General features: G+C 44.7%; 4 protein-coding genes across 5 annotated transcripts; 2 read left to right on the forward strand and 2 right to left on the reverse strand.

Moving 5' to 3' along the window:
- Positions 1-11,907: 11,907 nt before the first annotated feature.
- LOC125539816 (disease resistance protein RPM1-like) lies at positions 11,908-16,427 on the forward strand. The gene is made up of 4 exons (XM_048703332.1): positions 11,908-12,162; positions 12,524-12,601; positions 13,161-13,574; positions 14,624-16,427. The coding sequence occupies exons 3-4, from the start codon at positions 13,166-13,168 to the stop codon at positions 16,144-16,146; spliced, it is 1,932 nt and encodes a 643-aa protein (XP_048559289.1). The 5' UTR covers positions 11,908-12,162; positions 12,524-12,601; positions 13,161-13,165; the 3' UTR covers positions 16,147-16,427.
- A 2,633-nt stretch (positions 16,428-19,060) lies between these two features.
- Positions 19,061-22,798, forward strand: LOC125539817 (protein CutA 1, chloroplastic). Of its 2 annotated transcripts, none has more exons than XM_048703334.1 (6): positions 19,061-19,259; positions 19,877-19,962; positions 20,252-20,314; positions 21,302-21,333; positions 22,274-22,368; positions 22,494-22,798. In XM_048703334.1, exons 1-6 carry the CDS (start codon positions 19,087-19,089, stop codon positions 22,576-22,578), a joined length of 534 nt encoding a protein of 177 aa, XP_048559291.1. In that variant the 5' UTR covers positions 19,061-19,086; the 3' UTR covers positions 22,579-22,798. The 2 variants fall into 2 exon arrangements, with proteins under 2 accessions (XP_048559291.1, XP_048559292.1); XM_048703335.1 differs by having other exon boundaries at positions 19,082-19,259; positions 19,861-19,962.
- Positions 22,799-24,014: 1,216 nt separating this feature from the next.
- On the reverse strand, positions 24,015-25,547 carry LOC125539818 (thioredoxin-like protein CXXS1). The gene is made up of 3 exons (XM_048703336.1): positions 25,270-25,547; positions 24,770-24,892; positions 24,015-24,470 (listed from the first exon to the last, which is right to left on the reverse strand). Exons 1-3 carry the CDS (start codon positions 25,381-25,383, stop codon positions 24,288-24,290), a joined length of 420 nt encoding a protein of 139 aa, XP_048559293.1. The 5' UTR covers positions 25,384-25,547; the 3' UTR covers positions 24,015-24,287.
- Positions 25,548-30,903: 5,356 nt separating this feature from the next.
- On the reverse strand, positions 30,904-58,487 carry LOC125534174 (putative disease resistance RPP13-like protein 2). Its single transcript, XM_048697456.1, has 3 exons — positions 58,073-58,487; positions 48,379-48,594; positions 30,904-33,418 (listed from the first exon to the last, which is right to left on the reverse strand). The coding sequence occupies exons 1-3, from the start codon at positions 58,336-58,338 to the stop codon at positions 31,168-31,170; spliced, it is 2,733 nt and encodes a 910-aa protein (XP_048553413.1). The 5' UTR covers positions 58,339-58,487; the 3' UTR covers positions 30,904-31,167.
- Positions 58,488-71,564: the final 13,077 nt, after the last annotated feature.

Raw genomic sequence — 71,564 nt, forward strand, 5'->3', positions numbered from 1 at the left:
TTGAAACTATTCTAAATTGTTGCTCCATTATACGTATCCGGTATCTCTACTCAGAGCTATCCGGATAGGTGTTAAGCTTGCATCGACGTAAGCCTTTACGACGAACTCTTTTACCACCTCCATAATCGAGAAAATTCCTTAGTCCACTAGTTATTAAGGATAACTTTGCCCGCTGTCCTGTGTTCCATTCTTGGATCACTCTTGTACCCCTTGACTGACTCATGGCAAGGCACACTTCAGGTGCGGTACACAGCATAGCATACTGTAGAGACTATGTCTAAGCATAGGGGACGACCTTCGTCCTTTCTCTCTATTCTGCCGTGGTCGAGCTTTAAGTCTTAACTTCATACCTTACAACTCAGGCAAGAACTCCTTCTTTGACTGATCCATCTTGAACACCTTCAAGATCATGTCAAGGTATGTGCTCATTTGAAAGTACCATTAAGCGTTTTGATCTATCCTTATAGATCTTGATGCTCAATGTTCAAGTAGCTTAATCCATGCTTTCCATTGAAAAACACTTTCCAAATAACCCTATATGCTTTCCAGAAATTCTACGTCATTTCTGATCAACAATATGTCAACAACATATATTCATCAGAAATTCTATAGTGCTCCCACTCACTTCTTTGGAAATACAAGTTTCTCATAAACTTTGTATACACCCAAAAATCTTTGATCATCATCAAAGCATACATTCCAACTCCGAGATGCTTACTCCAGTCCTTAGAAGGATTGCTGGAGCTTGGCATACTTGTTAGCATCTTACAGGATTGACAAAACCTTCCGGTTGTATCACATACAACCTTTCCTCAAAATCGTCGAGGAAACAATGTTTTGATATCCTATCTGCAAGATTTCATAAATAATGCAGTAATCGCTAATATAATTCCAACAGACTCTTAGCATCGCTACGGGTGAGAAAGTCTCATCGCAGTCAACTCCTTGAACTTGTCGGAAAAACATCTTAACGACAAGTTGAGCTTTCTTAATGGTGACATTTACCATCATTGTCCGTCTTCCTTTTAAAATCCATATGTACTCAACAGCCTCACGACCATCGAGCTGTTCTATCAAAGTCTACACTTTGTTTCCATACATGGATCCTCTCTCGGATTTTATGGCCTCGAGCCATTTATCGGAATCCGGGCCCACCATCGCTTCTCCATAGCTCGTAGGTTTATTGTTGTCTAGCAACATAACTTCCAAGACAGGATTACGTACCACTCTGAAGTAGCACGCATCCTTGTCATCCCACGAGGTTTGGTAGTGACTTGATCTGAAGTTTCATGATCACTATCATAAGCTTCCACTTCAATTGATGTAGGTGCCACAAGAACAACTTCCTGTGCCCTGCTACACACTAGTTGAAGAGACGGTTCAATAACCTTATCAAGTCTCCACCATCCTCCCACTCAATTCTTTCGAGAGAAACTTTTCCTCGAGAAAGGACCCGATTCCAGAAACAATCCCTTATTGCTTTCGGATCTGAGACAAGAGGTATACCCAACTGTTTTGGGTGTCCTATGAAGATGCATTTATCCTCTTTGGGTTCGAACTTATCAGCCTGAAACTTTTTCACATAAGCGTCGCAGCCCCAAACTTTTAAGAAATGCCAGCTTAGGTTTCTCTAAACCATAGTTCATACGGTGTCATCTTATCGGAATTACGTGGTGCCCTATTTAAAGTGAATGTGGTTGTCTCTAATTCCTAACCCATAAACTATCGTGGTAATTCGATAAGAGACATCATGGTATGCATCATATCCAATAGGGTGCAGTTATGATGTTCGGACACACCATCACACTATGGTGTTCCAGGCTGTATTAGTTGTGAAACAATTTCCACAATGTCTTAATTCTGTGCCAAACTCGTAATTCAGATATTCATCTCTATGATCATATCATAGATCTTTTATCCTCTTGTCACGACGATCTTTCAACTTCACCCTGAAATTACTTGAACCTTTCAATAATTCAGACTCGTGATTCATCAAGTAAATATACTCAACATCTACTCAAATCATCTGTGAAGTAAGAACATAACGATATCCACTACATGCCTCAGCACTCATTGGACTGCACACATCAAAATGTATTACTTCCAACAAGTTGTTTTCTAGTTCCATTTTACTGAAAACGAGGCTTTCAGTCATCTTGCCCATGTGGTATGATTTGCATGTCTCAAGTGATTCAAAATCAAGTGAGTCCAAACGGTCCATTTGCATGGAGTTTCTTCATGCATATACACCAATAGAGATGGTTCGCATGTCTCAAACTTTTCAAAAACGACTGAGCCCAAAGATCCATCAACATAGAGCTTCTTCATGCGTTTTATACCGATATGACTTACGTGGCAGTGCCACAAGTAGGTGGTTCTATCATTACTATCTTATATCTTTTGGCATGAACATGTGTATCACTACGATCGAGATTCAATAAACCATTCATTTCAGGTGTAAGACCATTGAAGGTATTATTCAAATAAACAGAGTAACCATTATTCTCCTTAAATGAATAATCGTATCACGATAGTCATAATCCAATCATGTCTATGCTCAACGCAAACACCAAATAACAATTATTTAGGTTTAACATCAATCTCGATGGTAGAGGGAGCGTGCGATGCTTGATCATATCAACATTGGAAACACTTCCAACACATATCGTCAGCTCACCTTTAGCTAGTCTCCGTTTATTCCGTAGCTTTTATTTCGAGTTACTAACACTTAGCAACCGAACCGGTATCTAATACCCTGGTGCTACTAGGAGTACTAGTAAAGTACACATCAACACAATGTATATCCAATATACTTCTATCGACCTTGCCAGCCTTCTCATCTACCAAGTATCTAGGGTAATTCTGCTCCAGTGGTTGTTCCCCTTATTACAGAAGCACTTAGTCTCGGGTTTGGGTTCAACCTTGGGTTTCTTCACTAGACCAGCAGCTGAATTGCCGTTTCATGAAGTATCCCTTCTTGCCCTTGCCCTTCTTGAAACTAGTGGTTTCACCAACCATCAACAATTGATGCTCCTTCTTGATTTCTACTTTTGTGGTGTCAAACATCGCGAATATCTTAAGGATCATCATATATGTCCCTGATATATCATAGTTCATCACAAAGCTCTAGCAGCTTGGTGGTAATGACTTCGGAGAAACATCACTATCTCATCTGGAAGATCAACTCCCACTCGATTCAAATGATTGTTGTACTCAGACAATCTGAGCACAAGCTCAACAATTGAGCTTTTCTCCTTAGTTTGTAGGCTAAGAAAATCGTCGGAGGTCTTATACCTCTTGACGTGGGCACGAGCCTGAAATCCCAATTTCAGCCCTCGAAACATCTCATATGTTTCACGACGTTTCAAAACCGTCTTCGGTGCCTCAATTCTAAACCGTTTAACTGAACTATCATGTAGTTATCAAAATGTGTATGTCAGATGTTCGCAACATCCATAGACAACGTTCGAGGTTCAACACACTGAGCGGTGCATTAAGGACATAAGCCTTCTATGAAGCAATAAGGACAATCCTCAGTTTACGGACCTAGTCCGCATAATTGCTACTATCAACTTTCAACTAAATTTTCTCTAGGAACATATCTAAACAGTAGAACTGAAGCGCGAGCTACGACATAATTTGCGAAGACCTTTTGACTATGTTCAGGATAATTAAGTTCATCTTATGAACTCCCACTCAGATAGATATCCCTCTAGTCATCTAAGTGATTACATGATCCGAGTCAACTAGGCCGTGCCCGATCATCACGTGAGACGGACTAGTCAACGTCGGTGAACATCTTCATGTTGATCGTATCTTCTATACGACTCATGCTCGACCTTTCGGTCTTCTGTGTTCCGAGGCCATGTCTGTACATGCTAGACTCGTCAAGTCAACCTAAGTGTTTCGTGTGTGTAAATCTGTCTTACACCCGTTGTATGTGAACGTTGGAATCTATCACACCCGATCATCACGTGGTGCTTAGAAACGAACGAACTGTCGCAACGGTGCACAGTTAGGGAGAACACTTTCTTGAAATTATTATGAGGGATCATCTTATTTACTACCGTCGTTCTAAGTAAACAAGATGCATATACATGATAAACATCACATGTAATCAAATAATAGTGACATGATATGGCCAATATCATATAGCTCCTTTGATCTTCATCTTGGGGCTCCATGATCATCTTGTCACCGGCATGACACCATGATCTCCATCATCATGATCTCCACCATCGTGTCTTCATGAAGTTGTCTCGTCAACTATTACTTCTACTACTATAGCTAACGGTTAGCAATAAAGTAAAGTAATTACATGACGTTTATGTTGACGCGCAGGTCATAAATAAATTAAGACAACTCCTATGGCTCCTGCCGGTTGTCATACTCATCGACATGCAAGTCGTGATTCCTATTACAAGAACATGATCAATCTCATACATCACATATATCATTCATCACATCCTTTTGGCCATATCACATCACATAAGTTAGACGTCCTCTAATTGTTGTTTGCATGTTTTACGTGGCTGCTATGGGTTTCTAGCAAGAACGTTTCTTACCTACGCAAAACCACAACGTGATATGCCAATTGCTATTTACCCTTCATAAGGACCCTTTTCATCGAATCTGATCCGACTAAAGTGGGAGAGACAGACACCCGCTAGCCACCTTATGCAATTAGTGCATGTCAGTCGGTGGAACCAATCTCACGTAAGAGTACGTGTAAGGTCGGTCCGGGCCGCTTCATCCCACAATGCCACTGAATCAAGATTGGACTAGTAACGGTAAGCATATTGAACAAAATCAACGCCCACAACTACTTTTGTGTTCTACTCGTGCATAGAAACTACGCATAGACCTAGCTCATGATGCCACTGTTGGGGAACGTAGCATAAATTCAAAATTTTCCTACGTGTCACCAAGATCTATCTATGGAGTCATCTAGCAACGAGGGAGGAATGGATCTACATATCCTTGTAGATCGCGCGCGGAAGCGTTCAAGAGAACGGGGTTGATGGAGTCGTACTCGTCGTGATCCAAATCATCGGAGATCCTAGTGCCGAACGGACGACACCTCCGCGTTCAACACACGTACAGCCCGACGATGTCTCCCACGCCTTGATCCAGCAAGGAGAGAGGGAGAGGTTGAGGAAGACTCCATCCAGCAGCAGCACAACGGCGTGGTGGTGGTGGAGGAGCGTGGCAATCCTGCAGGGCTTCGCCAAGCACCACGGGAGAGGAGAAGTACTTGGGAGAAGGGGAGGGCTGCACCAGAACATTGGTATGGCTGCCCTCCCACCCCCACATATATATAGGGGCAAGGGAGAGAGGGGGGGCACAGCCTTGGCCCTTCCTCCAAGGAAGGGTGCGGCCAGGGAGGAGTCCCTCCTCCCTAAGGCACCTAGGAGGTGCCTTCCCCCTTTAGGACTCTTCCTTTCCTTATCTCTTGGCGCATGGGCCTTTTGGGGCTGGTGCCCTTGGCCCATATAGGCCAAGGCGCACACCCCTACAGCCCATGTGGCCCCCCGGGGCAGGTGGCCCCACCCGGTGGACCCCCGGGACCCTTCCGGTGGTCCCGGTACAATACCGGTGACCCTGAAACTTGTCCGGTGACCAAAACAGGACTTCCCATATATAAATCTTTACCTCCGGACCATTCCGGAACTCCTCGTGACGTCCGGGATCTCATCCGGGACTCCGAACAACATTCGGTAACCACATACAAACTTCCTTTATAACCCTAGCGTCATCGAACCTTAAGTGTGTAGACCCTACGGGTTCGGGAGACATGCAGACATGACCGAGACGTTCTCCGGTCAATAACCAACAGCGGGATCTGGATACCCATGTTGGCTCCCACATGTTCCACGATGATCTCATCGGATGAACCACGATGTCAAGGACTTAATCAATCCCGTATACAATTCCCTTGTCTATCGGTATGATACTTGCCCGAGATTCGATCGTCGGTATCCCGATACCTTGTTCAATCTCGTTACCGGCAAGTCTCTTTACTCGTTTCGTAACACATCATCCCGTGATCAACTCCTTGATCACATCGTGCACATTATGATGATGTCCTACCGAGTGGGCCCAGAGATACCTCTCCGTCACACGGAGTGACAAATCCCAGTCTCGATTCGTGCCAACTCAATAGACACTTTCGGAGATACCCGTAGTGTACCTTTATAGCCACCCAGTTACGTTGTGACATTTGGTACACCCAAAGCACTCCTACGGTATCCGGGAGTTGCACAATCTCATGGTCTAAGGAAATGATACTTGACATTAGAAAAGCTTTAGCATACGAACTACACGATCTAGTGCTATGCTTAGGATTGGGTCTTGTCCATCACATCATTCTCCTAATGATGTGATCCCGTTATCAACGACATCCAATGTCCATGGTCAGGAAACCGTAACCATCTATTGATCAACGAGCTAGTCAACTAGAGGCTTACTAGGGACATGGTGTTGTCTATGTATCCACACATGTATTTGAGTTTCCTATCAATACAATTCTAGCATGGATAATAAACGATTATCATGAACAAGGAAATATAATAATAATCAATTTATTATTGCCTCTAGGGCATATTTCCAACATGGAGCAGCCTAGCTTAGCCCACGTGTCTGAGAAATATAAACGGTGTGTGGTACATTCGTATATAGATGACGGCCGAAACTATAATTGGACGGAAGAATCCTTCCTTCCTTTAATATTAATATATAATAATTAGTATACATAAAATGGGATTAGGGCAAAAAAAATCGAGGACCTCATCGAGGAGATGACGGAGTTTGCAACATCTGGTTCATGACCATGGAGGGCACGGATCATGTTGCGTGCAGCCAACAACAAAAATTAAACCATCAACAAAATATAGGAGGTTGACGGCATCTCGATGAATATTGTTGTCAGTAATTGGAGAATTTTCGTACAGAGCACGATGATTATTTTTTGAATGGATGAACATTTTTTATAACTCGTGAACATTTTTTTAAATAGGTACACATTTTTGGAATGGGAGAACATTTTTTGAAATTAATGAACATTTTTATTTGACAAAGATTATTTTTTAATGCATGAATATTTTAAATCAGCGAACATTTTTTGAATTGATAAACTTTTTTCTGAAATTCACGATCATTTTTTATTTTTGTGAACATTTTTAAAAAAATTCATGAACATGTTTTGAATTTGCAGAACTTTTGTTAAAATTCATAAACATTTTTCTACTTATGAGACATTTTTCAAAATTCAAATTTTATTTTAGAACTTTTCTGAAATCGCAAATTATTTAAAGAAGAAAAAAGGGGAAGTTCCTCCCTGCTAATGGGCCGGCCCAATAGGGCGCGCGGGAGGGTAGCATATAACATAATATTCCTCTATCCTGTTAAAACGTTGTGGGTAGATGGAAATGTATCTGGTGCACCCGCACTTGTGGTGCTACCGGTGCACCGGATGCCATAGAATATTTTTTTAAATCTGAAAAAAAAATTCTACCATGTTAACACAACATCAATTTATGATGTCACAAAATTTCGGATAAAAAATTGAAATGTTTTTTGAGATACAAAAATAACAAATTTGACACCAGTGTGATAATGGACCAAATCTAAAGCCCAAGTTATGTTGTGTACTATTCAGTGTTGAATTTATCATTTTTGTTTTCCGAGTTATGTTTAGAATTTTGACTTGAAATTTTGTTACAACCTACATTAATGTTGTATGACTATGCTAATTTTTTTCCAGAATTTTTTAAACATTTTAAAAGCACAATATGAGTCCGGTGCACCGGTAGCACCACAAGCTCCGGTGCACCAGATATTTCCCCGTGGGTAGATAGATTGGTTGTTGTGTTGTGGCTGAACATAAGAGGGCTGGGGTTCGAGTCCCAGCAAAAGCATTTTTTTATTTTTAACATAAAACGGCAACGGACGGACGGACGAGATAGTGGGGAAACAATCCGTTTTTTAATATTATTAGGTATTAGGTATAGGTATAGATAGATAGATAGATATAGATATAGATATAGATATAGAAGTATCAGTTTAGTTTGGATTGTTCAAAACCATGGAGGGGAGGAGAGGAACGAAACCAAATTCGATGACGTTCAAACAGCAACTCCCCTTTGATAATAGAGAAGATTAGATGATCCGTTACATCCATGGTACAAGAACCCATTATTAGAAAAAAGTTATTTAATTATTGTAGTAATGTATGATATTGGTAGCCCCAATGAAATGAAACAATAAGCACTATCGTGCCATTCATATAACATATAATCAAAGGCCACTACTAGGCGCCGACGCTTTCGGCCGGTCGCCTGCCAGCCGCGTGATATAAGTCATGTGGGCCAAACGATTCTTGTGTCATCCTTGTTTTACAACTGTTTCGCAGGCAAAAAAAACAAGGAAAACTGCCCCCGACCTCGTCAAACTGCCGCAAATCTGGGCTCGCGCATGTTCCTTGCCGCTGCCTGCTTCCAACACGTAGTGCGCCCTTATCGGCGCCGCACTTTTAGGCTCCACCATGCGTCGCTGAATCCGGTTGTAGCGCTTCGTGGCCCTCGCCGAGCTAGCACTATGCTGCTGGCGAGCTCGTTGCTCCACGCTGCCCCGGTCGCAGCACCCGCCATCGAGCCGGACGTACTCCATGGATCATCACCGTCCTGCTCCATTAAACGCATGCAGCAAAAAAGCTCATTAGTCCCAGCAAAAAAATTGTTAGCCGTCGCGGGTCAGAGCTGGGACATGAATGGTTGAAGCTTTCTTCATCCCCGGTTGTAGCTTTTGTCATCGACAGTTGCAGCTTTTCATCGTCATTCATAACTTGTGTCATCTATGGTTAAAGCTTTTCTCGTCACCGGCTGAAGCTTTTCCCATCACCGTTTCTAGCAAAAAAAAGCATTGTAGCATCTTCTTCTCCCCCACCCAGTCATCGGTGGCAACTTTTTCGCCGCGGGTTGCAGCTTTTCATGTCGCCGATCGCAGCTTTCGCCATGCCGACTGTAGCATTTGTGATCACCGGTATTGCTTTCCCCAGGTTGCCATTGCAACTTTCCCAACGCCGGTGAACGCTTCTGCCATCACCGATTGCAGCACCCCATGATGCCGCTTCCTGCAAATGTGCAGCTCGTGATCACCGCCGATGTAGCTCGTGGTCACCGCCAATGCACCCCATGACGTCAGTTGAAGCTGTTTTGTTTGTTGGTTGTAACTTTTCCCCTAGCCGGTTCCATCTTTTTTCGTGGCAGCAGCTTCCGCAATTCTCCGACGCAACAAAAATACTAACCGGTCCCAGCAAAAATTCCTGCCGGTTGTAGCCTTGTGTTATGCCGGTTGAAGCACATCGACTCGCTGCATGTGCCATACAGCGTTCACGCTCCAGTCATCTACGGGTGCCCCCTGTTTTGCAACTGCCAGCGATCATCGTTCCCAGCTCCGGCGGGTGCTGGTCATCGTGTGCCCCCTGTTCTAGGATCTCCGGCTGACGGCCATGTCGTCCATAGCAAGGAGCAGCGCGAGGTGTGCGGGATGGGCACTGGATAGAGATATTTGGGGAGGGAAAGACGAGACAGAGGTGGGAGAAGATAAGGCAAATCCGTCATTGTGTGGGCCTCCCCAGGGCCCCGCGTGGGTGCAACCAATCAGGCGTGTGCGAGCGGGAGCGTCTGGCCGAGTGTTCCGCCGGCGCTCCGTTCCCAAACGTTTTCCATAATCAAATGAGAAACAAAATATATTTTTAGATAGCCCTTCTATATATTCAAAGTTAAGCTACCTTGGAGCATAAATTGATGCGTGCCTTAAAATTTTAATGTGGAATGTAAATAGGGCAAATCAAATAAAAGTATGCCTATCCTATTCGACAACAAAGAAAAAATAAAAGCAGCCAACCAAAATGCTAAATTAGTCTTGATGCGGTGGAAGCTATATTCTGACAAGCAACCATCAAAGTAGAACAAATTTAAGATTTTTATGGGTAGAAACATAACATAGTACTCCCTCCGTTTCTTTTAGTTTGCAAGTAAAATTTGGTCAAAATTAAACTTTGTACAGTTTGAGTTTGACTGAGTTTGTAGAAAGAAAATATCAACATTTATAATACTAAAAGTATATTTTATTACTGATTTCATATTGTGAAAGTTGATATATTTTTCTATAAACCTAGTCAAAGTTGATAAAGTTTGACTTTGACCAAATTTTGTATGCAAACTAAAAAAACAGATGGAATACTACCTTTGTAAAACCAATTCAAACGAGATGGGCGCTTAGTAGTACCCTATACCTGTTCGACACTAATAAGAAAGCGTTGTATGTGTATATCATTGCCTTTATCATTATTTGTAAAAAGAAGATTATTGTCTAATTAATCATGAAAATTGGGCGAAAATCATGTAACTTTTTTTGGAGACAACGAAAAATCGTATAACTAGAGCCAAGCTCACATAAAACCTCAAACACTTGGGCTGAAGCCCACGACAAACACAAACATGAGACGTCCAACCAAATACACACACAAATCAAAAGGAACCCATACCGCCAAACTAGCCAGCTATCCACTACCACCAAAAAGAGAAGTTGTGACTTCTATGGAAGAAGCAGCCCTGAAACACTCCCACAGAGGTGAAGAAGTCAACACTCCATCAGAGGCAGCGTCCAAAGCAACGCTTGATATGTCGACGATCAACATCAAGGACAACCTTGCTGCTCCACGACGCAAGGCGAAGTCCAACAATGCTGCCAAAGCCTTAAGCTGACGGAAGCGGATCCTCTAACATCCTCAAAGGATGTCACGAAGCTACAATGAAGTGCGTGTATAAAGCGAAGAAGGGATGTCAGGTTACTGTAGCAACTAATGTATGGATTTACTGTAGCATGTAAAAAATAAATCAAAAAATAATTTTATTGCACCATAATTTTGTTTGTATGTAATTTTTGTAAATGTATACAATAGATTTGCAATTTGCAAATTAATTATAATCATTTTAGGCTTAACCATATGGATGCGAAGAAGGGATGTCACGGTTATTGTAACTTACGTGACATCCCTTGAGGATGTTAGAGGATATGGTTCCTACGCTGACACCCCTACTTCCAACCACCATACGCTTGTGCGTAGCCCACCGACACCACTTTCTGCCGCCCTGACATACCACCACCCATCCTCGAGCTGCAACGCCGCACAAGCAGTGACAAAGCCAGGAAATATAAGCGAGGGGAGCCGAGTATTCTTAATTCTTATTGGGGAGGGCCAGACCACTAAATTACACTATTTAGCTGCTACGTAATAATCATCTATTCACATGTATAGTAGCCCTAACTCAGTGTTGTTAGGAGGGGCCAGGCCCCCGCTGATCCCCACTGTCTCCACCACTGTGCACGACCCAGTTACCCGCAGTCCAAACTACATAAGACCACGACCCTCAGACCATGGCGGTCGCACCAGTTTCAGTGCCACCGCTCGACGTGTCGTCTGGCCGTTCCTGCTAGGATGTTTCGACGAGACACAACCTCACAGCCCTCGCTGCTCACGGTCACCACCCAAACCGTGCCGAGCAGAAGCCCTGCCCCATGGAGTTGTTCTCACGCGACAAATCCAAGACCGCTGCCTCGGTGCACATCAAACATCCCAGGCCGCTATCCTGACGCCCACCGACCATGACCGTAGAGAAAACCCACGCAACAACCACAAGTTGCCTCTCCAAAACGACGCCTTCAAGAATATCACGACGTAGACGTCGTCATGACCCACTGCAGAAAAAATGGTTCTTGCCCGACCAGCTTGTCTTAAACGAGTACTAATGAATCAAAAGCTTTAGAGGCACGACTTGACCTGCGAGAATTAAGAAAAGAACAAGTTGATCGTGAGAAAGAGACGGGAGATACAGCAGGTCGCCATCGCTCACTGAATGATTGCAGTAGTAGCTCCATTGCTCGCATCTTGTTCCACCTCTCATCTCGCTCTCCCCTCGCCCACCACCACCAGCCGCCTCCACTGCCACCGATGAAGCTCCAACCATCGCCCAATATGCCGTGTACAGCTCCGTCCCTGGCATGAATCAGTTTCACAACCCGGTTCAGTCTTGCTCTCGTCCACTGCAGATCAAGCTGCTCCCTCGACTCCGCTGCAGATCCCGTAGTTTCCATCAGGTACTCTGTTCTGAGCCAGAGAGTTCAATCACACGTACAGTAGTAGTTTCTCGTAATCCCACGGCTTCATGTCTTCCAAATAAGCTTTAGCTTTGGATGCTTGCCTGCAGTTTTGCTAGAGAAAAGGTTTCGCCTGTCATGCGTTCGACAGATTGTCCCACCGCCAACTAGAGGCCGAGACCGGCTGCCAAAATGGTCAATCTTATTGTACTACTAGTAGTATGCACAGTACAGTGATCTCACCCTGTTCTTGCCTCTAGTGAATCTTGTGCATCTTAAAAGTCGAAGCTCTTAACTGCGCCTGCATATGTGTCCTTGCCTGCATAGTCTGATGTTCGACTTCTCTCTTCTTATGCTGCAGAATTGATCGCACTGGTCGTTCATTCGGCATGTAAGCGCCGTCCTGCTCCATAGGCCACACACTACAAGTCTCTACAAGGTGAGTATTGGTTAGCTGATGATGTGAACCACCGGCATCAAAAGTTACCCTTTCGAAAGATAACTCTTGCCCTCTAGTTTATCAAATGTGATAAATTAACTTGTATTAAATCTGCGACAATTAATATGGATCGGAGGGAATAGATAAATGGGTTAATTGGATTCATGCCACTACAGCTTTCATGACTTGGAAATATGCCATTACAAAAACCAAACTTGGAAATATGCCACTACAACTTTCCTATACCTCTACATATGCCATTTTCTTCAATACGTGACCAAATACTGCCCATATACCTGACTGATGCTCTGCCCAAATTATCCCCTCCTCTGCTGCCTACTCTCTCTCCTCGGCCTCGCCTACCCAACGCCGCCGCGAGCTCCGCTCAGCCTAGATGCGCACGCACCACTCGCCAGCTAGCTAGATGTACCTCACCGACAAGCATGAGCCAAGGGGCCAAGGGGTATAAACTACTATTTATTCATGCATGAGCTAATTCGGTTAATTCTAGATGGCTTTTCTACTCTGTCATGTAACATGCATTATCTTTGCTGAACAGCTCAAATGGCCGAGGCTGTACTTCTTGCTGTGACGAAGATTGGTTACATTTTAGGAGATGAAGTCATCAAGGCCATCATATCTGAGCTCTCCGTAAAAGTTACTAATCTGAAGGAACTGCCGGTAAAGGTTGAGCAAATAAGAAAGCAACTGACTATGATGAGTAATGTAATAATGCAGATAGATACTGTATACCTCATTGACAAAGGTGTCAAGAATTGGATTGGGGAAGTCCGCAACGTGGCCTACCATGTTGAAGATGTAATGGATAAATATTCATACCATGTACTTAAACATAAGGAACAAAGTCGCCTGAAGAAAATATTTAAAGGAAAAGATTATGCAGTTTTCAGTCAAATTGCGGATGAGGTAGTTGTGGTAGAGGAGGAGATTGAGCAAGTTATAAAGTTGAAAGAACGGTGGTTGCAACCCTTCCAGCTTGTCCCTGACCCACTTACTGAGATGGAAAGACGGTGGTCCCAGGACAGCTTCCCTGAATTTGTCAAAGATCAAGATCTAGTAGGAATTGAAGAAAACAGGATATTGCTGACCAGATGGCTGGACACCGAAGAGACGGAGAACAATGTGATAACAGTATCAGGCATGGGCGGGTTAATTTCTTGATTTGAAAGCTGATCGTGCGGTAGACATGATCCGGCACATTGCTGCTGTTAAACCTATGAACGACTCGGAGATAGATGCGCTTGGGGTTAGGGTTCTTGATGGCTTGTGTGCCGATCTTGACCCTGCACTACACGAGACGGAGGAGGGCACCATTCCTGAGGTGTCTCTTCATGTAGACGAGCCCGAGGCACTAGAAGCAGAGAATGACTGTGCTGATCGGGCTGATGGTCTCCCTAAGCCAAAATGGACGTGGAAACGGAAGGTTTATCCCGTCTCGGCAGCACGTAGGAGTGCTAGGATCCGCACTGCAAAAAAAATTCATGATGAATTATGAGAGGCATTTTCTGGAATAGCAGAGGTCTTAGGGACTTGGCTAAAAGAAGATTTCTAGCGGAGGCTTCTCTCGAACATCATTTGGATTTTATTGCATTGTCGGAAACCGGAAGAAGCAACTTCACTTCACAATTTCTTGCCACTTTGTCCGGGGGGGGGGGGGGGGGGTTTTTGGACTGGCATTGCCTCCCCCTCGAGGAAGATCCGGTGGGGTTTTTACTTGGGGTTTAAGTGCGAAACGTTGGAAGTTTGGAGTGTAGTTTTGGGGGATTTTGGCTGTCAGTTTCGAGTTTGAACTAAGGCAGATTGGGTTTGATTGGACTTTGGTGGCGGTTGTACGAGCTGCGCAAACCAGATCTCAGCCAGGACCTTTTTGGCGGATTTGGTTCGTATTTGTGGTAACGACATTCTCCCCCCTTTGGGGGGGGGGGGGGGGGATTTCAACATTATCCATTGGCAGCATGTTGTCTTCAAGACAAAAATTAGATGTTTATAAACAAACGTACAATCAGCTTGGACACGAGTTGTCAAACAATGATCATGTCCGAGCAATTTTAAATCTGAGCTACCATGACCTTTCAGACGATCTCAGAAACTGCTTCTTGTACTGCAGTCTCTTCCCTGAAGACTACCCCATGTCACGTGACAGCCTTGTGAGGCTGTGGGTTGCAGAAGGCTTTGTGCCGAGTAAGGGAAAGAACACGCCAGAGATGGTAGCTGAGGGAAATCTCATGGAGCTGGTCCACCGCAATATGCTTGAGGTGGTGGAGTATGATGAGCTTGGCAGGGTCAGCTTCTGTAAGATGCATGATATTATGCGTGAACTGGCTAGTTCTGTTGCTAAAGAAGAGAGATTTGCTTCAACAGATGATTACGACACGATGATGGATATTCGTCGTCTGTCATCATGTGAATGGAAAGAGGACACTGCACGGAAAGCTGAACTTTCACATCTTCGAACAGTAGTGTCAGTAATTCCATCCTCGCCTGACATGCTATCATCAATTTTATCTGCATCGAACTACCTTACTGTTCTTGAGCTGCAAGACTCTGAAATAACTGAAGTGCCAAAATCGATTGGGTCTCAGTTCAATCTGCGTTACATCGGGTTACGGCGCACCAAGGTCAAGGCACTTCCGGACTCTATTGAGCATTTGTCTCGCCTCCACACCCTCGACATCAAGCAAACCAAAATAGAGAAGCTACCACGAGGGCTTTTCAAGATCAAGAAGCTGCAGCATCTTTTCGCCGATAGATATGTTGATGAGAAGCAGGTGGAGTTTCGGTACTTTAATGGAATGCAAGCACCTAAAGAGCTGTCGAACTTGCAAGAACTGCAAACTCTTGAGACCGTGGAATCCAGCAATGACCTGGCCGAACAGCTGCAGAAATTGATGCAACTAAGAAGTCTGTGGATTGATAACATTAGTGCCGCTGAGTGTGCAAATCTGTTTGTTACCCTTTCAAATATGCCGCTTCTTTCAAGCTTGCTTCTTTGTGCAAGGGGTGAGAATGAGGCACTTTGCTTTGAGGCTCTCCAGCCAAGGTCTACAGATCTACACAAGTTGATTATCAGAGGGAAATGGGCCAAGGGGACACTAAATTGCCCGATATTTCTGAAGCATGGGACACATCTCAAGTATCTAGCTCTAAGCTGGTGTCACCTTGTGGAAGATCCACTGGAGATACTTGCGCGGCACATGCCGAACCTCACGTATCTGAGACTTAACAACATGCATGGTGCAAATACTCTGGCTCTTTCTGCAAATTCCTTTCCAAACCTGAAGACACTTATCTTAACGTGCATGCATGATGTCAGTGAGCTAAACATCAGTGACGGCGCTCTTCCATGCGTTGAAGGTCTGTATATCATCTCGCTACCGAAGCTTGACAAGGTCCCTCAAGGCATTGAATCCCTTCGCGCCCTTAAGAAGCTCACGCTGCAGTGCTTGCACAAGGATTTCAGAAGTCAATGGGACACCAACGGAATGCATCAGAAGACACTGCATGTTCCAGAGGTTCGTGTCTAGATGCAGCAGGTCGGTTCTACCTGCAATGTTTGTCTTGGATGGTGCATCTGTCATTCACAGTCGTGTGGTACATTTAATCATTCCAGTAAAATTTGTGATTATTCATACCATCAGCAACATTTTACAGTGCTTATATGTGTAACATATTTACTCAAAGTTTGGTTTCCATTGCCTTCTAGTGGCCCCCATCTGGTTTTATGTTGTTAAAGTCATATGTGCTAGTACTGATTTCATGTAATGATATGTATCATTCTTATAGAACACCTTCTGTGAATAATCCTGTCAAACATTTCATCTTATATGTGGATATATCTTGATCTTTGTCACTGTATGACCCTATGGTTTGATTCACCAAGAGGTATTGCACTGTCATTTCAGCAGCTGATGCATGTGTGTGTTTTCCTGATTAGGTGCTCAAATTTCAGATTAACAAGATCTAGAGTTAGTATCATTTTTTAGCAGCACTTATGTGTCTTCCACGGGAGTTTGGGTCCTCCTGTTTGAAGGAGACAGACTGGTATCATTTTGGTTCATCTTGATATGATGTCGGATACTCTAGGGAGAAGTAACACAAAGTGGTATATGCATTTTATGAACATGTCCTCTATGTTGACAATATGATGCGGAAAACAGTTTTCCTGGACATGAATACCTCATCTTGTGAGATTAATTGATATCAGGGGAAATTGCAGTCGGAAATGTCAATGTGGGTATGTTGTTTCCTGCCCCGGTTAAGTCCCTGCTTCAGAGGCCAAGAGCCAGAGCTTGGTCGAAGTAGAGCAAGTGTGTTTTGCTGCCATATTTTAGAGGACACAAGGATCGAAAACTTGCAATAGCAATGCAATATCTGTCTTTTCATGACAGTTATGGTGGTCTGCATTTGATCATCTTGGTATTGTTTGAGTAAATCGGTTGAATTACACGAAACCGTGTGGTACAGTTAGTGGTTGGGGACAGTTATTCGCAACACCTGGTGAACCGAACCTATTAATCCACACCCTTTCTTGCTCTTTTGCCTTTCTTCTTTGGATGATAGGGTAGCTTGCAGTTTTGTTCATGCTGCAGTCAGTGGCTACTCACATGTTGCATTGATCCACAGCAGAACAGCCTGCATGCAGTTGGCTCCGGCCACTGCCGACGTCTGCGATTTTTCTTCAGCTTGTAAGTTATGTACCATAGTACCAGTGCCAACGGGGCGACCGCCGTTCCCACTCCAACTGAGTATCATTAGAACTTTGCCAGACGCGTGAAGTGGTCGTTCGACCGAAAACCCGCATTATGGCCAGCGCACGGCCTGTCGTCGGCCACCACGACCGCTAAAACCGAGAGAAGCAAAATCAAGCATCAGCTACAGCTAGTATAACGAGAAGCCAAAACTCATGTTGTATCCCTACCTGAACCCGCCATAAGGAGAACCACAAGCAGAAGCTAGTTAAGTTGATAAGTCAGGGGGCTATTGCCCCCCCCCCCCCCTCCCCAATTGTATATCTTCGACATTTTTTTATGTTTCAGCATTTAAATAGTAAGAAAAGGACACATTTCAATCTCGAATTAATCACTCGGTTTGAATTATAACCCTTATCTTCGAAACCGGGCGTATTGCACCCTCCACTTACCACAACGTTTAAAAGACAACCCTAGTCCCGTTTTTGGGCTGGTCAACCAGTCTTGACTAAAGCCAAAGCTGACTGGTGGGTCAGAGCAGCTCGGGGCTGGAGATGGCTTGGGGGTGCAGCGCGTGCGGCCGGTCTACGGTCGTCGCCGGCGGCGGTGGGCCTTGGCGATGGAGGAGTCCCAGGCAGCGGCGACAGGGGACTGGGGGTCGGGCTCGGAGTTGACTCAATCGAGATGAGAGAGAGGGGTGGGTTTAGATACTGCTTCACGTGAACCGGTTTAGCCCAGGCATGCGCATCTACTTTTATTTGGTCTATGCTGGTGCAGTGAGATGGTTGGGTGCCCTTGAAGACGCATGTGTTACGATTTCCAGATTGTCCAAGCTGTAAGCGCGATGATAGAGCACACACCAATCTACGGACTGGTTGGTGACGTGTGAGAAGCAGCAATCCACTAGTCGATGAACCCAACAGTGTCGCCGGGTGAAGCAATGGTGAGGCGCCACCAGTATAATCTCTCGTGCCAAACAATACGAGAAGCAACACATCCAGAGACTAGATGGTTGATGGTTTCGTCCTCTTGGTCAGATAGGATGCAAGACTAAATGTGAGGTAGTCCATGGTGAGCAAGCCTCTCAGCTGTCCAACACCTGTCCAGGCTCACTAGATAGAGGAAGAACTTGACGCTCAGGGGAGCCCAAGGGTTCCATATGAATTGTTAGTGAGGCGTCATAGTGGAGCCATGAAACAACGCAAGGTAGCAAGACTTGACAGTGCAGGAAGTGTTGTCCGTCCATCTTCATTAGATGCTGTCAGAAGTTAGGGATAGAAAGTAGCCTCGTAGGCGTCATCAAATGTCGATGTATTGGACCCTAGCAGCCTGGCGGACCCATGCCACCATTGATGTCTTGAATCCACACTAGGTGGTGCTTGCACTGCCGCTTCAGCACCAAGTTAACCAGGTCAGGTGCGAGCTCGGTGATGAATTGGCTATCAAGCCAATGCCAATGGTCTTTTCAGAAGTGGCAGGTGCGGCTGTTCCCAAGGGTCCACGTGATGAAAGCACGGAAAATTTGTCGCACCTTGGGGTCGGGGGAGGGATTGGTTAATAAAATATTGTTGATTTATTTGAATTTACGTCAACTTTGGTTAATAGTATGATGTTGACCGAAAATACAAAAATAATATATTGTATATATGCCGTATTTACCGAGAGCCATACTACTTTACCGAGCCGAATTAACTTTTTTTTAGGCAACTGAACCGAATGCAAGACGCCACTACAACCAGCCCACCCCCAGCCAAGTGGGGCCACGAATAATAGAAGATGCCACTCTTCCCCACTCCACTCCGAGCCCTATTCTCCCCCGGCACCGCCGCCTCCTCCACCTCCGCGCTGCCGCCGCCCCGTCGACCGCCGCTCGCGGGAGCCCTCCTCTTCCTCAGCCTAGGAGCCGTAGCGGGTTGCGCCCTCTCCACCCGCCGTCTCCCCTTCCTCCGGTAATCCACACCCCTCTCTCTTCCCCCCTCCCTCTGCCCTCAACTAACAATTCGTGCCTAGATTCATGGGATTTCGCAAAAAAGGCTGCGCCGGTTGGTTGTGAGCGTGTAGCGTATTTAGCTCCTCTGTTTGCTAGCTCGTAGGCTAGTTGTGTAGCTGCAACCCCGTCGATGAGCCTGGAAATAACCAATCAGGCAATCACGCGCGCTTCAATTTTACAATCCTTCATGGATTGCTGTTACCTAAAAGTCTGAAACCTGTGTCCCGCTCTGCTTGGCTGGATAAAACAATGTTTGTCTATGAAAGATAACACGGAGAACCAATGGACTGCAGCGTTACTTCAGTGAACTGGTACTCCCATATGTTTCCAACCATTAGTTCTGGTCCATACTTCTGCAAAATCATCGCACAGATTTTCAGATAAAAATTATGTGTTTCTGTGCTTGACTAATGCTAATAATTTGATAATCTAGAAGTAGTACTACATTAATATTTACAACACTGTGATTTCTATGTGAGCCTGTGGTTATTTTGTTTCTCCTAATGTAGAATGTTTTTTTTGACCCGTAATGTGGAATAGTTGGTATAATCAATCATCAGTTCTGAAACTTTACAGGGCAATAAGCTCTGCTCGAATGGAGTCTACTTCCACGACCGTACCTTCCATTGTTGTGTATGTGACAGTTCCGAATCGGGAAGCAGGTACTTTACCCATGCTGTTGGTCTTTTTTTATTACCTTTGCATGCTACCATTGCCATTAATTAATCACAGATACACGCCATACTATCAGTTGACCAACTGAACTTACTTCCACATCTGATAGTGCATTTGAGTTACATTTGAGCTATGTTGTTCAATGGTCCAATTATAGATGGCTGTATGGTATTGTTTTGGCGAGATTGATCTCTTTCTTTAAGCAGCACTAAGAAATCTAAAATGGCTGTTTTTTTTCTTTTCAATAATCTTATTATTATTTTTCCTTTGCTGCAGGCAAAAAGCTATCAGCAAGCATTATCAGTGAGAAGCTTGCTGCTTGTGTGAACATAGTGCCTGGTAGGAACTGTGTTCTCTCTCTCTCTCTCTCTGTTTATTCTGTGCTGCTAGACACTCAAATGTAGTAGATTCTTTTTTTGTTTTTTGCGTGGAATAGTTGATTCCTGTCAACTGACCATCTTCTACAGTAGTTTTCAGTTATCATTTGAACCTCGTCATCTCTTCCAGTTTCCATACATATCCCATGTTGTGCACGTTAGCAAATTGGCTTCTCTACCCCTTGCCTTGAATCAAATGTCATCACTCATCAGTGGACCAGGATGACCATTAAACATCTGAGTTTTCCAAAATGTGACACGGCTAGTCATGTGGCTGTGTACATCATCATTTGGCCTGTCAGGTGCAGCATCGTGAAATCACCACTGTTGGAACTAAACTTGATGAAAGGTATTCAATTGACGAAACTTATGGGGTCTCAACTGTCAAGTGAAAATCATGGTGAAAATGAAGGGCTGAAGGGAACTATCTTAATAATTATAGAAGTAGGGATTAGCGATGGTATTAGAGATGGAGTATAAACTATAAACATGTTATGCTTGATAGCCAACTCTACCTGGTCAATGATAAAAAATATTTATATGATAGAGCAACTTTCTGTAGAGGTTCAACATAATTACTGTTTGAGATTTTCTACTTGAATTAACCACAAACGTCTGACCATCATCAAGATCTTCAAGATCCCTTTAACAGTAGACCATAGTGAACTGGACTAGTTGTGGACATAGTGATGTGTGGGCAAGTTGACACATGGGTGACTTTCTTGTTTGTGTAGAACATATGGGTGCAATGATTACGAAATCTTTTATCAAATTGTACTCTTTACTAACAATAAAAATATGCATTAAACTGATGGATATGCATTTGGCCATCAACAGGTAAGCTACCTCATCTTCTCACGATTTCTGTTGTATGTGGCTTACTGAGAAATCTTCTTTTCAGTCATCATCATATCATATCATCTTATTTGATGATCGTTTCTGTTTCCAGGAATTGAATCTGTTTACTGGTGGGAGGGAAAGGTACATTTCTACTGATGCTTTCCTGGCCTGGCTAATTTGCAGTGCCTGTTATTCATTCAACGCTTTTCACCATGAAACGAGAGAATTTCTGGACCATGGTCCACCCACACCTATGCTCGGCGTCGTTAGATGTAACACTACTACCATGTGGATACTAGATACGGGTCAGGTTAGGATTCAAGATTTGTAGATTATGCTAATTCGGACATCCGGTCCACCACCAGCTCCATGTGTAGGTCTGTGCACACTCGCCCTTTTTTGAACTACGTGGCTGGCACAGTGCGCTAAACTACTCTAGCATATGAGCCCAACCCTGAGATTGTTTAAAAACAATCTTATCACCAGCTCCTTGTCCTGCGCTAATGCTGACATTTTTAAAGTTTGTCTGCGAGGGTCACCAGAGGTCAAACGTTTTAGACACTGCATCACATGGCGAAACATTGAAAGTGCATTTAGGTACTTACATACATGCTTTTCAACAAGATAACAACAAAAAGCAGACACCTTAAACAAACTGCTTAGGTCCCAATATACTAAAAATGATGGCATGCAAGCCATAGCGCCCTGGTTGTTGTGCATAAGGCGTGCAACAAAAATCTTAAATGGTCATACCGCATGGGGGACAGGATTGTGCACAACGACGCATCCCTCCTATTTTATTCCCCTATACGGAGTATCTCTCACCATGTAGTAGGTTGATTAAAAAAACCAGAGACCTGATAATCAGTGGTTGATGATTCCTGCCATATGCTAGGAGGGCAGAATGTCACATATCTCAAGAAATGGTGTGAGGCGATGGATGGTACCGAGCGTGGGTGCCGGTGGACCATGGTCTAGAGCCACATTTCTAACCATGAAACTCCTTTACATGGGATGTCTTACCAATCCATTACAAAAGTACATATATTTAGTAGCTCTCCACAACCTGTTGATTCCTCAGGTGCAAACCGATGCTGAAGAGCTGCTCATCATCAAGACCAGAGAATCTCTTCTAAACGCCTTGACTGAACATGTGAAAGCAAACCATGAGTATGAGTAAGTTCTGTCCTTTTTTATCAAGCTTGGTCTATTTGTTGGTACAGAGTATGGACCAGCAAGTTATAATCAAACATGTTGTCTGTCCTGAACGGAGGTTTGTACTGTCTGATCTTTCCATGCAGTGTTCCTGAAGTCATCGCGCTGCCCATCAGCGGAGGTAACCTCAAGTACCTGGAGTGGCTCAAGAACAGCACCAGGGAGAAGTGATCTGGCTAGAGCTTTCCATGGACCTCATCTGTGAGTAGAGTACCTAGTGGTGTGGATTGTGGAGTGTCTGTTCTGGTTTGAGACGCCGAGCTTGTTCATAAAGACTTTAGTAGCCTCTCTGCCTCGATGGCGTTGCCGTGACAAATCGGTCGATCTGTACTGTCTCCTAGGGTCAAATAAAATTCAGAAGCGTGTAGCGTCGAGACGATTGCACATGAAATCCTCACTTGGCGCCTGCGGATTATCTCATCATTCTTTTCATCTAATCTCTTAAAAAAACATACATACTAGGTATTTTTTTGTCATGAAACTGTACTTGTGTTCCAAAGGGGGAATAGGAGCTGAAGGACATGGGCGTCATTTGAGCTGAAGGAGTAACAGTCAAGTATGATTGAGAAGGGAAGTTAAAGAAGCTACAGTACCCTAACTTCCCTTCTTTCTATTCATATGATTAAGGCTAAAATGAGTCAAATTAATTTGTAAATTGATGATCTACTGTGTACATTTATTGTAGTAATTACACACAAATAAGTTGATGGTGAAATAAAATTAATTTTAAACTATTATATCTACTGTAAATATCAACAGTAAACAACTTGCTAACTACCTACTAACAGTCTCTAACTTTATTTTTTCATTTTACACTGGGCTAGCACTGTAGCACCATGACTTTCTTCTCTATGCTAGAGGATCCAGTTCGTAGTACTTGGCGTATGTTGGAAAAAGAAGAGAGAAACGATGCGCGCTTTACCTCGTCGCTAAGCTACGAGAGTTCCATGTAAAAAGAGTAGAGATCTATCAGTAATCAGTAGGGTAGGCAACTGACACGAGTTTGCCGACCACTCCTACTACTGATGATTGCCTGATGGCTAGGCAGTAGGCACGGCAAGAGAGTTATCGATGCTGAGGACACCGTCACTGTGTGGTGTGTACCACAGTTATAAAAAGTCTCTCCAATAATGTATCCTCTTTTGGCTTTCTCTAATATAAGCCCTTTTACTTTGGAATGATAGTACTAGAGTATCTGCAGGCTGCACCACTGAGCTGAATCCGACATGTGGCTGGTCTGGTCTGGAGATCTGGTCACATGATGCGCTGGGCCGGCAACAGGCTTGCAGTTTTGTTCATTCCAAGGTGGTTAGGTTCAGTGGGAATCTGCCTACTGATTCAGATGCACCCCTACATTAAAATACTGATTCAGATGCACTTGTACCAACACCGAGATCGATAATATGATCCTACCTACCCACCCACATTGGCACATAGCTAACAAGATAGCAGTAGCAGCTGCTTAAATAATAAATAATCAGAGAAAGTTCAGTATAATAACCAAATCATCTGGGTATCTGCACTTTTGTGGTGCCGCAAAGATCACCCCAGAGAGAAGAACTCTCAGCTCACTGGTAACAAGGGGAGCAAAGAAGAGCAAGCACCTGTCAGACAGTCCCACACACACAACTGTATTAACGGGCAAGTGTGCGCACAATACACTGAACCATCATATTTTCAACCCAAAAACAAGCACACACGCATGTACTACTAATCGACAACAATTAACCTTAGCCAGTAGCCAAGTCACACGCCCTACTCCCCTCTAGCGGGAAGGGGCACACACATCAGATCAGATCAGATCGGATCAGATTCAGAGTCACACACACACCGGAACCGAGCGAACAGCACTCGGAGAAGATTCAGAGACGGCAAAACCGCTATTTTTCGATGACTATGTCAGGGAGAGTGGTGACAGCAGAGCCGAGCGAATCGTCGTCGGAGGCGTCCACCATCTTGTGGAGCTCGTCCGGGTTGGCGCCGACGATCTTCTTCACCACCTCCTTGCCCTTGATGAGGAAGAAGGTGGGCATGGCCTTCACCCCCAGCTTGGAAGACACGCCCTGCATATACGCCCAGCACACATCGTTGAGGCTTTAGCTTAAAGTAGGCCACATGTTCAGAACAGATTACAAACTTGAGTAATTCTTGTTTATAGAGAAACGAGTATGCCATAATCTTTTGAGATAATTGACAAAACGTCAAGTCAATTTATCATTTGATTGAGTGAGTAGGTAGCCCCTCTCTGTTTCTCTGAAGAAAGTTCAGTCTAAATCTTGTTGTCGAAGAATGATGTGATACTATAAACAATAATAAGCCATGAGGGGAGAATAATTAGGGGAATGAATGAATGATTGGTTACCGGGACATCATCGACGTCGACGAAGAGGAAGAGCATGTCTGGGTGGGTCTGGGCGAGCTCCTCGAACTTGTAGTTCATGGACAGGGACGTGACGCACCACGACGCCCCAAAGTGAGCGGCGACCTGCACAACATGGAGGGATAATGTAACCAAAGCCACCTTTTAAGTCTACGTAAAAGAAAGGCAATTTGAGTGCAGAACACAGTAATCACAAGCCCCATGCATTCCTCATCAATTTGCAGGATTTTTTGTTTTCTGTATGTAAAAGGCACACGAGCAGCAGAAGAACAGGATGGAACACGCAAAGGCAGTTAATTATGCCGCAAGATCTCCGGCTATAAATGCGGGATTTCGAGGATCCACGGCGCGAAAACGCCGAGAATCCGGGCTCAGAGAATTGAACGGAGTATGAACAAGAAATTGGGCCGAGAGAAGGGCGGCAAAGAGTTGGGGGAAGAAGGAGGAGGAGGAGGAGGAGGAAAGATGAACCGGGGACGCACAGTGCGGCCTTCGTTGGCGGCCTGGGTGGTGAAGAGCTCCCAGGCGGCCTCCTTGTCCACCTTGACCACCCTGCAGCTGCCCACCTCCCGCGGCCGCTGGATCTCCACGTCCATGCCGCCGCCGCCTCCCTCCTCTACCTCCTCCGGCAACAAGAACAACAACAACAAGAAGGAAATCACAGGCTGTCTGTCCCGAGAGAGAAAAGGCAAGGAGGCAAGGAAGGAAGTGGCAATCCACTACGGCCTACGGGCTGCGCTCACATCAGATAAGCCGCACCGCGCAGCGCACAGGATTATATTCCGCGGCTGCGCGCCGGGTCCGGCCCGGTCCCGCCTCGCTTTGTCCGCTTCCGATATTTATTTGTTTGAGGCCTCTATTTGTTTTACTACCAACTAGCAGGAACAATGACCCCAGTACTAGTATAGCAGCTACGCAGATCGTGAAAGGGCGTCCCAACTCCAACACACGACCTTAAAAACGTCCGTTTTATCTGAATTTTATCCGTTTGAATAGGACAATGAAATGGCGTCCAATCGTTTTTTTGAATGCGCTGGCCGTGCGCCTAACACGCCAACACATCTCGTCCGGTCGCCTGGAATATTTTGCAAATGAAATTTTACCACCACGGCGTAGTTCATGCCAGTGGCCGTCATACATATGCGAGCCTGCAAACTGATCAACCCATCGAGTTTCCGCGTCGGCAACAAATCCAGAGGCCGGCACACCTGCCAGCCTTCAAAATGAACAACCTTCAAGTTTTCTCGCCGGCAACAAAGTTAGCGGCCGGCATACTTGCCGGCCTTCAAAAAGAGCGGTCATAGTCCATGGCCGAGTCCTTCCTAGTTCATGGCGTCTCGGTCAAACATCTTCTTTTGCTGGCTCTCGAACCAACTTCTTCTCTTCGGGGACATGTTGGTCACATCAACGCTCATGGTTACTAGCGCCACCTCTTTTGCCTTGGTGTCGCATTGGTGGCCTCGGTCGCGAGCTTCTTCGTTTGGACGACCTCCTCCATGTCGAGCTTCCTCCTCTTGGTGGCCTCCTCCATGTCAAGCTTCTTCGTTTGGAGCTCCAAGTATATCTTTCATTTGCTCCTCCTTTCCTTGTCGCTTCCTCTCGCCCCTTACTTCCTTTTGAGTCATCATGTCGTGCAAAGTTTCTTGCAAGGCGATAGATGCCGCATCACGCTTCTCGACCTTCGAGTTGGTCTGGCCCCTCGGCCTCTTCAACACATCTCCAATCCCAGCCACGGCCGCCGGCCCTCCTTTCTTCTTTGGAGCAACATATTGATCTTTGAACTTGGGGCAATCTTTGATGAGCGACCAACAATGGGTGTGAGTGAATGGCTTGTTTTTATGCCGGGCCTTGAAGGCTTCCAAAGATTGGAATGCCAGCACAATCAAAGAGAAGGCCACAAATGTAATAGCGAAGGACACAAGATGCAACAAATATGAACATGGCATAGCAACAAAATAGGAGAGGTCATATCAAGTCACCCACGCCAAGACCACTCACGGGACGATGCTCTCAAGCACAACACAATACTGTTGCATTCTTTTTGAATGAACCCCCATCTCTTTTGGATTGACTTGATGCCACGGTCGCTCGCAAACTTGTAGGACGCAAACTTCCTCCGCTCATGAAAGGTTGTATGAACTCTTGTCCAAAAAACGGATCCTTTTTGCTCGGCACCGGTCTTGGGATCTTGGCCTATCTCCATCCAACTCTCGCAAATCAATATGTCCTCTTGTTTGGTGTATGACCCCGTGCGAATGATTTGATTCCTTATTTGTGCGTCTGCTCTTTGGGTGAGCTCATCGATAAACAATGGCTTCTCCGCAATGTTGACCTCTTCTTCCTCATCTTCGCAATACATGCCCTCATCTTCATGCCATGAGTTGCCATGGTCGTCGGTCTCTTCTTCTTCATGGACACTGTAGTGGTCGGCACCATCTTGGCCTTGGGTCTCTTCGGGATCGAAGCCTTGGTCTTGCCCCTCGGTGTGGATGGCTTGGCCACGACCCTCGTAGATGAGTTCTCCATGGACGAGTTGTAGTCGGGGCCGTCAGCCGCCGGCGTCAGGATTAGCATTTCGTCGAACAGGTTGCACGCGCCGGGAAGGTTGGTCGTAGGAATCGACCGGGGATGCTTCCTTTGCATCCCGTCAGATGACTGGCCAGCGCCACTGTACCCAAGCGTGGTGTTATACCTGGGCATATCTCGGCTGGGCCGAGCCAAAAAATAGCCCGGTGCTAAAAACCCAGGCCCGAGCCCGGCCCGGCCTGACCGCCAGGCCTACTAAATCGGGCATGAGCCCGGCCCAAGCCCAAGCCCAAAAAAGCCCGACATGATCTGGTCGGCTCGGCCCGACTACGGCTAAAAATTCTATTTTTCACAAGCCCGAGCCGGGCCTGATCTGCCCGTCGGGCTCAACTTCTAGGCCCGAGCCCGGACTAGTGGCACACTCGGGTTTCGCCCGGCCTGGGATTTTCGGGTCGGGTCGGGTCGAGCCATCCGGGCCGGGCTTCTCATGGCCAGGTATAGGTGAGGTCGATGACGACCGGATGGGCGTAGGTGTGGCCGGCGTGATCACGCTGCCGTCCGACGACGTGGAGAACTAGGTTTGAGCGTGCTGCGGCGGCAGATGAAAACCGGGCGTCTTCGATGTTATGGAGAGCTCGACGACTGGTACTACGGAGGACGAACGACCGGCGAGCCTGTGCTCGTCGCGGCCATGGTGGCGGCGAAGAGAATGGCTGGCTCGGGTCGGCACAACCCTAACATGATGAGGGCATGCGTTGCCACTGCCTGCATGGCCTTGGCGATAATGGCCTCGTTGTGGTCGACAATGGCCTTTGTGCGGCGCGGCTTGCTACGCGGCCGCGGCGTCGGCGACATAGTCGGTATCGTCTTTCTTCTCTGCCGCAACGGTCCGTCCGGCCCTCCTCTTGGCCGATTCAATGTCGAGACGGGCGACCTTGGTCGTTGTCCGTTATTCTCAAACGAACGCGGTCGAATCATTTAGAGCCGTGCCTTGGAGTTGGAGTTGGCCTGATGTGTGTCGACCACACAAAAGATATGGCGGTAGAAAACAAAACCTGTGACTTAGGGAGGGTGGCAATGGCATGTCGACGGAGATGGCTGTCTCATTCGCGGAGCGGGAAAAAGGAATGGCTATCAGGTGAGAAGTAGCTTTAAAATAGCACCAGCAGCAGCGTCACATGGCCTTTGGCTGGCCAAATAGCAGGAGAGAACGGGCAGCTTGGGAGATCCGCGTCACGGTGCACCGGTTAGTGGTGACGCTAGGTAGCCTCTGGAATCTAGCTCGCTCGCTCGCTCGCTCGCCGCTTGATTTGGAGCTGGCCAAACTGCTGGCCGAGGCCCGAGAGGGTATGCTAGATTGTTTGTTTGTTTGCCACAACACTCTTATAGTTAGCCTCTCTCCGCTGTTATTTCTAGACTCTTCTAATGGGATACTGCTAGCACATGGTTTTGTGCGCTTCTTCTTCTTCTTCCCTTGTCGTCACCATCAGGCAATGCGTGTGCGTGCTTGCTGTATTCTCCTATGCACCAATACTTTGGGCTGTCATATACTTTTATAGAAAAACCTGGAATTTACCCAATTAATATGAACCATCCATTTCGTGTCATCTGATGGTTAGTACTACTCCTATTATCTCTTGAAAGGCAAGATATGGAGAACAATCTTGCAGGAGATATATGAACCTTTTCTTTCCGGATCTGTTTAGGACACATCTAGATGTGATATAGTTATGTCACATCTAAACTGACGTCCACTTTGTTTGTGGTTTATTTTTTTGTCCTAGTTTTTTTTATTTCTTGTTGCTGCATTATATATTTATGGGAGTTTAGATGTGACATCCTTAAAAAACATCTAGATGTGAATTAGACAAACTGTTTCCTTTATATGCAAATACAGAAATAAATCATTTCGGCATTGAAACATGGTGCGAAACTAGAGAATATATCATGCATAGTGCAACAGTTTTCATGCCATTTGTCTATGTGCCACGTCTCCGCCATTAATACCCACGAGGTGCCACCCCTCCCTCACTCGTAACATAGTACTAGATCATGACACACGCTTTGCTGCGTGGTTCTTCCGGCGTGAGTGAAGTCTCGTCTATTTATTTTCTATGTGGTTTTATTACAGTATTAGTTAATTATCTTTCATAGTATTGTTGATCATAGGTTAAATTGTTACTACATAATGAAATGTGTCGACCAATCAAGTTAGATGAGCTATCTGTCATCAGCCTCTTGCATGCATTGCAAAGGACAAAGCCATCATCTTTTGGTATAAATTCAAATACTCCTTCTGTTCCATAATATAGTATATATAATTTTTTTAAAGTGAAAGTTTGTGAACTTTGACCAAGTTTATAGAGAAAACTATCTATATCTATAATCCCAAATATCTAAAATATGAAAATACTTCTTATAATGAATCTAATGATATATGCTTGGCATTATAGATGTAAATGTTTTTCTAAAAAAACTTGGTCAAAGTTTGTTTCATTTGACTTAAAATATATGCACTACATTATGAAATTGCGAGAGTACTCAATTCCGCTCTAGGGAGCATTTGGTCATGTTTACCGATTATTTTTTGTAATGATAAAAATTATTTAAAAAAATCAAACATGCACATATTCATGTATAAAATGCCAAAGTATTTCAATCTGTGTAAAAAAAAAACCAAGTTGGATGACAAATTTTTGACATTTCTCAACTACTTAGCTTTGTTTTTTCATTGATGAAAAACTATTGTTCCATCTCTCGTGAAAATTTTCATGCATGTTTTCAACACTAACATGGACATGAAAAGAAAATTAACATTTTCTAAAGTGGTTTGCTATTTGTTTTTAATTTACTATCATCAACAAATGCTCCCTAGAGCGAAAACGCCATGCCCATCTCCAGTTCAGCTATACAGTAGGTTGCCCTTCCTTTTAAGGCATGTGATGTTGTGGGTAGCTAGCAGGAAAATAAGAATCACATTGATGTTCTTATATACTGCATTTGTTTATTTTTACTTTGTATTAGATTTCTCTGAAGTCAAACTTTGTAAGGTCTAATTGAGTTTATATTTAGCAATATATTCCGCGATATATCTAACGATATTGTTTTTGTATTGTGCATGTTAATATTTTCTGAAAACTTGATCAACTTACACTGAGTTTGACTTAAGACAAAGTGTATATACGGAGGAAAAGGAAATAAGAGTATAATATACATATACTTTTCATTTGAGAGACACAATAACATGTACTAATATACATTCACATTTAAGCAATGGACGCATATTGAAAAATGGGCCAACAACTCTCCCCTCAGCCCTGAGCCACCAGAGGCAAGAAATTCAAGGGAGCTTAGTAACTAGAAAGATTTCTTGAGACAGATAGAAACAAGTCTGATAGGGCTCATGCTGATGCTCAAACCAAGAACAACCCAAGCAATTATCAATCACCTATATTATCCACGTTTCTCCTTTAATCCATCCATAACAATAAATAAATAAAAGGGTATCTTTGTGAGTTTGAGGAACATGCTCATCGTATTTTTGTGCCACATTATATTAGATTACTTTATATAAATGACAACACTGACAATAGTTCTGACAAACAAATATATTACAATCAGTTCAGACTTAGACACTATACACGCTTGACTGCTTTGGTGAGGTGAATACATGGAACCTTTACCACAGTACATAGTTCACAATATCAACACACACCTACACACACAATCATAAAACGAGTCCGGTAGTCACATAGTACATAGGAATAATATAGCATGGTAAAGCATACCATTTTAGCTCATGATTGTCATTTTGAGTTGTCCATCAGATGTCAACACTTCCCCTTTTCAGAAGATCAACCAAATAGTCTTCTTATGATCGACGTTTTCCTTTCAACAATTTCCTTTTTGAGATCAACCATAAAATTCTTCTTATTATCTGTGTTTTCCTTAATAAAGAGACAATAATATTCACCATAGTGGGAGTGAATATCTAACTCTTTGAGTTTTGGAAGCGCATTGTTTGCCTCGACTCTCTTCAGTTCTTCCACATCCATCATGAGTTTCTTCAGGCAACGAAATCCACCAGCAGAGAAGACAAGATGGTCATCCTTGCAGGAGTTGGAATACAAGGAAAGGGTGGCAAGAAAGGGCAGCTCAGCCAACTTGTCAATGAATTCTTGAGATATACTTGTTTTCACCAGTGAAAGAGTAATGAGATTAGGAAGGAAAAAGACACCATCCAACTTAGATGGCAAATCCAGCTTTCCTTCTAGCACTATGAACTTGAGGCGGCGATGGGTGTAGCTAGTGAACACACTTGATGGAATATTGTCACCTTTTATGATCAGAGTCCTAAGGTTCTCAAGCCTATTTAGAGCATTTGAGAGAGACGCCACATTGACTTCTGGAGAATACCCAACTCTTAAGTACTCAAGATGGATCATCTCACCTAATGTCCCAACCAATTCTTCCTCCAATGTATCAATTTGTATGGAGTCAAGTGTCTGTAGGTGCTTCAACCTGCCAATTTTCTTAGGAAATTTCAGGAAACTACCAAAAACATGCCTTAGTGTCTTAATCATCCAGAAGGCCAATGGGAGCTCCCGAACTTTAGTTTCCCTCACATCTAGTGTTTGAAGACTAGTGAGCCTTCCAATGGATCGTGGGATTTCCTCTAATGAACAAGATGTAATTCCAAGGTAATGCACATGCACAACATTTCCTATTTCATCTGGCAACCTCTTACCAATCTCAATGCCTTGTAGATTGATGACACGAAGGAACTCAGATCTATGCAATAATCCTTGTATATGAGATTTGATGTCTTTGTTCCTCTTCCACTTAGAGATTTCCCTAATTTGAGGCGAGCAACATAAATAAGTTTGATTCTCTTTGGGATCTTTGGCATCTTGTTCAAAATGTGAGAAGATGGATCGTAGCTTCGGCAAAGAACTGGCTAGGACAGCATATTTATCTGTGGAATTCTGCAGAGAGAGGCGACGAGCACTTGTCAATGTGGGGATGTCATCACCGCTGTGGACTTCCACAAAACTTGCCTCTTGTGCTTCAAACTGCAAAAATTCATGGACTTTGTTCTGGATGGTGACAAAGATACTCCCAGCACTAGATGTATCTTCCTCATCCATATGCACAGGCTTAACTAGATTTCTTGCAATCAACTCATTCAAGTAGATGTATCCCACCTTCTCCATTGTCTTCCCCGCTCTTGGTCTTAGGAATCCCTCTGCCATCCACATGCACACCAATCTATGGGACTCAATCTTGATGTTGGCCGGCAATGCAGCAAAGTAGAGGAAGCAACATTTCAGCTCATGTGGAAGATCATCAAAGCACACAGATAGTATCCTGTGTAGTCGCTTTGATTGGCTGGACTTAAGATAGTCAAATACATTGGTCCACTCACTAGGAAATTCCTTTGTTTGTACAAGACCTGATAAAAGAACAATACCAAGTGGCAACCCTTCGGTGATATTGTGGATTTCTTGGTGGTGCTCATGCAATTTTTCATCTTGTACTTCAATATGGAGTAGCCTCTTATGGAACAGTTCTATAGCAGTCTTTTGTCCAAGAGATTCTAACTTGATGATTTCATGATGATAGCTGACAGGTGGCTCTTCTGGTTTATGTTGTGTGATATGTAGTATTCTACTGCCTTCAGCACCAACTTTGAGGTTATGCAGAATGTTCTTCCAGTCAGTGCTGCTAACTTCACCATCTATCACTAGCAAGTATTTTTTTCCTCTTAGTTGATCTTTAAAAATTTTGTCGACATCACTTCTAGTGCAATTCTCATCATCCTTTGCCAGCTTTTGAACGATTTGCCACATGATATTGCTAGCCGTCATATAGGGTGCAAAACTCTCCATAGCATGAACAGGGAAAATTTTCTTCTTAGCTATTTTATCATATACTTCTCTCACGAGAGTTGTCTTGCCAACACCGCTTTTTCCAAACACTGAGATCACGACCGGATGGTGATGTTGACTCTGTAGTTTCTCATGATCAATGGGAGTAAGAAGAACATTCTCCAGTTGCTTTTGGTAACCTTCGTGTATTGGCACATGTGGTGGCAGTAAATCATCCCTTCAATTCAACCGTTGTTACTTGTTAGTAATTTGTAGTAGTTAGGAAGTTAAATTTAATGGATCATTTTACATCTCAATATTATTGTAGTGCGATATAAATCATATCTACGGACTTGTAACATTCAAGGTTGAACCTAGGTAACTTTCCTTTCCAATAACCTACTCGTAATTCATATTGTGTATGGAAAAACCATGATTCGAATAATTATTAAGTATTTAATTTATGTACTTATAACGAGCATTTGTGGAATTTCAGATTTTCTCTTGATCACGTGCCTAATAAATAACTACTTCTTAGTAATGATTGCAACATTTTTTCAAGGCCCTCATACTACCACTTGGATCTCAAACATTACGTATGGTAATAATCCAAAGGAAAGGTAGAACAAATTATCAATATGAATTTACCGATAATTTGGATTGAGTTAAAAATGCTAATATTTTCTTCAACGTTATCAACAATATAACAAATCATCATATGTTTGCAACATATCCAACCTTTGGTCACAACAAAATCAAAATAGTATTGCACCAAAATTGAGTGCGGGATTGTAGCATAATTGTCAAAGTGAATTACTATTACACATTTGAATGGCGTGTTGCTACACATATGATAAACCATATTAATCTTCATTCAGTATACTACATGGGATAAGTGTTGAAGATATGATGTCGTTGGTTCGATCTTAAGGTAAATGACCTTATATGTATCAGTTCTCCACATGGTTTGTGGATGTTTGGATTTGCCTAAGAGGCTAAGATCGTACTGGGGTATTGAGGACACATTTCCGTTGAAAGATATGGCTTGCGAATTTTCAAGTAGAAAAATAGATATGAGAAGGTAATGCCTTCAATTAACTATAATTACACAATTGTATGTGTGTTGTATGCTTGTATTATAATGTGTTTCCGTATGGGTTGTTATCTATCTTTTGTCAATGCATAATGGCACTCTGCTATGACGAGGACAATGCTCTGTTTCACACTAGCCTACATAAGCTTTGGGTGGTTACACAAGGAAACAAAAAAATGATGTATCAAAGATGGTTTCACTATAAAAACCACTATAATAAATGTATCACGTGTTAGCATTTGAATAACCGATGATGATAAGTCAACCACTTCACTAATCGCTACATCTCAGAAAATGTGTGTGTAATATGGTTTTAGAACCGACTGGATGTATATATGGGTGAGGGGAGGGGGTTGTACAAGCATTGGTGGAATGTCAGTCCTCATTAGGGTCACCTCGAAGGTTACATTTCACTCGACACGATACACCATGGACGAAAGCACACACCACGCAGGCACCACCACCATATGCAGCGGCAACCAACGAACCCATACCGGTCAAGGAGACTAGATCTGGCCGATAGCACCCTTCCCCATCTGGCTCCACCCTGCAACCCAAGCACGTGTGGCCACTCCGGTGGCACTCCAGCGCCAGCGAGGAGAGGATACAATCGCGTCATGTCCACTACCTCCTAGGGATATGAAGATCCACAATGCTAGTAATCCAAACCGCGACATACCACTTGATCCAGATGCCACAACCTCCCATGGAGAAGTAGCCTGTCGCGAGAACAACTCGCGCCGCTAGCCACTAGGATGGCTGGATCTCGTGTTCAACTAGCTGGATCCATGCGTAGGTCGAGTAGAAGAGACGCTAGAGAAGGAGGGATGAGGGTATCGTGGCCGCCCGATCTATCAGCCTGCCATGACGCGCATCGTTGTTGCCCACAACTCTTCATGTTGCCAAGAGAAAACCGCGACTCTTCCGCTAGCTCCTGAGGCCGCGCCGCCCTGCCCCATACTCAGTGGCATGCTGCCATCCGATGGCCTCGGCCTACGCAAATCCACACCAAATGGAGGAAGAGGGGAGACCCTGCCAATGATGGCGTTGGCCGGGCTTTGCCTGCCAGCGCCAAGGCGGCTATGAGGGGAGAGCTGGGGGATATGATCGGCTGGCTAGGGGTTCCTCCCGCCAAGCACTCACGGGAGCGCCTAGAATAGACCCATGACATTATAGTCCTCGCTCTGATCATGAAACCTCAGTAGGCAGTACTTAGGCTTGCTACCCATCTGGGGAAATGACTTGGTAAAACCATCGTGTCACCATCATCAACATCAAGATCCCTTAGGGCACCACCCGTCCCTCTACTCTCTTCCACGACCTCTAGTAAACGGTACATTAATCATCGATACATGGTCAATGATTGCTATTGATGACCGGTTGATCACGATCTTACATATACCCTTGTGTATGTCACTGAGTGTGTGAGGTGTCGTGTTTGGAATATGTCGATGAAGACTCAGGACACAATGTATACATGTTTGAGCCTTCTTGAGGAGCATCTATATTATAGACATATCAAAATGGGTGTACTGTACGAGGCATGAATCTATTACCTAGGAGTTGAGAGGTGTTTTCCCATCCAACCTATATAGATCTAGGCTTATGAAGGTAGCTAGGGCAGAAGATAAATTAGATGATAAAGCCTAATGGTGTTGCTTGATGTGAGATCTTCCTCGGAGGATGCAAAACTCGTTGTCCTTTGCAGAGTTTATTGGACTCCTTATATAAGGTCAAAGTGTCATCAATAGTGGTAGGCACAAACTCCTCTAGAGCATGTCTCCTTTTTCCATAGTCGTAGGGACACCTTCCCTTATCCTTGTAGAGTCTAGATATCTATTTGGATCAACCTTACAGAGAATTTCCTGAGTAAACCCAACTAAATTATTGGGCATCAAAAAATATCCTTAGGCATTCTATATCAATATGGTCATCGTATAGTGGTAGTTACATGGTAGATACACATCACATAACGACAACATGCGAACAGGGTATCTAGAAAAAGGGGTGTGCCGCAATGATTATTTTGAGACAATCATTTTGGGCCATCTTATAGTCATAAATGTCATATATCTAGGGTGATAGCACAGTATGACAATGATACTTTAGTAAAATTTGTGGTGAGAGTCTGAAAGGACATGCGGTGCCCCCATGTGTGGTTTTGGTAATTGATGACAATCTCTATGGACTAACGATTGCCTTGAGTTATATTTGAAGCATTTGTCCATAGGATTGTCTTGAAGTCCATGTGTTGGTTTCAAGGAGTTTATGAGATGGCCAAAGTGCTTTTCAAGGAATTATCCAAAGATTGGTCATGTGTGAGTTGAGATGGCCAAAGTGCTTTTCAAGGAATTATCCAAAGATTGGTCATGCGTGAGTTGAGCTTATTGCAAGCATGTCTTGAAGAAGAAGATTGTGTGATCATTCATGTTTACCTTCAAGACATCATCCAAATGAAGAGAGTTGGAAAGATTCAATGTTGATCAAGACTAAGTCAAGAGTGAATCAAGTTGATCAACTCACAAAGCGTAGAAGAAGTACCGAGAGGGATCAAGTGATCCCATGGTATGGTAAGCATTGTCCATTACGCTTTGTGTACTAACCCATGGTCTACGTGAGAGTTCTTTGTGGGGTTAGGTATGTTTCCATGGTCTTGCATCAAGAGGAAGATCTCATACAACCCATGGAGGATGACATCAAGTGGTGATCGTCATCAAGTTTGAAGTGTGCAAGTTCAAGTGGAGCAACTCGAAGAGTGGCTCACCCATAATGGAGTATGGGGGAGCAATCAAGCTTGAAGCTTGCCGTCCATTGTGGTGTCAATGGAATTGTGAAGTGTGCCAAAGAGTGGCTCACCCATAGTGGAGTATGGGGGAGTAATCAACTAGTCTTCATCGAGCCAACACAATCAAGAAAGGTGGTCCAACTTGAGGAAGTCAAGATCGTCATCATCTAGCTCAAGTGGACTATTTGCAAGGCAAAGGTTTGCCCTTGATAGGTTTTCTATTTTACCGGTCTCATAGTGGTAGTTGAGAGACCGGGTTGTAGGATCGATTGCCGTACTATCAAGGGGGGCTCTCTAGGGAGTAGCTTGATCATATCATTAGTCGAGAGCTCAAACCATTGCATCCTTGCATCATCTTTCTTGGTTCTTGTTTGGTTCCATTTGTGAGTCTTAGAGCTTATGGTCATCTTGATGACAAGTTTGAGTTCATCGAAAACGGAGTTCGCATGCATCTTCTATGATGTTTTCGGTGTTGGAGGTTTTACCGGTCTTTTTCGAGGAAGGGTTCTCACCATTTTATTATGGTCCTTTTCTCATTTGCTTCTTATTGATATTTCTCTCAATATTGTGTTAGCCCTTGTCGTTATCTTTCCAACAAACTTGGTTTCATTGAATTCGGAGCTCGTATGCAAAAGTTGTGGCTATTTTGATATTGCCTGTTTTACACAGAGAGGTTGTACCGCCCCATGGAGAGGTTGTACCGCTTGACCGGTACAACCGGTGTTTGGAGCGGTTGTACCGCTCCAGAATTGGTCCGGAGGTTGTACCGGTCATGTACCGCTCTACCACTGGACTGGTCTCTGTTGTGGTGTGGTTGTTGGGCGGTTGTGGGCCGGTTGTACCGCTTATTGCCTGTTACCGGTTGTACCGGTGCTCATAGAGGTTGTACCGCTCCTATGTTATTCTGTACATAACGGGCAGATTCGTGGGGACCTATTTAAGGGGGTCTTCTTCCCCAATGGTTCCCCATCTCTTGAGCTCGTTTTTGCCCCCACTTTTGACCTTCTTTGAGCTTGCTAACTCTCAATCCCTCCATGGATTCTTGCTAGTTTTTGAGGGAAAAGAGAGAGGAGATCTAGATCCACATTTCTACCAATCACTTTCTCCTCTATGTGAGGGGATCCCCTTGGATCTAGATCTTGGAGTTCTTGGTGTTCTCCTTCTTGTTCTTCCTCTCATTTTCCTCCCTAGCATTAGTTGCTCCGGTGGGATTTGAGAGAGGACTTGGGCACTCCGTGTGCCCTTGCCATTGCATTTGGTGCATCGGTTTGAGTTCTCCACGGTGATACGTGGAAGTGAAGTTTGAGAAGCTTATTACTCTTGGGTGTTTGGGCACCCTAGAGCTTGTTCCTCTTGGGTGCCTTGGCGCCCTAGACGGTTGGTGTTGTTCAGAGCTCAATCATTGTGGTGTAAAGCTCCAGGCAAGCGTCGGGGTCTCCAATTAGGTTGTGGAGATCGCCCCGAGCAATTTGACGGGTACCGGTGACCGCCCCCAAGGGTTGCCAAAGTGTACGGGTTCGGTGACCGCCCCCAAGGGTTGCCATTTGTACGGGTTCAGTGACCGCCCTCAAGGGTCCCTTAGTGGAATCACGACATCTTGCATTGTGTGAGGGCGTGAGGAGATTACGGTGGCCCTAGTGGCTTCTTGGGGAGCATTGTGGCTCCACACCGCTCCAAACGGAGATTAGCATCCGCAAGGGTGTGAACTTCGGGATACATCGTCGTCTCCGCGTGCCTCAGTTATCTCTTACCCGAGCTCTTTACTTATGCACTTTACTTTGTGATAGCCATATTGTTTCTTGTCATATATCTTGCTATCACATAGTTGCTTATCTTGCTTAGCATAAGTTGTTGGTGCACATAGGTGAGCCTAGTTGTTTTAGGTTTTGTGCTTGACAAATTAACCGCTAGGTTTATTCTGCATTTGTTCTAGCCTAAATCGTAATTATTTTAAAACGCCTATTCACCCCCCTCTAGGCGACATCCACGATCTTTCAATTGGTATCAGAGCCTCATCTCTCTTTATTAGGCTTTACCGCCTAGAGAGTAAAGATGTCGACTAGGGGATTAGGATTCTCTGACACTCTTAGTTTCGATGGCACAAATTTTGATGTTTGGGTAATTCACATGCTTAATCTCTTTAGGGTCATGGACCCAAATTTAGAGCGAATTGTAGATATGGGTTTTTCTCCTCCAAAGGATCCCCAAAGATTATCTTTAGAGGATGATAAAAACTCTTATCTCAATGCTCAAGCTTCTAATGTGCTTTTCGATGCTTTGAGCAATGTAGTTATATTTCAACTCATGCCGTTCCGGGATGCTCATGAGTTGTGGACAAAGCTTCAAGATAAATATGGCGTGTCCAAGTTTTGTGGGGATGATTGTTCTCCCTCCACATCCGACCGTATAGTCTTCTCAACTTCTTCTACTTCACCTACATGTGGTTTGCCACAAGGTAATGATAGATACGGTGAGTAGTGTTGGTCATTGCAATGATGATAGTATGTTTATTATGGATGATCCTTCATCACTATCTTATTGCAATGCTCCTTATTTGGGCTTTAACACTTCGAGCACTCCAAATGTTTCACATGCTTGTGTTGATAGTCCTTGCATATCATGTAGAAATTTCTTGACTAAATCTCATGACGATATGTTTACTATGTCTTGTTGCCATGATAAAAATGCATATATGTCCTCGAATTGTTGTGCTAACAATGTAGAGGAAACCCAACACCCCATGGAACAAGATGTGGTCTTGAATGGTGCTTCAACGGATCCTACATCATCATCTATTGCATTTTTCCTTATGGCCAAGGCTTCAAAGGTATCTCCCACTTTGAATCCCAATATATCTTGTGATGATGGCAAGAGTGATGATGATGTTGATTATGATGAAGAGAATGATAATGTTGCCTCCTTAAAAACTAAGGGGGAAATGATTTTTAAAGCTCTTCACAAAAATAAACTTGCTCGTTCCAACTTCATGGAAATCATGTCTATTGCCATTGAAGGCAAGAAATACATTGAGGAGTTGGAATCTCATCTAGAGGAGCATGAGGTCACCATTGAGAAAATGGAAGCTCATGAGCGTGATTACGCAAATGAGATCGCGGAGCTATCTCAAGCTCTTGAACATGAACAAACCTCATCCGAATCTCTTGACAAGACCTTTGCTATAGAATTATCTAGAATAAAGGAATCTCATGATAGAGCATTCGAGGTGGCCAATGATTTCAAAAATAAAAATGCTAAGCTTGAAGTTGCTCATGCTAGACTCCTTGAGGATTTTGAGCACCTCGAAAATGGCTCAAGAGTCATCAAGGGTGAGCTCATCAAACTCACCGAGTCTCATGCTCAACTTGAAGCTTCTTACTTAAAAGAGCTTGCCAAGGTGTCCTCTCCTATTGTTGTTAATGATGATGCTTGGGATACTAACTCTATTACTTGTGAAGCATCCATTTTGAAGGAGAATGTCGAGCTTCGGGCTCAACTTGAGTTGCTATCTAGCAATTATGGGAAATTGGAAGAAAACCATGAAAAGCTCTCATGATGATCTTCTAGTATCCCATAATGAGCTAAAGATATCTCATGAGGCCATGATTTCTAAGGTAACATCTAGTGAGCCTCATGTGGATACTAGCACTAATTCTAGTCAAAATGCTATATTGCCATGTGCTAGTCCTTGTAATTCATCTACTCACAATGTTGGTACATCTTGTGATGAATTGCTTTCCTTGCCTTATTGCTCTAACGATGAAGTTTATACTTCCTCTAGTACTTGTGTTGAGACTAACCATGTAGAGGAAATCAAAGAGCTCAAGGCCCAAGTCACTTCTTTGAAGAAAGACTTGGAAAAGAGTCATGAAGGGAAATCCACCCTCAACAATATCTTGAGTGTGCAAAAATCCCCCAGTGACAAAGGTGGACTTGGATTCAACTCCAACAAGAAGAAGAAGTCCAAGGTGAACAAAAGGAAGGGCCAAGAAGAAGTCAAGAATTCGGCCAAGATTGTTTGCTTCAAGTGCAAAGTAGAAGGGCATCATGTTAGATCTTTCCCATTGAAGAAGAAGCCCATTAGTGACAAGCAACAAGGGAAGCGGCCACAAGTACACTCTCATTCTCAACCTCAAGTTGAAGAAAAGCCTCTTCCCAAGAAGACTCAAGTTTATGCTTCTCAAGTTGAGAAATCAAGTGAGAAGAAAGTGAAGAGTAGACGTTGCTACCTATGTCGTGAGAAAGGTCACCTCGCCTCTTCATGCACTAGTGGTAACTTATCCAACCCAATTATTATTGATGATGTCTATTCTCTTGGGAAGGATAAGGTTGGCAATGTGGTTGCCAAGTTTGTTGGTACTCAAAGTGGTTTGAAGCAAAGAACCATTTGGGTAGCCAAGCCTATTGTGACTAACCTCTTAGGACCCAACTTGGTTGGGGACCAACAAGCTCAAACTTGATCAATAGGTGATGTTGGAGGTCATTGGAGACTTGGCTACATTATGAAGAATTAAGCGTACTTCATCATTCTTATTGTCTCAAGCCAAGTCAATTGAATCATCAAGATTATATCTTATATCCAATGTGCCTCCTTGCGGTAACTTGTACCTCAATTGCATACATTGAAAGTTACTTGCCCACTTGCATGTTTTGGTTTTGTTCCTTGCATGTGTTTGTATATGTTGTGCTTCCAACTTGATTATCTTGAGCAATCAAGTATGTGTGTGTTGGTTTGCACATCATGTACGTGTGTGTCATGCGTTGAGCCTTTTGCATCTTGTTTATTTCTTAGTTGGCTCTTGTGAGAGATTAATGGAATATCCCATTATGGGGGAGTGATGTGCTTTGTGCACTTCACAATCCTATAAAGGTGGGTACATGGGGAATACCACTTAGTATTGATATTGCAAGCTTATCTAGTCACTATGTGGTATGTCTTCTCATGAGAAATTCAAATTCTAAATAGTCCATTAATTATCTCTTGTTGGATCCTTTAATTGCCTGTTGTCTATCTTTAATTGGTATCACATTATGGGGGAGTAATATGCTATGTGTATATTACTAGCCTAAAAAATGTGTGCATTTGAGATATTGTCATCTAGAGTTGATATTGTAAATTATCTTGTTCCTAGGTGGCATGTTAGCTCTACAAGTTGCAATTTGCTTTTTGTATGGTGTGAAGATGATGTCGGTATCCTTGCTATCTACCACCGGGAATTATTTACATTTACTTCTTGTCTTTTGACAATTGGTACTCACTTTTGTGGTAGAATTTATTGATCATCTTTACATTGGCTTTTGTTTTTTATTTGCCTTTTCTCTTGCCAAGGATTGTATCATCTCCCTTTGTCTTCCATACCACTTGTGGATCTTGTTTAGTGTTTTCTAGATATAGTGAAAGTGGTGATCCCACCTTGTGCATTTTGTATTCAAATGAAAATTCTCTCAATGCACTAGTCTTGGGGGAGCTATCCTATTTGCTATAAAACACTCGTCTTGTGATCCTTATCAAGTGTGTGTTGGTGGAAGGCAGGCCGTTTTCATTTTGGTACTTTGTGCCATCATGGAACTTTGTAGAGAGCTTGGTTTGTTTGGAACCATCCTCTCTTTTGGGAGTTTGATACCTTTTTTAGTGTATCAATGGATATCTCATTCCTTGATGTATCTTTTATGGATATCCTCCAAGTGATGTTTTATTCATTTGGTATCTTTTCTTCACTTGGTTTTTCTTTGTCATTTGGTATCGGTTCTTGAAAGTCTTGACCATGCATATTAACTTTATGTAGTATCTTTGGCATGCTTTCTTTCTTCGACCCAATATATAGGGGAAACTCCACCAAGTCTCAAATTGGATGAGATGTGCATGAATTTCATTTCCTTTTCTATATGCACATATTTATGTGGAGTTTGTCCTATGTATTGTTGGTGTTTCTAACTCTTTGGTCCCAATGAGTTTGGGTACCATTTTGTTTGTGTTGTTGTTCTAGGAACAATTGGAGATACATTGGATGCTCGGCTTACTCACAAGGAAGGTGTTGTCATCATGTGCTTATTGGAGTCGAGCTAGGATGATCAATGAACTACTATCTACCTTCAATTGGTATCTACTACATCCTTCCAATGTTAACTCGGTAACAAGTATCTTCATATTCTTCATGCACACATTTCTTGCATCAACCTTGTGTAGGTTGTATCATGGCATGTTATTCATTCTTTCTTGTGATACTTGTTTCCTTTCTCAAAGCATCCCAACAATGATCTCTTGTTGCTAGTTGTGATGTCTTTGTTGTTCGTGTGTGGACTTCATTTATATACAATAAGACCATATCTAGCCATGTGATATGCTCCCAAGCAAATATCTTATTGGTATATGTATGACCTCCCTTTGGATATCTTGTTCCTCGTGTTGTAACTATTTCGGGTGTACATCCTTCTTTGTAGATATATATCATCATGATTTCGTCTACCTAGAATCTTATACACTTGAGATAAGTTGCATATCTAGTTGATATCCTTTCTTTCACGTCCACCTTGTCTTTCTTATGTTATTTCCTTGGTGGCTCCGTGAAAACTTTTGCCTTGAGTGTGTGTCTTCTATCGTTGCATCTTGATGCACTCTTGTGTGGTGAAGATTATTTCCTCATGCTTATCTTTACGAGGCTTTTGCCATCTTAATTGGTATCCCTCGTGTTGATGAGGCTTTCATCTTCTATCTTCACGATGGGTTGTCACAAACATAGGTTCTTTATATGCTTATTAGTAAGCTTGTGAACCCATTTGCTAGTTGTGTGTGGGAATGATAGGCCTTGCACCGTGTGCCTCATTCTTTCAAGACTTTATTGATGCTTAATACTCATCCGTACTTTAGTCTTCTCAAGTGTTTTGCCTTGACTCACACACATCATTTTGGTTGAGCCCTTTCTTAAGTTGCCTCTTTTATTTGTTTCTCAACCATGTGTTTGTTGCAAGTACTAGGTTTTGTTTCCTATATGCTTACTTACACTTGTTGTAAGTTTCTATTGATTTTGGGGGAGCTATGATCCTATTTTGTGCACTTTGTATCCAAATACAAAAATTATTGATGTGCACAAATCATGGGGAGCTTCTCTAGTTTCTTTAGCACAATCCTCTGCTCATATCATATTATCTTTATTCTTGTGGCACGTAGGATGTTTGGTCTAGTTGGTTCAATTGATATCCGTTGATTACTTGCTTCAATTGGTATCTTCTGATTGCTTGTGTCTCTCTTTGTTATGTCTTTGTGGCATATCTTCCTTTAGCAATCTTGGTGCCTTAATATAGTTGGTCTTCCTCCAAGTATTATCTTTGGATATGTGTATGGCATTCCACTCTCTTGTTGAGAAATACACAACTTATGGAGGAACACAATTTATATTGGCCTTCTAAGCTTTTCGCCCATTTTGGCAATCGATGCCAATGGGGGAGAAGTTTCAGAGAGTTTTGTGGATAAGTTTAGAGAGTTTTTTCTTCTTGCTTTGGTTTTGTACCTAAGCATTTGCATCTCATACACATGCATTATTGGTTGTTGCATTGCATGGTGATAAATAATTCCTTATATAAACTCTCTTGAAAGTGATTGTCATCAATTACCAAAATGGGGGAGATTGAAAGGACATGCAGTGCCCCCATGTGTGGTTTTGGTAATTGATGACAATCTCTATGGACTAACGGTTGCCTTGAGTTATATTTGAAGCATTTGTCCATAGGATTGTCTTGAAGTCCATGTGTTGGTTTCAAGGAGTTTATGAGATGGCCAAAGTGCTTTTCAAGGAATTATCCAAAGATTGGTCATGTGTGAGTTGAGATGGCCAAAGTGCTTTTCAAGGAATTATCCAAAGATTGGTCATGTGTGAGTTGAGCTTATTGCAAGCATGTCTTGAAGAAGAAGATTGTGTGATCATTCATGTTTACCTTCAAGACATCATCCAAATGAAGAGAGTTGGAAAGATTCAATGTTGATCAAGACTAAGTCAAGAGTGAATCAAGTTGATCAACTCACAAAGCGTAGAAGAAGTACCGAGAGGGATCAAGTGATCCCATGGTATGGTAAGCATTGTCCATTACGCTTTGTGTACTAACCCATGGTCTACGTGAGAGTTCTTTGTGGGGTTAGGTATGTTTCCATGGTCTTGCGTCAAGAGGAAGATCTCATACAACCCATGGAGGATGACATCAAGTGGTGATCGTCATCAAGTTTGAAGTGTGCAAGTTCAAGTGGAGCAACTCGAAGAGTGGCTCACCCATAATGGAGTATGGGGGAGCAATCAAGCTTGAAGCTTGTCTTCCATTGTGGTGTCAATGGAATTGTGAAGATGTGCCAAAGAGTGGCTCACCCATAGTGGAGTATGGGGGAGCAATCAACTAGTCTTCATCAAGCCAACACAATCAAGAAAGGTGGTCCAACTTGAGGAAGTCAAGATCGTCATCATCTAGCTCAAGTGGACTATGTTCAAGGCAAAGGTTTGCCCTTGATAGGTTTTCTATTTTACCGGTCTCATAGTGGTAGTTGGGAGACCGGGTTGTAGGATTGATTGCCGTACAATCAAGGGGGTCTCTCTAGGGAGTAGCTTGATCGTATCATTAGTCAAGAGCTCAAACCATTGCATCCTTGCATCATCTTTCTTGGTTCTTGTTTGGTTCCATTTGTGAGTCTTAGAGCTTATGGTCATCTTGATGACAAGTTTGAGTTCATCGAAAACGGAGTTCGCATGCATCTTCTATGATGTTTTCGGTGTTGGAGGTTTTACCGGTCTTTTCCGAGGAAGGGTTCTCACCATTTTATTATGGTCCTTTTCTCATTTGCTTCTTATTAATATTTCTCTCAATATTGTGTTAGCCCTTGTCGTTAGCTTTCCAACAAACTTGGTTTCGTTGAATTCGAAGCTCGTATGCAAAAGTTGTGGCTATTTTGATATTGCCTGTTTTACACAAAGAGGTTGTACCGCCCCATGGAGAGGTTGTATCGCTTGACCGGTACATCCGGTGTTTGGAGCGGTTGTACCGCTCCAGAATTGGTCCGGAGGTTGTACCGGTCATGTACCACTCTACCACCGGACTGGTCTCTATTGTGGTGCGGTTGTGGGCCGGTTGTACCGCTTATTGCCTGTTACCGGTTGTACCGGTGCTCATAGAGGTTGTACCGCTCCTATGTTATTCTGTACATAACGGGCAGATTCGTGGGGACCTATTTAAGGGGGTATTCTTCCCCAATGGTTGCCCATCTCTTGAGCTCGTTTTTGCCCCCATTGTTGACCTTCTTTGAGCTTGCTAACTCTCAATCCCTCCATGGATTCTTGCTAGTTTTTGAGGGAAAAGAGAGAGGAGATCTAGATCCACATTTCCACCAATCACTTTCTCTTCTATGTGAGGGGAACCCCTTGGATCTAGATCTTGGAGTTCTTGGTGTTCTCCTTCTTGTTCTTCCTCTCATTTTCCTCCCTAGCATTAGTTGCTCCAGTGGGATTTGAGAGAGGACTTGGGCACTCCGTGTGCCCTTGCCATTGCATTTGGTGCATCGGTTTGAGTTCTCCACGGTGATACGTGGAAGTGAAGTTTGAGAAGCTTATTACTCTTGGGTGTTTGGGCACCCTAGAGCTTGTTCCTTTTGGGTGCCTTGGCGCCCTAGACGGTTGGTGTTGTTCGGAGCTCAATCATTATGGTGTAAAACTCCGGGCAAGCGTCGGGGTCTCCAATTAGGTTGTGGAGATCGCCCCGAGCAATTTGACGGGTACCGGTGACCGCCCCCAAGGGTTGCCAAAGTGTACGGGTTCGGTGACCGCCCCCAAGGGTTGCCATTTGTACGGGTTCGGTGACCGCCCTCAAGGGCCCTTAGTGGAATCACGACATCTTGCATTGTGCGAGGGCGTGAGGAGATTACGGTGGCCCTAGTGGCTTCTTGGGGAGCATTGTGGCTCCACACCGCTCCAAACGGAGATTAGCATCTGCAAGGGTGTGAACTTCGGGATACATCGTCGTCTCTGCGTACCTCGGTTATCTCTTACCCGAGCTCTTTACTTATGCACTTTACTTTGTGATAGCCATATTGTTTCTTGTCATATATCTTGCTATCACATAGTTGCTTATCTTGCTTAGCATAAGTTGTTGGTGCACATAGGTGAGCCTAGTTGTTTTAGGTTTTGTGCTTGACAAATTAACCGCTAGGTTTATTCCGCATTTGTTCTAGCCTAAATCATAATTATTTTAAAACGCCTATTCTCCCCCCCTCTAGGCGACATCCACGATCTTTCAGAGTCCATACTCCATATAAAGGAAATAGTCGCACATGGGTGTAGAATAAGTTATATTGCAAACCACGTATTTTTATGTGTGTTTGAGTTTAAATTTATGGTTGTTATATATATATATATATATTTCATGATCTTGTTACACTTGCGTCAAAACATAACTGGACTTTTCTACATAAAAATTTAAACATGGAATCAAATTTTATTTATTCGTAATCGTTTAGTTCTCCTTTTTATCGTTTAAAGCCATCATAATCCAATGTCATTTACTTGATTCCTCCATATGTTATTTGATAAGTGTAGATTTAAGTACTTGTGCTCTTTCTTTGAACAAGCTACAAGCATGGAACCAAATCTACTTCTCATGGCTAACATGACTAAACTCTGCTTAATTGATATTGTAGATCAATATAAGATATCATAACTCGGTCCTACTAAATTAATGTTTTGCCTTTTTGTCTTCACTTATTAGTGTCATAATTTTGTCGTAATATCTCATACTTATATAATATAGAAAGATAGACATATAGGTAGATAAATATGCTACATACTCAAACATATACTCCCTCCAATTCTAAAGTCAAAATTTGTAAACTGTTACCAAGTTTATAGAAAATTTATCACCGTCTATTAGCAAACCAATACAATTAGATTCATTATGACATATATTTTCATAGGGTATACATTTAGTATTGCATATATAGTTACTTTCTCTATAGACATTGTCGAGAAGCTTAAATTTTGAGAAAACTGATAAACACTACATTACAAAATGGAAGGTTTACTTTTAAGCATCTAATTTAACATACACACACACACAACCATTGAGAGAATACCATAATGATGAGATATATGACCTCTGTATAAAATATAAGACGTTTTTGCAGGCTAAACTAGCCTACATAAACGTCTTCTATTTTGGTACGGAGGTAGTATATGATAAATGATAATCAAGCCTGAATTTTCAAACCTAACGGGAAGAGGTTATAATCACCACACTAACCACCAGCAAACTAGTCATAGAAATTATAATTAAATGAAGGTTCAATTGCACTTACATATTTCTATGGGCATAGGATATTGATGTAGAAGCTTTCCATGTTAATTCCGACTTCGTGTTATTGAGCTCCATTTTGTATCTGTCTTTGTTTTCAATGATGTCCTCGAGCCTCGAGTTGATATCCTTTACTTTTGCAGATAGCTTGTGTCGCATGCTTACTTGTGTTGTAAAGGTTGCAACATATCTCATACTTGGACGAGCCCACCATGGATACCTTTACACAAAAATTTGCAACCAAAAATATTAGATTATATGTGAAAATTAGACAATTACTTTACATTTACAACTTGTAGAGCCTATAAGCACTACACAAATATTAATTGTAATCCTAACATGGTAAAAATCTACATGGTGAAAGTAAACTAAAAGCGGAAATCTAAAGCATCATGCGTCTATATCAGCACTCCATAGCCACCGGTCATGATTCGGGCAAGTGTTCTCCTGTTATGCAATAATGGAAATGAGCGATGTGCTATTCAACCCTAGAAAATAAGATGCATGTGACAATCCATAGTATAATGGGCCCGCACCACCACCACACTTTCATTTCTCTTTCAGCCACTCTCCCTCCCTTAGCCATCTCTCCCATTTTCTTGATGCTCTGTGGTCTCCAGAGGTGGCGTAGATGGGTGACACGTAGCATACACACCGATGTGTACCTTCCCTACTAATGTGCAGTACAATAGTACAATACACATTATTGAGGAAAGTCTGCCAAGGAAAAGGGCACCTTGTGCAGCATGCACTAGATCACCATCACATGTTCCTTGTTCAATGTGATCAAGGTTTGCCAATATGCTATCTAATTTGATAGTTGTGTATAGTGTACTCTTCTTACCCACAAGTACACTCTAATTCTCCAATGGCATCGACCCCTCTCGTGCATTCCTTTTCATAGTATACATTGAACAATAGTACTATATATAGGTGCCCCTCCGAGTGTAGATTTTCTATCATACTATGCATCTACACCTTCTATCTAGGCCATCTAGTTTCCATCAAGATCTGTGTTATCTTTATAAAGAAATTCTCTTTTTTGTTTCTTCCAAGAAAAAGAACATTTGAGCTTGAAACTTTGTAGGTTGAAGATACACAAGTGCCACTCTGTGCATATAATGTTCTTGATGAAACATAAATTTGTCAAATTACAAATTTTGAATAAATTGCATCATTTAAAATACTTTGCAGAGCCAAAAAACCTGGAAAAAATGGCACATGGTAGTGCTTGTGTGATATTGATATGCAAAGTTTTGTATCCAAATGGTTTTTCATTTGGGAGAAACAAAAAATAGAAACTTGTACACATGAACTTTGATGCAAAAACGGATGTTGAGGATAAAAGGTGCACCTGTATGGTAGTAGAGAGATAACTTTCCTTTCAAGGAGAAGAGTAGCACATGGTTGCTTTGGCTGTGCAGAGGCAAGAATTCAGGCGTGGCATCTAATAGGCATGGGGGCGTCAAGCTAGGCGCGATGTTGGCAGGCGTGGGCATGCGCCGCGTGGTGCTGATCATCACGCGCGTGAGCTAATCTCTGGGCGACCAGTGGCGTGATGGTGCAGCCATGGTGTCAGACTACATGTGGAGCTGCAGATGTGCAGTTTGGTGGGAATCGCCTATGGCTGTTGGCCAGATCTGGAGCCAAGAAATTCATGGCATCTGAGCATATTTGGTGGCATAGGCTACTAGGTCCTTCTGTTTCACACATGACTATCCTCGACCAGACGGTTGTGTGGCAACAACCAGAAAAGATGGGATGGTGTATTCACTTCTAACAAACTTTTCTTCGGTCGGCAACTTCAATGTGAGCAGATTCGCATAGATGGGATGGTACTTGGTCATTGACATCTAGATTGTATTGTCTTCCATTGGAAATCCATGATTTAGCCTTTTGGAAAGATGGGGAAGCTTGATGTATGCATTTGTTTCCTTGTTCAAGGTGTAGTCTTGAATGATGGATTTTACGGATGATTATAGACGGGCTGACATGAGTTGTTTTGATCAGGAATTAGGAGGGAAGCCGGCCCACCCTGAATTCAGGGAGGAAGAGATTAGTGGAGGGAGAGTGCTGTTACTTCTGTAAATACTATGCGTAAGTCTAGCTTTTTTTTGTCTCGAAGTTCTAATTTGACATGATTTCCTAAGGTTTGCCTTTGGTTGGAGCATCCAATGTTGACGTGTGAGTAATGATTCTTTCTTGAAGGTTTTATTTTGTAGTTTTGTGACTGTTGTGATCTCACATGTATCTCCACAAAAAGATTATTGTCCATGGTCTTCGGGTTTGTGGTTGGACTCTGGATTTTTTGCTGCGATGCAAATCCAATGTGTATGGTCTCAAGTTTTTTCTTTCTCCTCTATCTATCTCACAGAAATTGACATAAATTCATGTATGGAGTTCCGTTCTCCTAGGAGGAAAATTCATAGATCCATGCATGGATCCTCTGTGGACATGTGAGGGATCTAAATGAGCAAGAGGCTCCACCACTTTCCCCTCCCGATTCATCAGTTACTTTGGTGGCGTGATTGGGGGACTCCAGATCGAGACAGGCAACCTCTCCGGTGGCGCGTCTGGGACGCGTTCCTAAGGTCCATGCGTTGAACGTAGTTGGTAGACCTGGCCTACTGGTGGGGTTGGAGCTGATACGTCTCCAATAAATCTATCTTTTTTATTGTTAAATGCTATTATATTATCGTTTTTACATGCTTTGGCCATCATTTTACATTATTTTTCTGAACTAACATTAATCCAGTGCCTAGAGCCAGTTGTTGTTTTCTGCTTATTTTTGGTTTTATATAAAATTGATACCTACGAAGGTCCAAACACTACGAAACTCTTTGACAATTTTTTCTGGAACACAAGAGACCTAGAAGCTTCGGGGAGAGAACAGAAGACCCATGAGGGGCCACAAGCTAGGGTGCACGTCCTAGTGGGTAGGGTGCGCTGGGGTGGCTTGTGGGCCCCTTGATGCTCCATTTTCCCTAACCTTTGGCCTACAAATTCACATATATTCCAAAACCCTCGGAGTGAGACCTGAATTTTTTTTATTGCCACCGCAAGCCTCTGTTCTATCATGATCCCATCTAGAGTCCTACTGTGGCACTCGGCCAGAGGGGGAATCATCCGGGAGGCCATCTTTATCGACCTTACTACCTCCATGATGATGTGTGAGTAGTTGTTTAAGGACCTATGAGTCCATAGTAGTAGCTCTCTCTCTCTTCTTCTTCTTCTTCTTCTTCTTCTTCTTCTTCTTCTTCTCTCTCTCTCTCTCTCTCTCGCGCGCGCGCGCGATCTTCAACACAATGATCTCGTCAGAGATCCATCCAATGTAATTCTTCTGGTGTGTTTGTTGGGATCCGATGAATTGGGGATTTATGATTAGAGTGTTCATTGAATTTATATGAACCTTTTGAAGTTTCTTTGTTGCTTAATTTTATAGCATTGTATTTCTCTCCGATCTATCTATCTACTTTGGCCAAGTTTGATTGATTTATCTTTAATGGGAGAGGTGCTTTGTAGTGGGTTCAATCTGGCGGCGATTTGTATATCCGAGTGCCAGAAAGGGACAAGACACATCTTTGTATTGTTGCCACTAAGGATAAAACGATGAGGTCAATCTTATTGCTAGGTTTTCTTCTGTCTACATAATGTCATCTTGCTTATCGCGTTACTCTGTTTTTTGTCAACTTAATACTTTGAGATGCATGCTAGATAGCGATCTTGGGGTGGAATAATAGTAGTAGATGCAGTTGGATTAATGTCCTACTTATCACGGATGTAATGCCTATGTGAGATTATGTCATGAATGATCATAGTTATAATTTGCGCTATTTCGTCAATTGCCGATCAGTAATTTGCGCTATTCTGTCAATTACCCAACATCCTTCTGAGAGAGATGCCTCTAGTGAACATATGCCCCCCAGGGTCTATTTTCCAGCAATAGAAAAACTCCTACAATTGCTTTTTTACTTTCTTGCCACTTTGCCCTGTCACTATTTGCTTTTAATTTTGTGGCTAGCAAGAACTAGGGGATTGATAACCCCCTTGCCATTGTTGGGTGCAAGTAATTTATTTGTTTGTGCATAGGTACTGCTAAACTTGTTAGATTAGTGACTCCTACTAGTTCGATAAACCTTGGCTCTTAACTGAGGGAAATACTTTCTATTGTTGTGCTACATCACCCTCCTCTCCGGGGAAATAACAACTCCTAGGAGAGTAGCAAGAGCCGAGGCCCGAGGCCTCCCTCTCATCATCCCCGGGTTAGACTCCTAGACTGTCTCTTGCTATACCGGCCTATGCTATGCCAATTGTTGTGGTTGCTTCACCGACACGTGCTACTTGGCCAGCCCCTATACTATGGGTAATGCTGCTAGGCCGATAGCTGGTTCGGCTGCTACTCCTGTGAAGATGACAACCAAAACAGTGATGACTTCAGGGCGCGTCGACTTATTGGTGCACCAGCAGTTACAGAGGGTGTTGTGTGTGCGTCAGAACTAGTGGTATCACTAGTCTTGTCATAGATTGGTGCTTCTCCAGTCACCGTGTAGGAGGCAGATGTGGTGGCTTTTGGCAGGATCCCGGATCCACGTTCAGTAGAAAGGCGTGTGAGTCAATGGATTCAAGCGCAACCTGATGCTGACGCGCTACAAATGGCATGGGCCATGCAGGCGACCAAACTTCATGACATTGAAACCACCATAGGTATATCGCTCCATACAAAGTTTTCTGTTTTAAAGTTTTCAGAGGAGGAGCTTTTTCATAATGGAGTGTCTATTGGGGTTTCTCTTGGGTCTAACGGTCAAGAGGATGTAATGTATATTAATGAGTTATTAGATTCCGAGGCTGGTCAAGTTATGCCCATGCTAAAAAATATAGCGACAACGAAGCTCTTGCAGGAGAGTGAAGTTAGTGAGCTAGGTATTCAAGCTATTGAGTATTTATGTGAGGATCTTGTACCTAAGAGTCTTCAGCAGTTTTTAAGATCATGTGGATCTTTCCCACACTCATGGGGACACTAGTGATAATGACGGTCATGCAGACTTCCGTTTCGTGCATCTTAGTCAACACCTGTGCATGCGCAAACATTCAAGGTTTATGATCTTTCCGTGGTATGGCATAGTAACATGATTAAGTTCAAAAAGAAACCCCATGATGAAAATGAGAGGAATCTTTTGGAATATCAGATATCTTCTCAACTTGGCTAAACGTAGGCTAATAGCTGATACTTCTAGAGAGTAAAAGTTGGATTTTATGGCTCTGTTAGAGATCGATAGATCTAACTTTACTTCTTGGTTCTCGAGTACTATTTTGGGAGGCCTAGATTATATTTGGTACCGCCTCCTTCGTCGAGGAACACAGGCGGAGGATGCGGCAGGGAGAGGTGAGGCGCTCGCCCTACCTTGATTTCTCGTGATTTTTATCTAGGTGTACGTATACGATCTGTCGATCGCTAAAAATCACAGTGAAACACTTTATTGGACCATGAAGGCATGAATCCTATAAATCTTATTGGGCCATAGCAACCAACAGGTCACGTTATTTCCCCCAAAAAACTAGCAGGTCACGTCATGGACTGGGTCACGCACAACCTTATGCCCTCGCAGATTTCTCAAAAAGAAAAAGAAACCTTATGCCCCCGCTCGATCCAATCGTTCATCAAGGAAACGACAATGCCATGCCAGTCTCTTGACTCTTGCTCGACATGAACCCTAGCGGCAGCTAGCATAGGCATTAAAGCTTCCTTATTGAGATCATATAAAAAATATTGGTGTGCAGTATTGGTTTCTACCTTGGTTTTGCATAAAAAATATTTTGCTTTATAGTTTGCCCCACCTCAAAAAAGTTTTGTCCTCTGCCACTGTCGAGGAAGATCTGTCAGGATCTTACTTGGGGTCCATAAGGGTTTTCTTGATGTTCAAAAGATGGTGGTGGGCGAGTTTGCAAGCAAGTAAAATGTGCGTTTGAAAATTGATGGTTTTCAATTGGCGTTGGTTGTGGTTTATGGGGTAGCACAACTTGAGCACAAACCCAACTTCCTTGCAAATTTGCCAGGGAATGGGTTATCATGGTTGAAAGGGAGGATTTCCTGGAAATGGTGGCCAGGGAACGGGGCAAAGAAACTAGAGGGGAGACTAATGCGGAAAGATGGCAATTTAAAATTAGGCATCTTAGACAATTTTTGCGGGGTTGGGCTAAGAGTGCAAGTGGTATTTATAAGATGGAAAAAGCAAGAATTCTCCTCCTGATCGATGAACTTGATATTAAAGCTAAGACAAATCCTCTCCATATGGCCAACAACGCGGCCAACTGAGAAGCTGAAGAGAGTGTAGCTAAGCTTGTTAGAGAGGAAGATATTAAATGGGCACTACAAGGAAAGCTTAAATGAGTTACAGGAGGTGACAAGAACACTCATTTTTTCCATCTTATTGCGAATAAAAATATAGGAAAAGGAGGATTTTCCAACTTGAACAAGATAAAGGTACAATTGTAGGTCAAGAGAACCTTAAATTGTACATCTCCAATTATTATATGAAACTTTTTGGTGCTCCAGTGGATAATTTTGCTTCTTTGTATGAGAAATCAGTGGAGGATATACTGTAGTTAAGCTTGGAAGAGAATTAGGTGTTGAGTGTCCCTTTTATCGAAAAGGAGGTACACGAGGCCATTTTGCAGATGAAGAATAATAAGGCACCTGGGCCGGTGGATTCCCTGTGGAATTCTATCGGCGGGGTTGGGCCACTATCAAGGAACTTGATGCCTATGTTTCATGACTTATTTAATGGTGAGCTCCAGTTGTTCAAGCTTAATGGGATAACTACTATGTTGCCTAAGAAAGAAGAGGTCGTTAGAATTGTGCAATTCAGACCAAAAGTGTTACTCTAACATCAAGAACAAATGCACCCGCATGAATAGTAAATTTGGAAAAATAGTGAAAACAAATCTATTTTTTGGACAGACATCAACAAGTTTTATAACATCCTACAAAATTCTGCCCTGAATAAAAACATCCGTAGAGGTGTATGCCAAAAAACAAAAAATGGGTGCTCGAAAATGAGTCTTTTTTAGTCCAAAATTTTGAATATTTGTATAGGACCCACAGATGTCTTTTCAAAGTGATTCGCAAAAAAAGATGTCTTTCCAAAGTGAAATTTCTGCAGGATGTTAGAACTTTTGTTGATGTTAATACACTAAAAACTTCAGATTTTGTTTTGATTTTTACTACTTTTTTCTTGAGAATTTATTGTTCATATATAGGGGTGCATTTGTGCTTGAGATTAGATACTCCATGTCCAATTCAGACCCATTTGTATTCCTAGTGTTATATTTAGATTTTTACCAAAGTCAGTATGAATCGCCTAACGACGGTTGCGCATACTGTGGTTCAGCCGAATCAAATTGCTTTCATGCATGGACGCCACATACTAGAGGGTGTTGTGGTTTTACATGAAACTTAACATGAAATTCACTCGAAGAAACTTGACAGAGTTATTTTCAAAGTGGATTTTAAGAAGGCCTATGATAAGGTTAAGTGCTCACTCCTTCATACAAGGAGGTAGCGTTGGAGTTAAGGTTAATGATGACATGGCTCACTTCTTCCAGAAGGGACTGCATCAGGGAGATTCGTTACCCCCGGTTCCGCTTATTGTGGCTGATATGCTAGCGGTTCTAATTGGTAGAGCAAAAGAGAATGAACATGTAGGAGGGTGAATCCCACATCTTGTGGATTAGGGAGTCTCGATCCTACACTATGCTAGGGATACTATTATTTTTATGGAACATCATATGGACAAGGTGATAAATATGAAGATGGTCTTGTGTCTATTTGAGCAACTATCAGGACTCAAAACTAATTTCCACAAAAGTGATTTATTCTACTTTGGACACGCCAAAGAGGAAAAGAATAATTATAGATAGTTGTACGGGTGTGAGATTGGGTCTCTCCCGTTTAGTTATCTGGGGATACTGATCCATCACCACAAATTAACGAATAAAGAGTGGAAATGCATTGACGATAGGTTTGAAATGAAGCTGAGTTGTTGGAAAGGCAAACTTATGTCCTATGGAGGTAGGCTGGTCCTTGTGCACTCGGTTGCTTACGAGTCTGCCTGTGTTCATGCTTTCTTTCTTTGAAGTACCCATAGAAGTCCGGAAAAGATTGGATTTTTATAGATCATGGTTTTTTTTGGCAGAGTGATGAGCATGAGACAAAGTATAGGTTAGCAGGGTGGGATATTTTGTTTAGGACGAAAGACCAAGGAGGTTTGCGCATAGGGAATATGGAAATGAAAAACAAATGTCTACTTAGTAAATGAGTATACCATTTATCCTTTAAGGAAGATGGAGTGTGGATACAGTTATTGCGTAACTAATACCTACACTCCAAGACTTTGCCTCAAGTTTCAGCTCAGATGAAACTTTCGCCCTTTTGGAAGGGCTTAATGAAGACTAAGGCTACTTTCTCTAATATAGTAAAGTTTATTATTGGAGATGGACGCACCACTAGATTTTGTGAGGATACTTGGTTTGGGATACACCTCTAGCTATACAATGTTCAATGCTTTGTAATATTGTACAACCTAAGAACTCTTATGTGAGCACAATATTGGGCTCGGTTCCCTTGAACACCTAGTTCAGACGAGCTCTCTGGTTGGGGACAGATGAGTTGCGTGGCTTAGTTTAGTTCGAAGGTTGATGGAGGTCACCTTATCTAACAAGCTTGGTTATTTCCGATGGAGATTAACTTCCTCGGGGTGTGTTCTCTATTAAATTAATGTACATAGAATTGATTAACACTGGACCTGTTGTCCGATCCCTGCGTTTATATAGGGAAAATCAAAGTCCCTTTAAAGATAAAAAATTTCATGTGGTTTATGCATAAGGATGTGATTCTCACCAAGGACAATTTGGCTAAGCGTAGATGGCAAGGTAGTAAATAATGTTGTTTTCGTAACCAAGAGGAAACAATTCATCATCTATTTCTAGCATGCCCGCTCGCCAAACTTGCCTGGTGTACTGTTCATGTGTCTTTTAATGTTTCTCCGCTGGCTAGCATATCAAATTTATTTTGGTAACTGGCTAGGTGGGATAGAGTCCAATATTTAACTTACAAAGAAATTGCAGGTTATTTACAAAGCGTCTGGATGGATCCGTACATGGTCATTACTTTGATATGCAGACCTGAGGGCTTGTGGGTGCAACCACTGGGAGAGGAGACGGTAGCACGGGATACGTATAACCGGTTTGGATGGTTATTTTGTCCGGTTGTGTCTTTTGGACTTTTGTAGTTTTTTTTTGTTGAAGCTTGCTACTACTCAGTATTTACTAAAAAAATTGGACGTGTGCATTAAATGATGCAGAGCTTGGGGGTATTTCTTATTTTTTTAAAGGAAAGGAAAATTCAGACCACATGAAGAGCGGAGGAGGCCTTCACTATATCTACGTAAATATCCTTACGAAACTTAAGTACGTAGGCGCTAATCTGGCTTGTTTTAGTTGGAAGAAAAAAGGGCTCAGACCCACCTCGTGAAATTTAGGGGGATAATTTGTGTAGGAAGGAAAGAAATGTAACATTACGTAGCAGGTTATATAGGTGTAGCATTTTTGAAAGCAGAGTGTGTACGGACAGTGAAAATCACTATAAGTACATGCAGTATAACTGACACACTCTTTATATTCATAACGGAGGAAGAATTTACCTTGACATGTCGACCTGGAGGTAGTAGTGGTCGACCGCGTCCTCGGCGTCGAAGACGGCGTCGCGCGTCTGCTGCAGCCACACCCTGGTGATCTCGTCGGAGAAGAGGTGGCGCTTGGCGTCAGCCTCCCGGAGGAAGGCCTGCAGGAACATGAGCTTGTCGCGGAGCCTCCGGATGTCCTTGTTCACCGCCACCAGCGCCCGCGCCTGGCTCAGCGCCAGCTCCTGGAGCCTCCCCACCAGCGGCCCGATGAGCGCGTCCGCCATGGCCACAGCTTTAGTTTGGCGTGCGTGCTTCGTTTCCCCGTGATCTGTGAAGGATAAATATTATATTACGATGGAGAATCATGTGTGTTTCGCTATATGTAGGTGTAGGGCGAGCTGATGGGTCGCTTTGAGTGGCGCCGCAGGGAAGGATCTGCTCCTCTGCCACGCAAAAGAGAAGCAACGTCATGTGTTTATTCTTCACCTCTTCCTTGTCTCCATGCATATGTGCCGGTGCTTTCCTTTTCGTCGACACAGATCACTTTCGTAGCGCACGCAGGGTGGATGCTCACACTGTCGCACGTTATGTCCGTCCGAAAATACTTGTCGGAGAAATGAATAATCCGAATGAAGGGAATGCATATCTTTTTGTTACATCTTTATTTGCATAACATATTTGGCCCAGCCCATCAGGGATCCAGAATTGCAAGGGGCGGGGGTCGTGTGACTTGTAACAATCGATCTGCTGCGTGCCCTATACCCGATCAGATTTAGCCAACATAGCCCGACTAGCCAAGATGGCCAAAGGCACGCGCCGCTGCCGGCGATGGACTCACGGACGACATCCTCCGCGACGTTTTCAAGCGTCTGCCGGATTTCCAGGACCTCCTCCGCTGTGCAGCGACGTGCAAGCAGTGGCGTCAGCTCCTCACCGACCCGCTCTTCCTCCAGCGCCTCGGCATCTGGCCGGAGACGGCGGGCCGCCCCTTTGTCCTCGTCGGGGTTTTCTACCAACAGTGGTATCTGTAGAGAATTATGCAACTCACGATATATTGATCGGGTGCAATATGCACGTATATATAAGTATAAGAGGTAGCCACGTCCTCAACTATACATGAAGGAAAGAGGGCTTGTTGTACAAGAAATACACATATATTATCTACATCTCAACACCCCCCCAGTCGAAGCGGCACCATGGTCGATGCAAAGACTGGATCGGAACTCTTCGAAGGACGCGGTAGACAAGCCCTTGGTCATGATGTCAGCAAACTGTTGGGACGTAGGGACATGTAATACGCGTACATGACCAAGAGCTACCTGTTCCCGAACAAAGTGGATATCAATCTCAATGTGCTTGGTGCGTCGATGATGAACCGGGTTGGCGGAGAGGTAGGCCGCAGAAACGTTGTCACAGTAGATAATCGTGGCCTTGTCAACCGGAGACAAGAGCTCATGCAAAAGCTGATGAAGCCAGGAACACTCGGCGACGATGTTGGCAACGGCGCAGTACTTCGCTTCAGCACTGGAGCGGTAGACAACAGGCTGCCGCTTGGATGACCAGGAGATGAGTGATGGTCCAAGGTAGACGCAATAACCAGAAGTCGAGCGGCGCGTGTCAGGACAGCCGGCCCAATCGGCGTCAGAATAAGCCGTCAGGTCGAGAGAGGACGAAGCCTGAAGTGACAACCCAAGATCCAAGGTGCCACGGATATAACGCAGAATGCGCTTGACCGTGGTCCAGTGAGCATCACAAGGAGCATGCATATGGAGGCACACCTGCTGCACATCGTACTGGAGCTCCGGACGAGTAAGAGTGAGATACTGAAGAGCACCAACAATCAACCTATAGAACGGAGCATCTATGGCAGGAGAACCATCTGTGGCAGGGAGCTTGGCCTTCGTATCGACAGGTGTGGCAGCTGGTTTGCAGTTAAGCATCCCGACACGGTCCAGAAGCTCATGAGCATACTTCCGCTGATGAAGAAAAAAGCCATCTGCTCGACGAATAACCTCAATCCCGAGGAAATAGTGTAGAGGACCTAAGTCCTTAATGGCAAACTCAACACGAAGACGATCAGTGAGCTGTCGAAGAAGGCCAGTCGAGCATGCTATCAAGATGATGTCATCGACATAGAGCAGCAGAAAAGCAGTAGCATCACCCTGGTGGTAGACAAACAGTGAAGCATCGGAGCGAGTGGAGTGGAAGCCAAGCTGAGTAAGAAATGCTGCGATGCGCTGGTACCACGCGCGAGGAGCTTGCTTGAGCTCGTACAAAGACCGAGAGAGCAAGCACACATGATCCGGAGAAGACTCATCAACAAACCCAGTCGGCTGCTGACAAAACACCTGTTCCTCAAGATGACCATGAAGAAAAGCATTCGAAACATCCATCTGGTGCACAGGCCAGGAGCGAGAGACCGCTAGCTGAAGAACAGTCCGAATCGTCTCGGGTTTGACAACCGGGGCGAAAGTGTCGGTGAAGTCAACACCTGCTCGTTGACGAAAGCCCCGAACGACCCAACGAGCCTTGTGTCGGTCAAGACTACCATCCGGATGAAACTTGTGCTTGAACACCCACTTCCCGGTAATGATGTTAGCCTGAGGCGGACGGGGAACGAGCTGCCAAGTGTGATTGCGCTGCAATGCGTCAAATTCCTCCTTCATCGCGACGAACCACATGGGGTCGCGAAGCGCGGAACGGGCGGAGGTTGGCAGGGGTGACAGTGACGAGGGAGACGTCGAAGCCATGCAGGTGTACTCATCCGGAGGGTAGCGAGTGCTCGACCGATGGACACCCAGGCGCGAGCGAGTGATAGGGCCAGCGGGCGGTGGCACCACAGCAGCCACCGATGCCGGCGCCAAGCCCGGCGGCGAAGAAGCCGACGACATGCCCAGCTGCGAAGAGGCCGTCGACACGCCCGGGGCAGAAGCTGGCGATCCCGTCGAGAAACCCGCGTAGCAGTCGGCGAGGCCGGCGCAGAAACCGGCGAAGAAGGGGCCGGGGAGGCCGGATCGGAGGCCGGTGCATGACCCGGCGATTAAGCAGCCGGAGAGGCCGGCGCAGTGGCCGGCTCAGTGGCCGGCTCGGAGGTCGGCTCGGAGGCCGGTGAGCCTGGCGAAGCAGCGGGCAGGAGCCGAAGGGCCGCGCGTCCAGGGGGCGCCCTACGTCGTTGGGCGAAGCCAGGGAAGACAGGGTCGGCCAAAGAGGGGCCGAGCGCCGATGTAGAAGCCTTTTGCTATTCCTGTTTAAAAGGAAAACACAACTCGTCGAAATAAACATGCCGAGATGTGATGACACGGTGGGAAACCGGATCATAGCATCTATAGCCCTTGATGTTAGCCGAGTAACCGAGGAAGACAGACGGAAGGGAACGAGGAGCGAATTTATGCGGAGAGGTGGCGGCAATACTAGGATAACAAAGACAACCGAAAATACGAAGACCGTCGTATGAAGGAGGAGGCCCAAAGAGGAGGTGGTGAGGTGTAAAGTTCCACCGGGTGCGACAGGGATGGAGGTTAATGAGGAGGGTGGCAGTAGCGAGAGCGTCGGGCCAGAAGCGAGGTGGCATGTATGTGTGGAAGAGGAGGGTACGGACGCAATCGTTAAGAGTGCGAAGAATGCGTTCCACCTGACCGTTCTGCTGTGAAGTGTATGGACATGTAAGGCGGAAAACAGTGCCATGTGTGGAGAGAAGATTGCGGATGGTGGTGGTATCGAATTCTTTCCCGTTGTCAGTTTGCAAAGCTAGAATGGGACGACCAAATTGTGTAGACACGTAAGAGTAGAAGGCGTAAGAGTGGCAGCAACCTCGAACTTCTTACGTAATGGGAAGGTCCACACAAAGTGAGAATAGTCATCCAAGATAACGAGATAATATGAAAAACCAGTGTTACTAGCAACAGGAGAGGTCCAGACATTACTATGAATTAACTCAAAAGTTAATTGTTGTTGTCAAAACCGGCGGATCTCGGGTAGGGGGTCCCGAACTGTCCGTCTAAGGCGGATGGTAACAGGAGGCAGGGGACACGATGTTTACCCAGGTTCGGGCCCTCTTGATGGAGGTAAAACCCTACGTCCTGCTTGATTGATCTTGATGATATGAGTATTATAAGAGTTGATCTACCACGAGATCATAGAGGTTAAACCCTAGAAGCTAGCCTATCGTATGATTATATGTTGTCCTACGGACTAAACCCTCCGGTTTCTATAGACACCGGAGGGGGCTAGCGTTACACAAAGTCGGTTACAAGGAAGGAGATCTACACATCTGTATCGCCAAGCTTGCCTTCCACGCCAAGGAGAGTCCCATCCGGACATGGGACGAAGTCTTCAATCTTGTATCTTCATAGTCCAACAGTCCAGCCAAAGGATATAGTCCGGCTGTCCGGAGACCCCCTAATCCAGGACTCCCTCAGTAGCCCCTGAACCAGGCTTCAATGACGATGAGTCCAGCGCGCAGTTTTGTCTTCGGCATTGCAAGGCAGGTTCTTCTTCCGAATACTCCATAGAATATTTTGAACACAAGGATAATGTCCGGCTCTGCAAAACAAGTTCCACATACCACCGTAGAGAGAATAATATTTCCACAAATCTAATCTGCTGACACGTTTGACAGCATGACATCATGTCATGGTCCGGTCATTATTCGAACCGTTTTTCTCAACCAGCACCACACATATCGCGAAGCGGTTTTCTTGACACGTCTTGTCAAAGCAGAGATCGTGTCCCCCTTATTACGGGATTCTCATCAATACGGACGTGGGTAACCCAACTATGCCATCAATTACGGTGCTTGGGGAATAAGCGATTTTACCAGGCAAGTGGGGAGGCGCATCGTCTCTTCCACCCTTATAAAGGGACAAGGATTCACCCCTTTTTCCCACGCCTTCTACCTCCTTGCTTATCCATTCTCACGCACTCAAGCTCCAGCGCCCAAGTTTGCGTCTTTCTTCTCAAACCACTCCAAGCATGTCCGGAGCAGGAGGCAAGTGGATGGTCTCCTCCGACACGGAGGAGCACATCGCAAAGTTATGGGAAGCCGGATATCTGGCCGCGGATATCGCGCACTGGCTGCCATATGCGGGGCAGATCATCCCTACGCCCGGACCCCATGAGAGGGTAGTTTTTCTTACCCACTTCGTCTGCGGATTGGGATTTCCCCTCCACCCATTTGTCCGCGGGCTCATGTTTTACTATGGGCTGGATTTTCATGATCTGGCCCCCAATTTCATCCTCAATATCTCGACGTTTATCATCGTGTGTGAGGCCTTCCTCCGCATCAGGCCCCACTTCGGCCTATGGCTAAAAACCTTCAATATTAAACCGAAGGTGGTGGTCGGCCAGCAAGCAGAGTGCGGAGGCGCCATGGTGGTCAAAATGCCTAACGTCACCTGGCTCGAGGGCTCCTATGTGGAGACCATAAAGGGGTGGCAATCGGGGTGGTTCTACATCACCGAGCCGCGCGACACCAACTGGGTGGCGGCCCACAAATTTCGTTCCGGAATCCCCACGCGGCTCACCTCCTGGAAAGAGAAGGGCTTGTCCTCGGGTTCTCTGATAGAGCTGACCGGACTCCAGACCTGCATCAGGAACATGATGAGCAAGAAAATCAAGCTCGTTAACGTGGTCCAGGTCATGCTCTTCCGTCGGATCCTCCCGTATCAACGACGGGCATTCAATTTGTGGGAGTTTGACCCGGCCCAGCACCAAATGCTGCGAGAGCTCTTCGACACGACACACAAGGACGTCTGGAAGGTGTTGTTCAAGGGCTCCGAGGTACCTCCTCCCCTTACTGAGGACCGCGGACTCAGCGCAAAGCGCTATGCCAATCTGGTAAGTTTTCATATCTCACAGGATATTTATTTGCCCCAGTTTAATCATATGCGGGATCTAAGCTTCCACGCCATTAACAGGACTGGGTAAAGACAGCGGAGCAGCTTGATTACCCAGCCCCCCTGCTTGAAGATCCTGCAGATGCTCTCTTAACGGAGATGCTGGCTTCGGCACCTTACGAGGTGCCGGCGAAGAAGAGCAAGAAGAAGGCCCCGGGGACCCGAAAGGGTCTCCGGCGCAAGGCTATATCGGACTCATTGTCCGATGACTCTGACGCGCACTCCTCCCACGAAAACGAGGAGGAGGAGGAGGAGGAAAGTTCTCCCCTCCCAGTCGGGGGAGACAAGAAAAGGAAGGCCGACCCAACCGTGGAGGCCGAAGGGTCCAAGAAGGGAAGGACCCTCCTTCCGGACTGCTCCACGACGGCCGCCTACAGCGGCGACGAGTGGTTACCCAGGGAGAAGCCCCTGGTGAAGTTAGTATCCGGACACCATAGTAATTCATGGTATGTTTTATTGCACTGTTTCTCATTACGCCGCATATTATTATGCAGTCCGTCTCGAGCTCATCTCGACGTAGAACGTCGGACGGTTCATTGGACTCGTTGGATATGAATAGTGATTCACTTCCGACTGCCTCCACCCCTTGCCCTACGGACAACGTCAAGGTTTTGTCCTGAAAGGCACCGAGCCGAGGGGAGGTAGTCCTGGGGGCGCCTCGAGGCGACCTTCCAGACCCTAGGCGCAAAGGGAGCAAGACTCCCACGGGCTCCAAGTTCGTCCCCCAGTCGAATACTGCCCCAGAACCTTCGGTGGTTCAGGACTCCGGTAGGTGATCCCCCGTTAAGGGGGGCAAGCCGCCTGTGCCGGTGTCCTCTGTCCATCCAGAGGCACCGAACAACTTGCTGGAAGCGCTTCGCGACGCTTCCATCAACGAAGAGCACCGCACTATTATGAGTGCGGTGATCGAGAAAGTTCAGTCCGCCAAAAACGGACTGACCGAAGCTTGCACCAGCCTCCTAACAGGCTTTGAGGTAAGCAATCAAAATATAAGAAAATATTACCGCATAGACAGTAGCCCCTGATGCTCTGTTCGGCGTTCGCGAAGAAAGGTCGAATAGAGGATCAAATGATGACTCAGGAGTCTAATCAGAATATGTCTATGTGTATGTGCAGGCTTCACTACTGGCCGCTGCCGCACGTACTGCAGAGGTCTCTGCACTGAAGCAGGACCTAGAGCGGTCCGAGGACGAGCTCGGCCTTACCAAGAGGCAGCTCGAGGAGAGAAAAGGTAAGCAATACCTTGTCTATATATTTAAAAATAAGTTCGGGTGTAAAGTAATAGGATCATCATGAATTTGCCAGGGGCCACGACCGAAGTGGCGACCCTGAAGAAGGCGTTGTCCGAGGCCGAAAACAAAGCGGGCAAGGAGCGCATTGAGCGGGAAAAGCAAGAAGCCCGGGTAAGCGAGGTGCAGCAAGAGCTCGAGGCTCTCGCCAAAAAATACGAGTCCTTGGAGCTTGACTCTAAGACGCGAGAGTCCGAGCTTGCGAAGGCGCTCGAAAGCGCCCGGAGCACCAAGGCTGAAGCCCACAAGGCCCTCCAGGAGATTGATGCGATGAAGAAGATAGCAGCGCGTAAGGCATTCATTATGCAAAGAAAGCATGTGAAGGAAACTTTCCTTTTACTTACCCGAGTTCGGAGCTCTCCAGGAGCGTTCGCAGATCTTCCCTGCAGTGTACTGGATGCCGCGGAGTTTTACCTAGCTGAGGACGGGAGCTCGATGGAAAAGTTGTTCTGGTCTCAGTATACTGGGACCGAACACCCAATGCCCTTGAGCGACCAGCGGAAGCAATTGGTCGAGCTTCACAAGGCGGCCGAACGGGCCTTGAAGGGTCTAATAGTCCGGATGTGGCCTGGCGAGCCCCTGTCCGGCAGCTACTTCGGTCTGGTGAGGCGGCTTGTGGATGCCTGCCCATGGCTTGAAGTCATAGGGCGGTCCGTCTGCATCGAGGGTGCGCGCAGGGCTTTTGCCCGGGTGAAGGTGCACTGGGCGAAGCTGGACGCCGTGAAGCTGGTGAAGGAGGGGCCGCCGGAGGCAAGGAGCGTCGCTGCCCCGAAATGTATTATGATAGTGTGCTGAAGGGTTCCCGCCTTGTGGCGGATGAATGTGCCAGAGATGTAATTTTTGAATGAACATGCTCATGTGATCCTATAATGTGAAACGAGTTCATTTGCGCTATGCAACACTTTTTTTAATTTAAAATATTACCTTCTGTGCAGCTGTTTATAAAATCTGAGAGTTGGCCAGTCGTCGGCTTCTGCCCCCATGTAACTAGTACTGGGGTGTTCGGGATAAACCTGAGCACTCTTTATCCCAATTTTGGGTCCTTAGAGGGAGGTGTTCAGCACAACGAACCAGGCAATCGGACTATACGGCTTTATCACTCTCACTTAGCCATAGAAGTCTACAATTTTAAATTTTGGCGAAGCCCCTAGTATTCAGAAGACCGAATTTGGGGCGCTATACACACCTAAGTCGGGCAAGGACGACTCCTCGCCCGAAGCGGAAAAAGTCTTTAAGGACTTGAGACCTCTCGAACAGCGAACAACTTTCGCCTTATCATGACAGTCAGTTTTCGGCTTTCTCTACTGAGGTGCTCGTCCGGAAGAACTGGGACACAATCGCAGTAGTTCTCCCAGCGCTACCTTAGCCGATATAGCGGACGTAAGGTACCAAAGCATGGGAGCCGGGCAAACCCAACTATTAACCCAAGACATGATTCGGAGCTGATGCATATAATGCTATAAGTTCGGGGTGCCGCACTGTCGAAAGTGTTCGGACTTCTCACACCGTATTATGGGGTAAACGAAAGCCCCTGGCGTACTGACCGTACCAGAGTGTACGGGTGCAAGTTGTCGTAAATGAACATATAGGAAAAAGGGGATGAATAGTACAATAATAGACTAATGCTATGCATTGTTATTTAAATAATACGTCGAAGCCGCGTACTGATACTAGTAGTGCAATAAGCAGAAAATAGGACTATTTGACATGTCCTATCCAAGGGCAAGCTGCGTATGGATAGTAGAAAGCAGGTATATCGATTATTATTAGAGACCACCTGGGGGTTCCCGTGTACATCTCAGCTTCTTGCCTCCTTGGTTGTTCCTTCCCGTAATGTGTCTGGCAATCGTACTGCCGGAAAGGGCTTCCAGAGAGTTAGGTCCTGAAAGAGAAAAAATGATAAAGGTATACAACCCCTAGGGCGGTTAAGCCGCATTGTCGGTGTCAAAACCGGCGGATCTCGGGTAGGGGGTCCCGAACTGTGCGTCTAAGGTGGATGGTAACAGGAGGCAGGGGACACGATGTTTACCCAGGTTCAGGCCCTCTTGATGGAGGTAAAACCCTACATCCTGCTTGATTATACTTGATGATATGAGTATTACAAGAGTTGATCTACCACGAGATCAGAGAGGCTAAACCCTACAAGCTAGCCTATGGTATGATTGTATATTTTCCTACGGACTAAAACCCTCCAATTTATATAGACACTGGAGGGGGCTAGGGTTACACAAGGTCGGTTACAAAGGAGGAGATATCCATATCCGTATCGCCTAGCTTGCCTTCCACGCCAAGTAGAATCCCATCCGGACACGAGACGAAGTCCTCAATCTTGTATCTTCATAGTCCAACAGTCCGGCCAAAGGATATAGTCCGGCTGTCCGGAGACCCCCTAATCCAGGACTCCCTCAGTAGCCCCTGAACCAGGCTTCAATGACGATGAGTCCGGTGCGCAGTGTTGTCTTCGGCATTGCAAGGCGGGTTCCTCCTTCGAATACACTATGGAAGAGTTTGAATGCAAGGATAGTGTCCGACCCTGCAAAATAAGTTCCACATACCACCGTAGAGAGAATAATACTTCCACAAATCTAATCCGCTGACACATTTTGATAGTATGACATCACTTCATGGCCCGGTTACTATTCGAACCGCTTTTCTCAACCAGCTCCGCACATATCGCGAGGCGGTTTTCCTGATACGTCTTGTCAAAGCAGAGATCGTGTTCCCCTTATCACGGGATTCTCATCAATACAGACGTGGGTAACCCAACCGCGCCATCAATTGCGGCGCCTGGGGAATAAGCGGTTTTGCCAGGCAAGTGGGGAGACTCGTCGCCTCCTCTGCCCTTATAAAGGGACAAAGATTTACTTTTTACACCCACGCCTTCTTCCTTCTCGCTTATCCATTCCCGCACACTCGAGCTCTAGCGCCCAAGCTCGCATTCTTCTTCTCAAACCACTCCAAGCATGTCTGGAGCAGGAGGCAAGTGGATGGTTTCCTCCGTCACGGAGGAAAACATCAAAAAGTTACAGGGAGCCGGATACCTAGCTGTGAATATCGTCCGCGGGGCAGATCGTCCCCACGCCCGAACCCCATGAGAGGGTAGTTTTTCTTACCCATTTCGTCCACGGACTGGGATTTCCTCTCCACCCGTTTGTCTGTGGGCTCATGTTCTACTATGGGCTGGATTTTCATGATCTGGCCCCCAACTTCATCCTCAACATCTTGGCGTTTATCATCGTGTGCGAGGCCTTCCTCCGCATCAGGCCCCACTTTGGCCTATGGCTGAAAACCTTCAATGTCAAACTGAAGGTGGTGGGTGGCCAGCAAGCAGAGTGCGGAGGCGCCATGGTGGGCAAGATGCCTAATGTCACCTGGCTCGAGGGTACCTACGTGGATACCATAAAGGGGTGGAAATCAGGGTGGTTCTACGTCACCGAGCCGCGCGACTCCAACTGGGTGGCGGCCCCCAAATTTCGATCCGGAATCCCCACGCGGCTCACCTCCTAGAAAAAGAAGGGCCTGTCCTGGGGTTCTTCGGTAGAGCTGACCGGACTCCAGACCTGCATCCAGAACATGACGAACAAGAAAATTAAGCTCGTCAACGTGGTCCAGTGTAGCGACCCGACCTCAGATGGTCAAGTCTCTGTGCTTCAGTGTCATCCATGGACCGGTAATGCTGACACACACAGTACTCGAAGGATTTATAATAGAGTAGCAATCACACACTTATTACATCAAATGTCTCAAGAGAGAACTTATTACAATAATATGGCTTAAGGCCATCTAATACGATAACAGCGGAAGGCTTGGAAGATAAAGTGAGTCCATCAACTCCAACGGCATAACTGAGCTGCACGGCAACGACCTAACGAACCTTACTCCTCGTCTGAAAAGTCTGCAACATAATACGTTGCAGCCCGAAGCGGGTCAGCACATGGAATATGCTGGCAAAGTAACACAGTAGAGCAAGAACAGAATAATGCTATCACTACATGCATATTTGGCTGGTGGAAAGCTCTATGGTTACAGTTTTGCGAAAAGCCAATTTTTCGCTACAACAAAGGAATAGAATTTTACTTTTACTATCATGGTAGTTGAAACATCATTGAGAAGGTTCCTCCAACTCAATCCCAATTAAAGTGATTAACAACCCAACAATATTAATTAAACATGATGAGATACATGTGATAACCCAAGTACTAGATACTCAAGAATTGTCCATAACCGGGGACACGGCTAACCATGATTAGATTGTACACTCTGCAAAGGTTTGTGCACTTTTCCCCACAAGACCCGATCTCCTCCGTTGGATTTCTCGCACTATAGGGTGTTTGAGAAACGGATGACCGAGACACAGTCTTTCAGAAACATTAACTCTCTGTTGGGGAACGTAGCAGAATTTTAAAATTTTCTACGCATCACCAAGATCAATCTATGGAGTCATCTAGCAACGAGGGAGAGAGGAGTGCATCTACATACCCTTGTAGATCACGAGCGGAAGCATTCAGAGAACGGGGATGATGGAGTCGTACTCGCCGTGATCCAAATCACCGATGACCAAGTGCCGAACGGACGGCACCTCCGCGTTCATCACACATACGGAGCGGATGACGTCTCCTCCTTCTTGATCCAGCAAGGGGGAAGGAGAGGTTGATGAAGATCCAGCAGCACGACGGCATGGTGGTGGATGCAGCAGTGATCGCAGCAGGGCTTCGCCGAGATTCTGTGAGAGGGAGAGGTGTAGCAGGGGAGAGGGAGGCGCCAAGGCTTGGGGTGCGGCTGCCCTCCCTCCCCCCTCCTTTATATAGGCCCCCTGGGGGGGCGCCGGCCCTGGAGATGGGATCTCCCAAGGGGCCGGCGGCCAAGGGGGGTGGAGTGCCCCCCAAGGCAAGTGGAGGCGCCCCCACCCTAGGGTTTCCAACCCTAGGCGCAGGGGGGCCCAAGGGGGGGCGCACCAGCCCACTATGGGCTGGTTCCCCTCCCCACTTCAGCCCATGGGGCCCTCCAGGATGGGTGGCCCCACCCGGTGGACCCCCCGGGACCCATTCGGTGGTCCCGGTACAATACCGGTGACCCCAAATCTTTCCCGATGGCCGAAACTACACTTCCTATATATAATTCTTTATAATTCTTCACCTCCGGACCATTCCGGAACTCCTCATGACGTCCAGGATATCATCCGGGACTCCGAACAACTTTCGGATTACTGCATACTCATATCTCTACAACCCTAGCGTCACCGAACCTTAAGTGTGTAGACCCTACGGGTTCGGGAGACAAGCAGACATGACCGAGACGACTCTCCGGTCAATAACCAACAGCGGGATCTGGATACCCATGTTGGCTCCCACATGCTCCTCGATGATCTCATCAGATGAACCACAATTTCGAGGACTTAATCAATCCCGTATTCAATTCCCTTTGTCAATCGGTATGTTACTTGCCCGAGACTCGATCGTCGGTATCCCAATACCTTGTTCAGTCTCATTACCGGCAAGTCACTTTACTCGTACCGTAATGCATGATCCCGTGATTAACCACTTGATCACATTGAGCTCATTATGATGATGCATTACTGAGTGGGCCCAGAGATACCTCTCCGTCATACGGAGTGACAAATCCCAGTCTTGATTCGTGCCAACCCAACAGACACTTTCGAAGATACCTGTAATGTACCTTTATAGTCACCCAGTTACGTTGTGACGTTTGGCACACCCAAGGCACTCATACGGTACCCGGGAGTTGCACAATCTCATGGTCTAAGGAAATGATACTTGACATTCAGAAAGGCTACAGCAAACGAACTACACGATCTTTGTGCTATGCTTAGGTTTGGGTCTTGTCCATCACATCATTCTCCTAATGATGTGATCCCGTTATCAATGACATCCCCATGTCCATAGCCAGGAAACCATGACTATCTGTTGATCAACGAGCTAGTCAACTAGAGGCTCACTAGGGACACATTGTGGTCTATGTATTCACACATGTATTACGATTTCCGGATAATACAATTATAGCATGAATAATAAACAATTATCATGAACAAGGAAATATAATAATCATTTTACTATTGCCTCTAGGGCATATTTCCAACAGTCTCCCACTTGCACTAGAGTCAATCATCTAGTTACATTGTGATGAATGGAACACCCATGGAATTCTGGTGTTGATCATGTTTTGCTCTAGGGAGAGGTTTAGTCAACGGATCTGCTACATTCAGGTCCGTATGTACTTTACAAATTTCTATGTCTCCATTTTGAACACTTTCACGAATGGAGTTGAAGCGATGCTTGATATGCCTGGTCTTCCTGTGAAACCTAGGCT

Source organism: Triticum urartu, chromosome 2 (genome assembly GCF_003073215.2).
Source record: "Triticum urartu cultivar G1812 chromosome 2, Tu2.1, whole genome shotgun sequence".
NCBI classification, from domain to species: domain Eukaryota; kingdom Viridiplantae; phylum Streptophyta; class Magnoliopsida; order Poales; family Poaceae; genus Triticum; species Triticum urartu.

What these genes read in the sequence shown, in the direction of transcription:
- LOC125534174 (XM_048697456.1), bottom strand. Translation starts at nt 58,338, where the DNA reads ATGGCGGACGCGCTCATCGGGCCGCTGGTGGGGAGGCTCCAGGAGCTG. An exon ending in CTCCAGGTCGACATGTCAAG is followed by an intron (nt 48,595 to 58,072) that starts GTAAATTCTTCC and finishes TTTTGTGTAAAG; the next exon opens with GTATCCATGGTGGGCTCGTC. An exon ending in TCCTATGCCCATAGAAATAT is followed by an intron (nt 33,419 to 48,378) that starts GTAAGTGCAATT and finishes GTTGAATTGAAG; the next exon opens with GGATGATTTACTGCCACCAC.
- LOC125539818 (XM_048703336.1), bottom strand. Translation starts at nt 25,383, where the DNA reads ATGGACGTGGAGATCCAGCGGCCGCGGGAGGTGGGCAGCTGCAGGGTG. An exon ending in CCGCCAACGAAGGCCGCACT is followed by an intron (nt 24,893 to 25,269) that starts GTGCGTCCCCGG and finishes CATGTTGTGCAG; the next exon opens with GTCGCCGCTCACTTTGGGGC. An exon ending in TCGACGTCGATGATGTCCCG is followed by an intron (nt 24,471 to 24,769) that starts GTAACCAATCAT and finishes GCGTATATGCAG; the next exon opens with GGCGTGTCTTCCAAGCTGGG.
- LOC125539816 (XM_048703332.1), top strand. Translation starts at nt 13,166, where the DNA reads ATGGCCGAGGCTGTACTTCTTGCTGTGACGAAGATTGGTTACATTTTA. An exon ending in GCAAGTTATAAAGTTGAAAG is followed by an intron (nt 13,575 to 14,623) that starts AACGGTGGTTGC and finishes AACAAACGTACA; the next exon opens with ATCAGCTTGGACACGAGTTG.
- LOC125539817 (XM_048703334.1), top strand. Translation starts at nt 19,087, where the DNA reads ATGCCACTCTTCCCCACTCCACTCCGAGCCCTATTCTCCCCCGGCACC. An exon ending in TTGTGTGAACATAGTGCCTG is followed by an intron (nt 20,315 to 21,301) that starts GTAGGAACTGTG and finishes TTCTGTTTCCAG; the next exon opens with GAATTGAATCTGTTTACTGG. An exon ending in TTTACTGGTGGGAGGGAAAG is followed by an intron (nt 21,334 to 22,273) that starts GTACATTTCTAC and finishes TTGATTCCTCAG; the next exon opens with GTGCAAACCGATGCTGAAGA.